The sequence below is a fragment of the Electrophorus electricus genome, chromosome 4 (genome assembly GCF_041902795.1).
Source record: "Electrophorus electricus isolate QZ-2024a chromosome 4, ASM4190279v1, whole genome shotgun sequence".
Classification (NCBI taxonomy): Eukaryota; Metazoa; Chordata; class Actinopteri; order Gymnotiformes; family Gymnotidae; genus Electrophorus; species Electrophorus electricus.
Genome location: NC_137500.1, coordinates 15,688,762 through 15,755,000, shown reverse-complemented (window position 1 = coordinate 15,755,000; position 66,239 = coordinate 15,688,762). Strand labels below are relative to the sequence as shown.

Here is a 66,239-nt window from a genome sequence, read left to right as displayed (position 1 = left end):
CGACTTCGGACGACCTGGAGCAGTTCGCCAAGCAGTTCAAGCAGCGTCGGATCAAGCTGGGCTTCACACAAGCGGACGTGGGTTTGGCTTTGGGAACGCTTTACGGCAACGTTTTCTCTCAGACCACAATATGTAGGTTCGAAGCTCTTCAGCTTAGCTTTAAAAACATGTGTAAACTGAAGCCGCTGCTAAACAAGTGGCTGGAGGAGGCAGATTCCACCTCCGGGAGTCCGACGAGCCTGGATAAAATAGCTGCCCAGGGAAGGAAGAGAAAAAAGCGGACGTCTATCGAGGTGGGTGTCAAAGGGGCTTTGGAGAGCCATTTTCTAAAGTGCCCGAAACCCGGAGCGTCGGAGATTAACTCCCTGGCGGACAGCCTGCAGCTGGACAAGGAGGTAGTTCGAGTTTGGTTTTGTAATAGACGGCAAAAAGAGAAAAGGATGACGCCTCAATGCGGACCGCTCCCAGATAGCAAGGATGTATACGGTGACACCCAACCACACCGCGGAGATCGGACACCGGTTCCGTGATTTGGAGTTAACGCAGGCAGCAACCTGAACGGCTATCTCTTTGTCCCCGCCAAAGGCCCGGTAAAGGCGGACCAACTGCTCAGAGAGCCTACATGACACCTCAGTGGGACGCGAAACGTATTGTTACCCAAACAATACAGACAAGGCAGCGACAAGATGCGCTTATGTGAAGCAAAGATGCTCGCGCTCCAAGGAAACCTAACAGGTGCAAGGCGATAATGTCATTTATAAAACACCTGATTAAAGTTTAAGTCCGAGGATCTGTGAAAAGTGCATCGTATCAGTTGGAACCGTAAGCTGTGAAAAGGCGTTAGGGACATCGTGTTCAATACGCCATCTTCCCGTCATGTCCACTAAACATGTCAACACTGTTATCACACTGGTGCAGTGTCTGCCATTCAAAATTTCCCAGGTTCTATGGGAGAAAATTATTATTATTATTATTATTATTATTATTATTATTATTATTATTATTATTATTATTATTTTATCAAAAATTCCGGCTACGTATTTAAGTCTAGACAATTTAAAACAGCACTGTATGTTTTCAACCTACCTCTTCTGCATATAATGCCGGGGTCAGATTTGACAACAAAGGCTGCCAAGTGCTGTTGTCACGTCCTGTACAGGCAAAGGAGTTCAGTTTCCTGCAGAGCACGGATTGGCACCACTAGTGTACAAAACAGAAACCCTTTTTAAGATGAGGTATAATTTTCAGCAAGATTAGAGTTTTTGGTCGGTCTTTCTCACAAGTGACGGCTGTCTAATCACCTACAAAACTTGGGTCTACAGAGAATGAAATGTAGATTTTAATTCTGTAATACTGAATATTCTATCATTCCGCAATATTAAATGGTATTTAAACTGCAGGCTGAAGATCTACAGGCCTTCACCTTATCTAGGGGATCTGAGACCACGATTAGAAAATTAAATATGGTTACAAAGTGGTTATTATTTCCGTGCATAGATGATTAGTGCTGTTTTGCCAATACGTTTTTTTATCTTATCATTGATAAGAAGACATATATGCTGTCTTTTAGGATTCAATTATAATTTTAAATTTTGTAAACAAACGTATTTGGAAAATTAATAATAATAATAATAATAACAATGAATAATTGGTCAGTTTTTACTGCCTACAGCAATAGATTTAAATAGTCTCTAAGCATTATGTAGGCAGCTTCACCCTAATGTAAATCTGTACGTACTTGTTTGTATTTTGTAATTATCTCTTGTCGACCAAATTGTCGATTCGACCATATTTGTCAACAAAAGTATCCTGCTTGCCTTTTATTTAAAGAAATATCCGGCACCAGCCCTGTGGTCAGTGGATAGCCTACATTTGATCACCAAAACGATTATTTGATACACTGAGAACAAGGTTCTTATAAGCTACTTGGGATGTATTTTTTGTACGGTTTTGTGGATATTGTTTGTCTTGTCTTCTTATCTTGGCGCCGCCAAAGCACAACTTCGATGTAGCTTAGCCTGTTGAGACGAGAATTGTTTCTGATTTTGAAAATACTTGACGGAAAACTTGCACAATTTTTAATATCTTTTGTCATTAAAGAACCACTTACTTTTACATCATAGGCTGCTGCATCAAATAATGGTAGTATACTTTTGTTTGTTAATCGTTCGTTGTAGCCTGTTCCTTTGTTGAAATACACAGTAAAACCACCAGCGCTGAATTAAATTATTGTTCCCTTTGAATCGTGTAATCTGGACGCGGATAAACACAGTAAAACCTTATTCAGATCTGAGATTTTACTCTGTTAAGAGTAGGGGGTTCGCATGTACAATTATATGCGTTCAAATAGCCTATATGCTAAACGTAATTCAGTCTGTAGTCTACATCATCTGTGACTATCGTTTTCAAACAGCTCGCTCAGTCACGTAAGAGGAGCTGCGTCGCAATTAAAGGGTCAGTTTGACTTTTGCAGCACAAGAGCCTAATGTGTCATTACTAGTTTAAAGTGGGTGCACTTGGTTAGTTTCGCTTGCCTGGCCTCTCTAACCTTAAAACATATATAAACAAAATCCAGCCTACTTTGTTTCCAAAAGCTTGCTGACATTTAATAAATTGAATGAAACTGTAAGATCAATAGCCTTTTAGGCGTGTTCAGGTATACCTGCAAACGGTCATCGCCAAGAAATGATTTTCAAAATTCGAAACAGACTAGCGAGTTCATGCATCTCTGCCTATTCTGAAGGCTGTCCAATGGTGTTGAAGAATTGGCACTTTTTTTTTTCTTGCTTAAATGCAGTTTACAGCAATATTTATTACCATATTCTTAGCATAAAAGTTCGTTTTCAATATTTGTTCCGTAATATATATTCTTTAAAGTTTTCCTGCTTCTAGATTCAGAAATAATTTCAGACCAAGCTGATAATTTTAACTGAAATACTAAGTAAATACACATAGCTTTTGTTCCTGCACATAATGTAGTTTCAGTTAAATTAGCTGGCACTAACTGGCCAGAATTTTAATACATGACAACGTGTACTGGAACACTGGAAGAATGCTTGTAATATGGCAGCCATTAATAAAAAGAATATTGAAACAAACAAACAAATATATCAGACTTTTCAAACAAAAGAACAATGACAATAACCTGTATAAGCCAATAATCACCTTGGTTATAATGGGAGTATGCCGTTATTGAAGGGGTTAGTGCTTCATTTTATAGACTGGCACACCTCCATATATTTAATCGGTTTTTTAGTATGACTGAGCACTTCTTGTGCTTACACTGCAAAAATTACATACATGTATATCTAGTATGCTTAAAACAACTCGAATGCTGTATTAAAATCGCCAAAACGCTAATGCTCTGTAGAGGACACTTGTCATACTACCTCAAGTTCATCATGCACCATCAAAGGGAAGAGGTGGGGCTATCGGTGATCGAAGAAAATAGCGAATGAACTTACATCTGCTATTGCAACTATAAAAAATATAATCATATTTCCATAATCAGTACGTATGTATCACTTTAATTCAAACAAGTCTGGCTAGTTGAAATTTCAAATTTGGTCACCCCAAAAGATGAGCGTTCATATGAATGTCATACCTTTTAACTGTGTGTCGGTAGTATGGAACGTATGGATCATACTTCGTAGTGCCTTTTCTAGCACCTACTTCACAGATTACTGACGAGTATATACTTTGATAAACAGAGCAAAGCCCGCAATTTCAGACACAGGGCTTCGTCGCCGTCTTCTTCTTCTTTTTCTTCTTCCTCATAAAATCTTCAGTCTGTACCAGAGAATGCCAAACATACCATAGTGTGGCTTGGATTAATAAATTAATATAACAAACAAACAAACAATATTGTAAAAATGGTGCAATGACCTAAACACAAAGCATTAGGCTATTTGTGCGAGTATTTGCTGTTATTCGGTCTTTTGTTCGTTCGTTTAACGTTTAGATTTTAAATTATACACAACAAATCAAACTGTCAGTAGGGCTACAGTGACACATTGATTCTTCCTTAACAGCAATCATGCGCACAGCCTACGAACTAGGAAAGTCGAAAGCGCAGGACATAGGCGACACCTAGTGGTTTTAATGCGTGTCTTGCCTTTGAAGTCTGGACTCAGTAACGGCGTTACAAGTTCTGGTGTCAAAATGCTGAATTTAAATAGTAACAAATTTAGGCATTTCTAGAATGTGACCTAAAGGAAAAAACATCAAGGTTAATACAATTAATCAAATTAAAATATGCTCTTTGTCGGTGGAAGTCTTATGAGATGTCTTAAGGACGCACTTTTTGATCTTCTGAAGTCTAACACTGCGTCTATTATACAACACAGTCACTGGACCACAGCCTGTCTGTACTTCTTGACTGTGAAATGATCTGATTTTAATCTCAAATTCCATTTAGCATTCATCCACAACGTGTTCCATGGAACAGTGAATGACTGACACTGACATTGAGACGTGGGCACCATGCTTCAACAGTAAAATCAATCACTACCTCAGCCTAGTCAAGTGAAATTAGAACTATTGTTTTTATTTAAATATTTTTGAGCACTTTTTTTTTCCATACAACCTTTCTAGTTACTATACATTCAAAGGAAAAACTTCATAGTATTTTACACTGGTTAACATAGTGTACATGATCCTCTTCACAAAAGTGTACATTATATCCTGGAAATCCACACAAAAGCCATCAAACACACAACACTGAATCTGCAAACTGTAGAATCCGCTACATCCCATACATACACCATACACAGCTGTGAGGCTGAAGTTGATTTTGACCTTTAAACTCTTTGAGCTTTCTGTTTAACTGTTTCTCCTGCTGCCACATCAGTTTATATGGTGCAGTGGAAGCTTTCTTCGCATTATAAAGCTTTTGTTTAGTTCAGTGTTCCATGCCACTTTAAAAAAAAAAAAAAAAAAAAACGTTTTTCCTTATGGAGAGCAATTCAGTATGCTATGCACATCTTTTAGGTTGGACTCAAGAATGTTTGATGGAGGTTGGTTGCAATTCTGGAATATGAATGGTAAGAAGGGGTGTGAATGGTAAGAAAAACCTCTCCACTACAAAAACAGCTGCCGCAGCTATAAGATTTTGGTATTAATTAATTAATCTGTTGCACATCACATTTGACTTTTTTCTATTTCTTGATAAATTCAAATAAGCCTACATGTTTTGGGGCATTTATTTTTTAAAACATACCTTTTACACATATAAATTAAAAACGAAGACTGCCAACCCAGTATACTCTAATTCTACAACGAATTGTCTGATTCATTTGATTTTTTTTCTGCAATGCTTGAAGTCTTTGTTTTTAGACATTGCTCAAAGTACTTTGAACTGTACAACCGCATTCTTCTCACCAGCTCATTGTAATTTGTCATCCACTTTGTGCAAAAATACATATTAAATAAATAATATAAATAATATTTAAAAATAAATAATACATGGCTTGAATAAACTACCACAACATTCAAAGTTCACATTTATACAGAATTATTATTTTTTTGGATGCATCATCACAGGCCTAATCATTGTTAAGACAAAACTCAAACAATGTCTCCCAATGAAGACCTCTACTGAAGTATCCCGAATGCTGTGGAGAGAGAGAGAGAGAGAGAGAGAGAGAGAGAGAGAGAGAGAGAGAGAGAGAGAGAGAGAGAGAGAGAGAGAGAGAGAGAGAGAGAGAGAGAGAGAGAGAGAGAGAGAGAGAGAGAGAGAGAGAGAGAGAGAAACCAGGGGGAAATATGTGAGGGATAACTATATGAGTGGGAGGGAAATACTGTTGACTGTCAGTTGTTGGACAGAGTAAACCTTTAATGCCTTACGTAAAATGTCAATTTAATCATTAGCATCTCAATCGTACAGATCTACTATACATGAATGTTGTTAATGAAGTGCCATATCAGACATTAAGCTGTCTAAGTCTCTGTTTGCATAACTGTAGCACATAGAGACTAGGGTCTGTGTGCATGGCCCTGTGTGTAGGCCACCCATAAGACAAATGCCTCAGAAATCGTTCCACTAAGTGTATTTGTGCACAACTATGACTCATTAATGCACCAGATGGACACACATAGACGCACTTTCTGTGAATTTTCAGGACCTGGCTTTACACATGTTATTTGGGTATATTTTATTATATCTATATCTATATATATATATATATATATATATATATATATATATATATATATATCTATATCTATCTATATCTATCTATATATATATATATATATATATATATATATATATATATATATATATATATATGTATGTAAATACATATATGCAATAAAATGTATGTCTAGTCCTAAACCTAGTCCTAACACTAACCTTAACTTAGGTTAACCTTAAAAGTTAAGGTTAACTTTTAATAACTTTAAAAGAAAATTATCTGTCCTGAAAATTCACATAAACAAGTATACACACACACGCGCGCACGCACACACCATCCTTTGCATTTGCGTATGCAATTCCTTATTTTCCTGGAGCAGTTCCTGGCACAAATTCCTGGACAGCCAGTGGATTATATGACAAGGCCAATGTACAGCAGTACAAAGAGATTCTGTTGGTCCAAATGTGATCTGTATTTCATGTAGATATTGACATTCCCGTAAATAAATCAAACATGTATATATGAAAGAAAAACAGTTATACACCACACAGCAGATCACTAGTAGGTCAGATCATCAAGCAAACTCACTACAGCAGCATATAGCCACATCCTCACTGAACCCATGCTCACGCCAACTTCATATAATTCATGGGGAAAACACATCTCCCACAGTCCCCAAGCTTTAGATTTGAGTGCCTGTATACAGCCCACACATGCAGTGACAACAACATACAAAGTAGAAGGATCAACACAGACGAACACATCAAAGAAAGGCACTGCACTATTCGATTAGGTCTTCGTGCAGTGGCTCAAATGCTGAGGGCCGTCTCAAGGGGTCAAGCACGCAGGGTCACTGAAGACTTAAGAGAAGCCAGTGCAAGTTCCAGAATGGCAACATGTGTGTTAGGTGGGGGAAAAGCAACCATGGTCTAAAGACGCCATTATGTTATAATGCAAGACACTTCTGTTCTTTTGTCATCATATAACCATTGGAATGTTCTGTCATGTAAGAATGAAACTGGGCTCAGTTTGTGCATGAATGCTGAGGAAAAGCTCCAGTTGTTGAGGGATTGACAAGAGAACCGGGTTTGTTTTTTTTAATCAGGTTGTGGGCTGTTTCAGCATCACACTGTTCAGTTAATAAAGTTAAAATCTGATCTAAGGCAGAAAGACAGTTGCCCAACCTTAAAGAGGAAGCAGGCAGAGTCTTTGGAGAACAGCCGGTCGACTACACCGACCGACCAGCTCAAGGCTAGGCAACTGCAGGGGTTAAATTCATCAGGAAATGTACCAACAGCTCTCCATACAGCTCCTAAAATATTCATATTCATACTGACATCCATGCAGGGAATGAATCTCGGGACAGGTGTGAAGAATGCGGTAGTTGGTGGGTGGATGAGGCTAGCATACAGAGCGACAGCAAATCCACACTGAAGCACGGACGGGGGAAATGGTTCAGCTGGGGCGTCATTCCCTCCCCTCTCCTGTCACTCTCCGCTTTTGTGATCTTACCATTCGGGTTTTCTCCTTTACCTTCATGTCTGTCACAAGAGCAGCTCTGATATTTATTACATCTCGCTCAAGCTGCCCTGTGCTGTTACAATTCTGCTATCCTGTCTGGTTCAAAATGTACTTGAATTTTAAGGAGACTTATTTTTCCTTCTTTCCCTTCCCCCATTTATTTTCTATTCTCTTGCATGTACTTGATAATAAAAGATTCTCTAGTTTTCCCATAGTCACTGTTCCGTCTTTTTCGCCCTTTCTTTCTTGTGCACCCGGCATCTTGGAGAAGCCCTGCCTTCCTCACAAAGGTATATTCCTGCTAAACACCTCCCCTTCTGACTGGTGGGAGAACTTGGCAGGGCACCATTTAGGGGGGCAGGGAGTGTAATCAACACTTGAGCTCTGCCTCTGAGTGCTCTGCATCCATGTCTGAGTCGAAGAGGGAGTGTCCGGTGCGGTCGCTGTCCAGAGAATGTGAGGTGGCCGAGCGCGAGAGTGAGTTGGCCTCATCATGGAAACTGTCACTGTGCGTGTAAAGGCCCAGGTCAGGCAACTGTGACGGAGAGTCTGCCTCCTCACTGGAGCCATCGTAGTAGAAGTCATCAACATCCACAAACCACTCAGGCCAAAATTTCCTCCGGATACGCTCACAGTACATGGCTAGGTTGATGAACTCACCTGCGTAAATTGTCAAATTAACCAATTGTAGATAACCACAAGAAATATAGAACATTTAAGTTCAAATTGGTCAGTTTTGGTCATTTTCACCTTATATTGCTCATCTGGTATTTACAGGTTATATTTCAAAGTACAATGTACAAAACTATTCTGGAGTAGCACACAGAAAAGTGTTATACTGTATCAGTAAAGTAGCCTACTCCTATATACTGCCATTTGGTCATTTGTACAAAGTATTGTATGGCAAGTGGAGGAAGACTGGGAGGTCAACAGCCTCACCTTTGATGAGCTGCTCCGGTCGGGTGCCAGGTAACGTCCACATGGCCTGGGCAAGATGGCCAAACACTGCAGCATCTACCGTGGACACCGTAGGGCCCATGATGTATTTTTTATCTCCTATAAGAATGTAACGTAACAATGACATTTTCAAAAAGATGCATGGGCATCTTGCTTTTCTTTTTTTTTTTTTTTTTCTTTTTTTTACACACATGATGCTCATAGGGAATTTCTTTTACCTACACTGTTACAGAATAACAAGAGTAGTACCTTGTTTTCACCAAAAGGTGTCGGCACTGATTTACTGCAGTATTAGCACTGTGGTATTACTTTTTTTTTGGGGGGGGGGTTTGTTTGTTTTGAAAGACCAGATCAGGTTATGTGAATTACACTGAATAATGGAAATATATCTTTATAAATTAATTATTTAATTAATTGTTTCTCGTTGCCACTGGTCAATTAAGTAAATACAATTCCAAAATGATTTTAGATATTCCTAGATTCAATGTTTTTAGTTGTCATCAACACTTTATTAACCTCTCATATACACTCATATGTCACACAACACACACACACACACACACACACACACACAAATATTAACCACACGTGTGCACTACACTCCCTCCTCCACGATCATGCACGCTCACCGAGCAAAGTGGCGAGGGTGCGCATATCCTTCTCCATAAGCATGTAGACCTGGTCTCTGGAGAAGCGTCCGATGCCATGGCCATACATCTCCCTCTTCACGATTCCTCTGGTCATGTGACTCAGGATCCACCTGAGCAGCTCACTCAGTGGTCCGCTCACAGCCAGCATCCTCTTGGTCTCTTCCAGGTTATCCACCCACTGGCAATAGGCTATCGTCCTACACACACACACACACACACACACACACACACACACACACACACACACACACACACACACACACACAGAGTGCACTCACTTGTAAAATCTGGGTATCCGACAGACGAAGCAAACATATAGCACACAGTGTAACATAATACACACAAAATGGGTACCTTTTATCCAGAATGTACACACACACACTCACTATACAACATACTATATTCCCTTGGTCATTTTCAGCCTTCACTAGTAATATACTGAAAATATTCACTGTCTGTAAGACTCAACTTTAGAGTAAGGTCACGACAATGTAACTGTATCGCCTACGTTAACATTTACAGCATTTAGTAGCCACTCTTGTCCACAGAGACTTGCAATAGGGCTTAGCTATCTCCATTGACAATCCTTATGTCAGTGTGCTAGGCCTGTGTCTAAGGATACCATTAAGTTAGAACCCTATCAGAGGGGAACACACACAAAGGAAGTCATTTTTAGGTAGAGAAGTAAGTGAAGAACAGTGATTATTCTACTGCATTGAAGTGACTAAGAAATGACTCATTCAAATCGGTGGGCGTTTAGTTTATGTTCGAAGACAGCACAAGTCTCTGATGTGTAAACAGGTAGTGGGGGTTCATTCCACTATCTGAGTGTCAGTGCAGTAAAGAGTCTTGAGGCATGTCTTTCCTCTCTTAACGGGCAGTGGTTGAGTCCCGCTGAAGTACTAGAAGAAAGGAGGGTGTGAGATATGGTACGGGGGGAGACAAGCGCTTGAATGCAGGAAGGAGTAGGACCAGTTTTGGCTTTGTAGGAAACTGTGAGGCTTTTAAAGGAGGAGGCAATGCAGCAATGGTGTGATGTGTGTGAACTTGGAAAGGTTGAATAAGAGAAGTGTATCCCACTTTCTGGATCAGCTGTAATGGTAACGCCTAAAACCCAAAGCGCAGTAAACATCAGGAAAAAATGCAGAGCAGGCAGGAGATACAAACATCTACCAGTCCTTCAGGACTTCTATTGGTCCTTCAGAAAAACTGGATATCAGCTACACAGGCCCCAGCACTGGAGTCCCTTATTCATTTACAGACCTGCTATACTGCCCCTCTACTGTAGTCTAGTGTTGACCAGGCATGAGGAAGAAAACGAATAAGCAAGATTGAACAAATTTGAAGAATTAACAACATGCAATCCAGAAGACCTGGGGTTAGTTTGCCAAATCAAATGAAATTAGCTCTAGAAGACAGAGCTGAAGTAAATCATTATTAAAGTAGGAGTCTGCCTACCATCCTGTGTCCTTGAAAACTGCAGGCTTTGTGGAAGCTTTACAAACACACACACACCCACACAAAAATGTGTGTGCCCAAACACGCACGCATGTCTGATTCAGCTAATCCATGTAAAGTCTCCGGTGGAGTTTTATTAATGAAAAAAGCCTGACATAATATCCAGCAGCATGGCAAGTGGTCAGCTACTGCTGTGGTCTCTTCCATGGACACATCTGTTCTCCACGGAAACGGACCAAATGACCCCTTCATCCTACCTCTCGTGCAGTCCTAGGGTGACTGCGCATGTACACCTCATTACTTCATGTTTTGGGTTTTTCAGCTTAGTTTTTTTAGATGTATCAGAATTATTGCAATTATGTAATTATTATTATGTAATTATTTTATAATGTATCATAATTGCTGTAAACATTTGTAAAGATTCACTGTAACTGTAAAATTAACTCAACTTTCTTTCTTCAACAGTATAACAAACTCAGCATAGGGGGTTCTAAACGTGTACATGAAGATCTGATTGATCTAGCTACATAAGCCTGTCATACTTCATATTATATCTGCTCTGTGTACTCTTTAGGACATGTCATCAAGTGGAACCGATCATCATAACATGAGGCCTCACCAGTAAAAATGCTCCTCCACCATTTTGGTGATGGCCCGAGACACAGCCCTCTCCTGGGCGGTCAGGCCACTATTCAGGTTCACACCCAACCTCTCCTCCAAGAAGTCAATGATGAACTCTGAGCCGTACGCCTGCTCCTGGTTATACTCAATCCATGGCATCTTCCCCTGAGGAGACAGCTTCCCGTCGAAGTAGTTCTGAACGGAGGACGCAATCAGGAGAAGACAGTGAAAAGAGAAAAATGGACAGCTATGTGTGAGATTACAAGCAGATGGCAATGAAGACACTACACCTCATACAGAGGACATTCCATATAAGTGATTTTCCAACTTGCAGAGTCATGTGACCATATTATACCTATGTGTAGATGACTCCACTCTCCCCCATTCAAATGCAGAACTGAATTTAAATTAATTTCACTTGATTACAAAGCTTTAAATGCAAGTAGCCTCAAGTGCATTTCAGAATTCCTCACTGTCTACAAACTGAATGAAGCTCTCAGGTCATCAGCCACTGGTATTTTACTCATTTTCTGATCTAAAACAGGTGAAAGTGGTCATTATGGTGCTGTTTGTGCAACCCAATGCCCGATAACCTAAGCTCTCTCACAGCTGGGTCTTGTTTTGAAAACAAGCTTAAGGCCTCACACCTTTTTACTCACACCTTTGTTTTGCTAATTTCACGGCTGCAACGTGGATTAAACAAAATTCTTTTCTGTTTTTAATTCATTTATTTTTGTTTTAACTGTATTATTACATAATCTGTCACTCTCTGACACATTTTTTACAGTTTCACTTACTGCCCAGCTTTCTCAATTGTAAACACTTTTATGATCACTTCGAGTGTTTGACTTTTTTTCTTTCACTGAACTAACTTATCTATAGCGTTTATTGTGTGATACCTTTTTTAATTTGTTGCTTTATGTCTGAATACTTTGTGCCAAATTATATACATGAAAAAATGCTATATAAATAAAGATTATTATTGTTGTTGTGTCTTGCTCATTTCCTGTCTACACCCCAAATGCCCTCTCTGGCTGAGTGCGTGTCTCCAAAGCGAGCAAGCACCTGGTATGGCAGGTCTGCCATGCGCAGGTAGGTCTCCATCTTCAAGCAAAAGGGGGACAGGCTGGGAACTCCATTCTTGGGCCGGGAGAACTGGTGGAGGATGATGGCATCTTTAGAATCCATTTCTTGTTCTTTTCTGCAAACACGATGGACACGACAGTAAGAACAGGTGCAGTCCAAACATGAGGGGTCAAAGGTGAGCGGCACAAACAAGAGCAACACTTCTGAAAACCCCTTACACCAAATGAATATGGCCAGCAGCAACAACGACACATAAGATGAAAAAGCAATAACAATACATGCTCGCTGCCCATTGGATGTTATTTGGATGGCAGCCCAATATCAACACAACATTATGGTAACGGCACTGCAGTAGTGTTGTGATGGCGCGAGATTGTCAGGCACAGCAGTGTTGAAGAAGAATTCTATGTGTCACTGCTACTGCTGGGATGAGACTGGTCTGCCAACCAGTGATAAGGAGTGATTAAGACTGATGGGTTGAAAATTAAATTGTGCCTGGCAAAAGATTCAAAAGCTGTTTTTAATAAAGTGGATGGGCAATGCCCAGTGGCTGGTAGTTACTGCCTTATTGCTGATCAAGAAGCAGCACCCTGCATCTATAGTATCATGCTTGAAAAGGAAAAACTGGTCTTAGTTCAGTACTTCCACTAAAATAAGTTTTATGCCATATGAAACTCCCACACAATCCATCCTATTTAACACAAAATGGCAATAGATCTATTGCATCTAAGTGTAAATCATATGGCTACAAGTTACAAAACAGAATCTCCCTCTTTAATTTGCCAAACAGCTAAACACGTTATGTTGTGATTTAAAACAGCCCCCAAAATGGGGGTCTCTGTGGATATCTTGCGCTGTCCAGTTTTAAGAGGTGCTGAAACATGCCCTTGAAATATTGCCCACTAAGGTTACAAAAGCAGTACCCTTTGTCACCACAGTACTATGAATGTCTAATATTCTGAATCAAAAGGAACTGTTCACTGTGCAATCGTCAACAAATTGGCGCATGGCAGCACCGTCTTCTACTGTTTTCATGTAAGCGGGATGTTCTCTTTTATGGCAAAAGGGCCGAGGTACTCTAAAGCTGTCTAACCCAAGATGTTTTTGAGAGGAGTAGGAAATCTTGAATGGTTTAGATCGACTAGGACTCTGTGCGACTCTATTATTACTCCGCATTTTAAAAACATCATCAAAAAGGTCAGGAAAGGTCATTCTAACACAACAACAGCAATTTCCATGTGCAATCACAGGAGACAGCTTCCTCTGGGACAAAACACGGCAATGCCACTGGAACTGTTGTCCTTGAGAGAACATGGAGTAGGCTATGCTGTTTTGCAGGGCGCAACTCTGTGTTGCCTATTTCAGCTCTGCGCATTTTTCGCCCTGTATCCTCACGAATCTCTATGAGCACGGTCAGTCGCTTTTACCATCCCTTTACGCTATCGTGAGTCATTATTTCAGCACACAGCATCTTGTGTTATCTCATGTTTCTCTTACTAACGAGATCTTGAGATCTCTGTAAGCGTCTCTGCTCGTGTCTCTCACACAGCCCATCCCTGTCCCTTGTCCTATGATAGGCCTACATATAGCCTACGTAGAGAAATGCAACATAAACAGCCCTCTGGGAACAACAGGGACCGCCCACGCAGACTGCCAACAAATCCAAACATATACAAAGCGCTATTTTAGTACACCCACGGTAAAGCTAAATTTCCAACTACGGCCATGCATCAACAACATCTATAAAACAAAGAGTAGCTACCTGATGACGAGCAACTCGTGGAGTAAATAGGCAGCGGCGGCGAGCAGAGCGCCCCCAGTAATGTAGAGCGATTTCCGCCACCATGAGTCCGACCCCAGCGCTGACATGATCCCACCGAAGTCCTGCAGTGGGTAGGCAATGATGTACCCATAAAGCGAGAGCTGCTCATCCGAGCTACACAAGCCGAAGGAGAGGCTCTTGTTGCGGCCAAAATCAACTACACACGATCGGGTCCAAGCGACCCCGATGCGCCAGTACATTCTCTCTCTCTTCTTTCAGCCCTTTGGCCCTGCCTGGTTTCGTCAGTGGGGGCTTCATCAGAGCTGCCCGGCGGTGGTAGTTTGTTTCTTGCGGAATGGAGGTGAAGGGGGCATCTCTCCTGGTGGTCGTCTCCGCGGTGGGGTCGGCACCCGTCCGCAGCCGCCCGCCGCCGCTGTGCACTAGCCTGCTGCAAGTGCAACGAAACTGCGTGACGTCATCAAAAAGCCCGTACTACGCGGTGCTGCGCGTCATATATCAGTGTCAGGCTGAGTTTGCATTTATTAGAAAACACCGATGTGATTAACAAATGATCTTTTCAGGCCTAACATTTAGAAATGCGTCTTTCATTAGGCTACATGAGGTACTTTTTGGAATGCAGCCTTTAGGTCCATACATTTTGTGAACTATGCAAAATAACTTTTAAAAAACGGAGATTGAGAGACTTGTCCTGTTTGTTAGTAACTTGTCATTACTTTGCTTGGATGTTAGTCTAGGTCAAATGTATTTGGTACTCTTGACCACGTGCGACAGAGCTGTGTGTCGCAAGGAACAAAAACTGGCTAATAATCTCCTTCACATGGAGATGATAAAATGATTTACGTTGTGTACTATAAGGGATTTCTGGGTCCTATAAAAAAATTTTAAATTGTACCGAACAACAAAGGTGCTCACGATCCCTCGGATGACGTAACGCGACCGCTCTTTTAAAATGGGTTGAGAGTACTCATTAATAATCCAGCCAGTCATTAACATTTCATGGTAATTTTTCGAGGTAATGTTAACGGAACTCGAGATGACTACTCGAAAGTAAAAGGATTTCCTTCCATCTCCTCCTCGTTTTCAAGACGACATGCTTGTTCAAACCAGCAGCTTTATTGAATAAGGCATTCAATCTGTGACACTCAAAAAAATCAAGACAAAATTCAAATACCTTCTACTCCACTTGGACTCCTTAAAAATATTTACAGGAAAGTATTACACCCAAACAAACAAAACAAAAAGAAAAAGCCATATCACGGGAGAACTATATTGAGCTGGCACACATCCAAAAAGGATACCAAAACAGCACTAATACAAATTAATTTTTGTGCCAAAGAATAGTATTTTGCTGTTGTACAATCAAAGGCCCCTGTGAGAAACGTAATGATCAATCAGAGAAAACATCTCTTGATCCTTTCAACAGAAAAAACAATAATGTTCAAAACCTAATTACACATACTGGCTATGGGAAAAACACAGCCATTAGGCTGCTGGATGTTTGAAATACACAAACATCACATACTACACCTAACAGCAGTAAAATAAATCTACATAATATTTTCAACAAGACATAAAATTAAAATAAGTGTTTGGTTATAGGCAAATACGAAGTAAATTAATCTGAAGATTACTTTTTAAATATACATTATAAAAGCATATTTACAAGTGCAGGTTTTTTTTTTGGGGGGGGGGGACAAGAACTTCTAAAGAAAAAAATATAACCTGTTCTTTCTCATTCACAGTGCCTATGCCAAACTGCAACAAAAGACAGGAAAAATATCCAATCAGGATTAGAGTACACAGTACAAGGGTCCAATGAGATCACTTTCACGTAGCCCTGTGACCAGTTATTTCACAGACAGCCTTCTGTGGAGTAAACTGCTTTTTCCCTGAGGAATACAACCTGTGATATGGTCAACAAGAGGCGCGCAGACAGACACACACACACACACACACACACACACAACCTTGCACATATACACATGCGCGCACACAGAATGCGGAAACAATGGTCAAGTTTTCTTGTTCCCATAGAGCACTTGCTTCATGGGATTCTTCAAGGAAGTCAGGATCAGGATAAAGAACAACATAGCTGAGCACACTTCACAGGCAGGTGTGTGTGTGTGTGTGAGTGCGTGTGTATGTGGCCGTAATGATAAGCCAACAGTATGACACAGTACAGCCATATTGAAGCAACACCTCAGAGTCCTAGCAGTATTCCATCACTGGTTAGCTGAGGCCAACATTGTGGCTCCATTCAGTAAGCAAACATTAGCTTAACACAGACTCTGATTGGTGGAGGAAACAGTGACATCACAACTGCTCTTGCTGCTGGAGATCATAAGGGCAGACCTCGAATGGATGTAGAGACAGCCTACAAATTGAGTTTGCATCATCCTCCATCATCAAAACAAATGGGGTTCTTGACATGAACAGAAGTCAGATGTCCATGGTGCGCTGCTGTGTTTGGTCTGGACTCCCCTTGGCTGCCTCTGCAGAGGTGAGCTTTAAGACTGACTGTATGAGCTGTTCTGATTCCCGTTGGAGCTCTGATCGTTCTCACTGCGAAACAAGAAAATGGGGGAAAGAGGACACAAAATGAAAAAAAAATAAAATAAATTTGCCAATGACACGTCTAAATAAACCAAAGTCTTATTAAGAAGGAGGTAGCTCTAGTTTTATCTTCATCTCCATCATTTCCTGACATTGAGGCAATCCATCAATGTCTGCATCTATTGTAATATTAACCCAGTGCAGCCGCGATTATCTATTGGTCAGGTCTGGTCCGTCATACCTGTTGGGTGGTGGCTTGGGTTTGGGAACTTTGTTTAATATGGCAGGCATTTCCTTCCTGTCATCAAAGTTTTTCCACTGATCATAAAGCTTCAGGATTACTCTGATAATCTCCAAGATCTAACCAAAGGACAGCACAAGAAGGAAACAAAATAAGAGATAATTACTCAAACATTACTTGCTAAAATGGTTAAGGGGAACAATATAGTTATTTCCAATGCAGTCCTCAGAGACAACAGTTTGGTTTTGAAAACTACAACTTGGTCAATGCAACTTGGCATCTTAATTTTATAAACCCAGGAAATGAAGGGAACATTTCCTACAGAGCACCATTTAAGGGCAATAACAGTTAGCAACACCAGAAAAAAAGTTCTACAAGCTTAGCAACATAAGCACTCAGGCTACAGGATGTGAGAAACTGCCATGCAAGCCTTCCACTGGGAGAACTGCACTAATACACCGTAAGTATCAGATTCTACCTTATCCATGTCCACAGAGAGCTCAGCGAACCACTGCCGGGCGTCCTTCTGCTGCACCACACACGCTACATGCAAACATGCTAGCAACGGAAGAGGGGCAGGGACACAGAGGTTAGAATCACCGGCACTACAAGACCAAACCAGTAACACGCATAACTAACAAGTTTAAAAAGACAGCATGGTGTCACAGCTTGGCATTTATCAAAGGAACAACGTCACACTTGCTGTTTATTTCAAAAGTACAACACTTTCTGTTAATTGTCTCGATGCAAGCTATTAAGGCAAGGAGATAAAAAGGAAGAGTGATCATATGGTAGCTGTATATGATAATACCCAAGATAAGATTAAGATAATCTAAATGTTAAATAATTAGAAATGATCATGTGACCTAAGACATTGGCTTTTCCTCACAATGCGATTAGATGTCACATAGTCATTATCAAATGATGCGAGTAAAAGTATGAAGCCACAGCAGTAATCCCTGTTGTTTTGAATACTTGTAGAAAATGGAGTTGTTCAGGTTCAATACGATTTTCAATAATGAGACTCAATTTTTAATATGTTTGTTAACCCAGTCCCAGCAAAGGGTCAACATTTTGCTCTCATTCAGCTTTCAGTACTCCTGTATCAGGCCATTAAGAACACTAAATACATAATATAAGTGTATTAGAAACCAGTGTATAAGTGCATTAGAAATCAGAAATGTGGACTGTGTGGTCGGCCCCAAGGACGGCTGAGAAACATCGATATATTGCATGGAATATTTTAGCTAAAAATTCTAATTTTATTTTAAAGCACAACTTTGTGAAGTAGCATGTCATTGTCTAAAACATCTAAAGTTTAACTGCATAACATACAAACACGTGCACACATCACTCACTACAGAGTTCTAAACTGCCTCTTGAAGCAATATCAGCACAAGAACTATGGGTTCAGAGCTTCATAAAAAAATAAAAATTAAAAAAAACTCTGGAAGATACCCTGGACCAGAAAGTATATCTGAAAGATATACTTTTTTGTTTGTTGTGGTGAAATTCTATCAATGGTATCAACATTGTCAATCTATTTTAATAAGACTGAAATGCATACAGCAAGTCATAATTGTTGTGGTCACCAATATCATGACAGAACATATTAAATCTATGCCATCCCTGACGATTTTATAACTAAAACCCAACACAGAACTTACCAAGAGCTATCATGAAGGGAGGATAGAGCAGACATAGGTCTGTCCTGTACGTATCATTCACTATTCTCCTGTACAGGCAGAGAGGAATGTTACCGCAGACATCAACAGACTGCTGCAACCAACAAAGCATACATTGTTTCATGGACACAAAAGGTCTATGGCCCAGGGCATGCATCGCTACTACTTTCAAACAAATACTCGATGAGCAATAGACAGCATACATTCAGGTGCCCATGCAAATACACTAGGGCGACATTATACAGACAGAACATTATTCTTTGATTACATTGCTAGATATTGCAGACATTCGTTACAGTTTCTGAAAACATATTTGGGAAAACAGGACGTTTTTGGTTAAAAATTGCCTGTGTTAGTTTGCACAATGTACAACATGCCAAAAGTCATTGAACACTCATCAGGAACATAAGATATTGTTCAAGAACTAGCTACCAGTAGTCATTAAAATCCATAGGATTTGAAGTGCCCCAGTCCTGCCATCATGCTAATGATTAATAAATGATGCATCTTACAACCCTTACACAGCCTGAAACATGCACGCACACACACAAATGTCTTACCATGCTAGGGGGAGGAGCATGTCCTCCTGACCCATATCCTGAACATACTGCAATAAAGGTCTGTAGGGGTGGTACACAATCAGACAGCAGTCCTGAAACAGCCACAGACCTCAGATCAGTGACATTAACAGCAGTTTCTGTGCATTTGAGGGGTGGGATGGGACGGGACACACTAACCATAAGCTCCAGTAGGTAGAACTCACACTCCAAGATCTGCAAAGGCAGAGAGAGACGGAAAGAAAACCCACTGAGTCAGCCCTGACATGACAATGAAAAACAGCCACAAACATCTCAATAACCCACTAACTAATGTGGTATGTGCGCCAACAACTGCCACTCGCCTCTACCGAGGCCCACGGGTAAAGCAGTGAGCACCCCGGCGGCCTGGGTGACACCTGTGTGAACGTGGAGCAGTGGATGTGCGACTACCCACAAATAACCCTGCTGACCATCAGAAAGCACTTAGAGCCATTGTGTGATATGAGAAGTGTCATAGCGCCTCAATGTCCCAAGGCAGCGAGACTTCTCCATGGCAACACAAGTTTTACGCAGGGGTGTCAGGAGCGCGTGCATAATTCCTTCACAAATGTCAGAAGAGTGACATATGGTACAAAACTAAAGAATGCTAGATCCTCCACACACACACACACACACACACACACACACACACACACACACACACACACACACACACACACACACACACAAACACAAACCCAACCCTTGAGTGCACACACCCATGCAAACACACAGGTGCAAGCTTGGCATTCCCTTCACACAAGCTAATCAGCAAGTCATTGTCAGAAGGGTGGCTGTCAATTTTGCATAATTTAACCAATACAGTACTTGTCAATGCTTTTAGGAAGGGTTGAATACATCTTGTGTCTATCATTAAAATCCCTATTACATGTATACATGTAGAAACAAAAAAAGTGTATATACAAGACTAATGTTACTTACATGATTCATTCTATATGGGAACTCCTTAGGAAAGGCATAGGAGAATCGTGTTTTCACTGTTGAGATAAACAGAAACTTGTCTCTGGTTTTTAAATAGAGTACACTTAAAATCTATTTTTAAAATGTACCATAATTTGCTGACAGTCTGTATAATAAACCAGTAGTCATGGTTCCATCAAAATTCCAGCTTTTGCTTAACAAAACCAAAACATCAAAAAAAAAAAGTTAAACAGAAGTTAACATCAAGGATCATTTGGCTCTGCCAGGCAGAGAGAGCATATTTCCAAAACTTGTTAAATTGTTATTTAAATCTTCAAGTTCGGAACATCATGTAGTTGTCCATTTTTGGAAAACAGAGGCTGACTAGCAACTGTTTGAGGGGCTTTTGGATGTTATGCCACAGTGTTCGTATTCCTTCACTTACACACAGAGGTTGCTGCAGAAATAAGGCGAGTGTTTGAAACAACTCCAAATTCCTGTCATAAAAAAAAGATTACAAGGGATTACATGTTGCACTAAATGTGTAATTAAATACCAAAAAAGTAAAGGAATGGAATCTGGGAATGATTTGCTTTTTACCTCCACTTTAGAAGCTAGAAACACACAAGTAGGAGCCATCAACACTGGGTCTATGCTCTTTAAAGAGTATCTGCAAACATAAGGGCAAACTGGTGACAAAAAAAACTTTCAACCTAAATTTAACGTAAAACAATGCATTTTGGAACTTTCCATAGTAACACCGGTAAGTGAGGATAAAGTTTTGGTTTCCCATGATTTTAAACTACGTAGCCACACTCACAGCTTTCCGATCTGCACAGACTGAGAAGTAAACTACAGGGCTTGTCCACCTGGACAAGGTTTGGCATGGAGTACGAATGGCTCTCTGAGCACTGAGCTTAGGGAAGCAGAACCGTTCAGGAATATGCCTTAATGATATTTTCACTAACTGGTTTTAGTTTCGTTTCAGGACACAGCATTAGTACAAGCAAAGATGGTTGTTAACAATCTTGGCTAAAAAATGGTTAGAACAGTAAAAGAGTGAGATAAAAATAATAGAGATGGAATTGTGGTCTGAAAGCTTCAGCACAGGAGGGTCTTGAAGCACAATTTGGAACCACCCGTTGTTCAGCCATTTTTAAATGATCTAATTAGCCTACTCACCTAGCATAAAACCTCTTGAAGTAGACAGTTGCCGTGGCAATGACCTGCTGTCTCAGTTTCAAGTGTTCCCCCAAGGCCTGGATTACTAAAACACAGCAGAAATTACTCTCTGACCTTATCTGTTTTTCCTGAGTTTCATTAAATTCTGGCAGGGGTACAACAGTATTCCTCAGAAAACATGAGATTTTAAGACAGTATAGTAGGATTATGGATGTCTTCTTTAGGCGCTTAATGCCAAACTATTCCCCATTTTATTTCCCTCTCTTATATTCACCCTCATAAATAAATGTTTCTTCTTACTATTCCACTGTCACAAACTGATTCAGATCACATCTTAAATAACACAAAAAATACATTAGACATTAATCTACATTCCTAATCACTGCTAAAAGATTTAGAACTAGCTAAATACATACATGTGCATACATGTATATACAGGGGAAATCTTAATACACAAAATGTAAAATGATCACATTGTCCTATACCATTCGCAAAAAATATCTGCAGTTTCCAGTACTCCTCCTCTGTGAGGAACTTCAGATCTTTCTGACGCTCTTTCAGCAGATCCTGCTTATCCAGGACCCACTGTAGGCTAATAACACAAAGACAAACAAAGTAATCAAACTGGGAATTTAAATCAGATAAGAGAGATTTACAGACTCCTGTTTACTCATTAAACTTGTCATAACTAATATAATTTAGGAGATTATGCAGTCTCACATTACAATATATTTGGAGTACTTGTAAGGCTAGGTGCTGGCTTCCAATCTACCCAAAATCCCAAACCAGTCAACTTCCTACTAAATTGTGGATTCATATCAGGAAAAGAAGGAAGGAAGTCAAGGCATTTACCTTATTTTTACTAACTAAATACTGCTATTCAAGGTGACAAGGCTTTCATATATGGCAAAGTGTATGGCAAAATATGGCTGGCCTAGAAGTCCACATATGAACATACTAAATTTGTGAGCATGACATGAAGACAAACTATATGTTGGCAACCTCAATGATTCTATATATCTTAATCAGTTAAGAACTGCGGACTAGGTGCAAGTACAAGAATTAAAATGACAAAGCAAATGTTTTATTAATCAGTTAACTGAGTGAGAAAGCAATGGGCTATTTACATTTATAATTCAAATAAATCAACAAGCGATACATGTTTAGTCCAAATGACGTTTGCTAGCTAATTTAGATAGCCACTGCTACATGTATTATATCCTCACAATAAGGATCTTTCTTTTTTATTGGTCACTACTGAAGACATTAACTTAAGGTCTGAATTATTCAAACTAGTAAACTTTAATGATGTGTTACTAAAGGTATTAGTATTTATCTTAATGTAGGTAGGTTAACTAGCTAGCTAGCTAACATCAGACACCTATAGACAGCTAGCTAGTTAACTGGCTGTCTACAAATTTTAACGGATATAAAGCTAGCGTTAGCCATCTAGCTAGCGGATTCTGCCAGTCTAGACGGATTCCTTAAAATTTAGTTAGATCGGATGCTTCTCAAATTATCCCCGATTATATTTATTTACGACTTCTTATTCAACAACATTACAGTGTCTGGCTAGATATCTAGAAATCAGATAATGAACTAACGTTAACATTAGCTAGGCTAGCTAGCTAGCTAGCTATGAAGCGCTCACAAATGTGAGCCAAATTCGCAATACAGCAGGTCCTGAAACAAAGAAATTGTTCATAACGAATGGAAGAACTTACTAATGTGAACTCTGCCAAAAGTTCCCTGCCATTGTGGCCAAGTTGAGGTAGAAAATATGATCTTGAATGGTTTTAAATTTCTAGAAAGTAATGGACGCTTGAGTTAAATGGTCACTTCAACTAGAGGGGCACCTAAAAAAACACTCCGATGATTCTTTGTCCGACCGAGAATTATGTCCGATGGAGCACAACAGAACTCCTGAAAGTGGTTCTGAAGGACTAATGAGACGTGTGTCTAAGAAAACGACATACTATGATAAATAAAGGCATATAACACAATTACAACACAGTTTTGCTACTGCTTTACCAGAAACAAATATGTAAGTACACTATAATAATAGGTTTTGCTCTATTAATATTAACAACGATTTTCGTTTTGTGTGATTAAATATTATGTTTAAAACATAAATCAATAAACTGTTTAAATCAATAAACTGATTTAAGATTATTCTTTCCTTCTGACAACCAGAATTTGAAAGGATAATAGGGAAAATTGAGTTCGATTAGTCTTTAACCTATTCCAGTTTTTACATAAATGTATGTTAACCATGAACCGATACTTACTTGATAGATCACTGCAAATCAGCGGTCTAAGCGAATGATCAGAAGTGTTACAAATGTAGGAATTTAGAAGTGTTACAAAGTTATATATTTAGGTTCCGCTGAATTTGCCACTCATTTCTGACAGTAACATGGGAGTGTCATAATCACCTACACCGTGACAGCAGATCTGGAATTTGCCAACGTTTCACGGACTAATTAAATTTAAGATTCCATATGTCCCTCTGCAGCTCTGTAGTAAAGACAACAGAGTTTCTCCATCCTGCGCTCCTAGACGCTATCCCAATAAGTCTTTGTTTTAAAAAATGCGTTGCATTTGCTAGGTTTCATGCCACTGTGAATCATTTAAATGTAGCATGATTGCTACAATACAGTAAGCGCTCTTCCTTTAATTAAGTTAGTGCACGCTTCTATTTTTACCGCGTAGGCCTAAAGGTTCTTCATGATGGTGCGTGAGATATTTTAAGAGGTTCAACTAAGTGTTAAAATGGTTCGAGATTCCTCGACGGGTGGGTAGGTCCAAGCAGCGGCTATAAAACACTTGAATGAGTGAGTATAAGACATTCTGTCCGTCTTGTCAAAGCAGGAGAGTTGAAAAATCCACCGGCCTCAGAATGAGTGCAAGCCCAGAACGAATGTCTTCTTACCGCCGTCACTTTGAGGACGCCCTGGCCTCCTCTTCCTCGTACCATATCAGGGTGTCCAGCCCCTCTCCAAGTCGTCGGGAGACTCGCCACCGCTCCGCAAGCTACTCCCGCATCGGGACAACGGGACGCAGGGCACTTTCGGGCACGCGCAGGTCATGCATGACTAGGTACCTATTAATTATTATTATTATTACATTTTCTCTTTCATGTAAAGGTTTACGTTTGTAGTATCACCGCTCAGACTTGATTCTGTGCTCTTGCAGCAGCGTGAGTATGGGCGCGCTCTGTGTCGGTATCGGACCGCTGGACCTGGAAGCTGCCGCCGCTGATAACCAGGCCTTCCTCAGCACGCGCACGAGTGAGAGGCAGGAGATGGTCACCCTCAACGACCGTCTGGCCATCTACATTGAGAAAGTAAGACGCATCTGTCTTTGCTCTCTTCCCTTGTCATTGGCTGTTGGGAAGCATGCAACTGTTCTCTCTGGATACGCAACATTAAACTGGCTTGGTTGTCTTGAAGGTGCGCTCTCTGGAGCAGCAGAATAAAATGCTCGAGACTGAGATCGATGCCCTGAAAGGCCGCTTTGTGAAGCCATCCGGTCTGCGCAGCATGTATGAAGAGCAGCTTCGAGAGCTCAGGAGGATTGCTGACCAGATGAAGGTCCAGAGGGTGAGGCAGCTACAGGGACGGCACACAACATTTATCTACCTTTACATAATAACACACTCGATAAGTGCTCATGCAAATACAGCAAAGTGTTCACGCTAATGCCCTAATATCTCGTCCTGAAGGATCTTGCTACTGCTGCTAAGGAGGCTATGGCAGGACAATTAGAGTTGGTGAAGGTTAAGTACGAGGAAGCCCTGGAAGCCAGAAAGAAAGCTGAGCGGGAGATCGAAGTTTTCAAGCCAGTGAGTGGTTATGTCAGATTCCAATGACACATTTTAACAACCTCATGGCTGGCCTAGAATTCTAATAGCATAAAGTGAGGCGAGGCATCCAACTGTGATTGAACATTTTATAAGCCTTCAGGTTTTGTGTGCACATAGGAAGATGAACTTATTTATGATTACCCAGAGATAAAATAAACAAAGGTGCCATTTATCGGTTAATATTTCCCTTTCCCAGGATGTTGATGCAGCCACGGCCGCACGAATTGCTCTAGAGAAGCAGCTGGAAAACCTGGAGGTGGAGATGGAATTCCTTCAGCGGATTCACAAACAGGTGGAGTCGTTCCCAGTACTACAGTAAACTACTCAAAATGAGTCTAATTTCAGCACTTCTGTTAATACTACTTCAGTGACTTACCCATATTAAAAAAAAAAAAAAACTTTTATTTGCACTTTGAAAATGAAACTGAGGATAATGTACAAGTTTAACACGGAAAATTTCAAGTTTGGTACTCTGTTCGGAGCTGCTTTTCTACTATATTGTTGCACTTTGTTTATATGTTATTCATTTATTCATTCATTCATTCATTCACTGACTCCAAATAATTAAAAGCTTGGTTACTTGGAAAAAAATGTTTTTTTTAAACAAGTTTGGTTCAAAATGTTGTTTGTGTTTGTGTGCATGTGCTATTTTTGTTTTTTCCTGATCAGGAAATTGAAGAGCTAATGGCCCAGATTTACGGAACCGTGGCTAAGGTGGATGTGTCATTCTCGCTGCCAGACCTGGCATCCGCCCTCAAACAGATCCAGTCCCAGTATGATAGCATCGCGGCACGTAACCTGCAGGTAGCCCTCACTGAAGCTCCAGCTCTAATGTTCCTCATGAGCCAGTGCTCTCACTGAAACAATTTTGTATCTCATCATTCTCAGTTCTGGACATAGGCAGATAAAAAAAAACAATTCTTGTGTGGCTTTGGTACCAAATTATCTATGGCTATGTTGCTGTCTGATTTTGCAATCACCAGGAAATGGATGCGTGGTATAAGACAAAATTCCAGGACCTGAACGTGGCATCGTCACGGCACGTGGAATCCCTCCGGGGTATCAGGGAGGAAATCACTGCCCTGAAGAAGGATGTGAGTGCACTTCCTTTACAGCTCTTCCTCTAGTCATTACCATTAACTGTGCAGGTCCATTCCCAATGTATGCACGTGTGCTCACAGATCCAGAATAAGCAGCGGGAGCTGGACGCTCTCAGAACCAGGAATGAAGCTCTGCAGGCTCAGATCCGTGATGCACAGGAAAAATACATGAAAGAGGAGGAGGAATTGCAGGTAAGTGTGCAGTAGATTTACTGAGAATCCACTATTGATGCCTACATTGCATTTTTACTAAAGCTGAAGGCTCATCTTGTATATACCTGTGGCAAGTATTTCTGAGCAGGCTCATAAGAGTAATAAGCTCATACCTGCTTCACACCTTCAACTGAACTTGTCAAAATGGATTAAGCTTCATAAGTGTTTATAAAGTTTCAGCTCAGTGCATGATTGTAGGCTCGCATTGAGGCACTGAAGGTGGAGATGAAGATGGTGAAAGAGAAGATAACTCTGCTGCTGAAAGAGTACCAGGACCTACTGAATGTGAAAATGGCTCTCGAGATTGAGATCACCACATATAGGTAGTATAACTGAACCTGAAAAGCATAGCTGAACTGCATCTTCATTTTAAAAGGCATGACCAGATTCTGTGAAGGATCTAATCCTTTACATAAATGTTTCCATGCAATTTCTCGTTCATAAAAAAAATAAACTAATAATTTATATATATATATATATATATATATATATATATAAAAAAAAAATCACTGTAATTTCCAAAGAAACATCCATGTGACCTAAGTAGTGACAGCTGACATCACCCATGACTTTAGTGTTGCTAGCACATAACTTTGCCTACTCTGCCAAGTGAACTAAAGTATGTAGGCTCCATTTTTGTCCTTTAGGAAGCTGATTGAAGGCGAGGATAACCGGCTTACAGCCATGGTGGGTAGCCTGTCTCTGATGAATGTCGGCGCAGGGCTGGTCAGCGCCTCGGGGCTGGGCCTCAGTCAGGGAGCCGGTGGAACAGCTACGGCCTTGCTAAAAGCAGCAGCCTCTTCCTCCTCTGTCAAATCCCAGGGGACGCTGGGAGAGGTCACCCAGGAGCAGGCCGTGGAGGTAACGGAGAGGAAGACCATGCTCATCAGGTAAAAGTAGGCACTTCTGCCCAAGTATGTCAAATACTGTACTGTGGTATATATGTGTGTGTGTTGTAGCCTTTCTAATGCCATCTGTCTTTGGCTTTAGAACAGTTAGGGCAGATGAGGACATCATTCACAGAGACTCACAAGAACGCACCATCACCATCTCTGGAGCGGTCAGCGAGATGGACGAGTAAAGCGCTCTGAAACTGCCTGATCTCGAACACCTCCTTTCATCCCCCCCCTTTTCACTAGCCAACGTGAAACTGAAGCATGAAACTACAATATGATGGCTTGGTTCACACTGCTTATGACCATCTACTCTTATACGTCAAAGAATATTACCAAACAATGAGTCTCAAGGCTTTACATTTTAATCGCTACTAGAAACTATAACAGAGATCAAAAGCAGGAACGTTACTCCTCACCATCTACCTCGTCTCTTGTGGATGCTGTGCTAAAACTAAATTGCTAATAGACTGTGTTGAAGCCTTTAACCTCCCGTATGTCCCTTGGTTCTATTCAAATGTGGACAAAATAAACTACTTCAAAGCAGCATCACTGGTTGAGCTGACTATCAGAAACACCAAATTTATTGACTTTTTGCTGTGATCATCAAGACAGAGTTTGAATAGAAAGAAATGCTTAAGGCAAGTATATTTAAACCACTTGGCAATAGCCTTGGTCCCAGCTGTCTGACAAGCAACAAATGGGCTACAAACAAAATTAGGATAGCATCAGTTTTTATTCCTATTTTTATCGTTACAAAAACAAACTGTTTCACATAAAAGTATGCAGTTTAGGAATGCTCAAAATACAATTACAAATAATTACTGAGCAATGTTTACTGTTAGAATCAATCTACATTAGTTTAGTGCATCATGAGAAGCCCAAGAGAAGGGCAACCAAATATATAATATCTATTTATTAAGGCTCATGATTATGAACATAGCTCATACTACTCATGGTATAAAAACTGAAATATGTGGTATTGTTTTACCATAGTTGTGCCATTGATATGAAATCTACATTGATGTTCACAGGACAGTATCCAAAACAATAAAACAACCCGCCCTTCCCCCCCAGCCAAAAAACAACCCAAAACCAAATGTTGGCCTCTTGAGGGCAGATGTGTGTAGTCTGAATGTGTGGTCACTTTAAAGGCTTCGGCTCCTCCCCAGTTCCCCCAGCCAGGTGGTACACAGCCAGACTTACTTCATATGCCAAACCATCTGCACCCTCCTACATACCCAAACATTTCACATATTACCAAAAGCCACACATTTCGTATATGACCTGAAGCAATGAATAAACTCTGAATCATCCCTACAGAGAGTGGGGAGGCCCTTCTGTGCATGTAAATGTGAATGAGAGAGAGTGTGTGAATGTATTTACCTGTGTGTCAGCCTCGGCATATACTCTGACTATGTCCTCAGTACCTGAGGGTCTGACAAAGGCACGTGCTTGTTTGTACTTCTTGACAAGGGTGTCTATAGCATCCTGGAGACCTGCTGGCATCACCACATGACGCTCCGCATCTGTTGTGTCTATCACTTGCCTGTCTGCTACCTATCAGTGAAAAAGGGCTGTAATTTTAATTTATAACTACTTGTGCAAAGTCAACGTAAATGTATCTTTAAACCACTTGCTGCATTCGCACATGCATACATACAACCAGACATTGTATAGTGCAAATTACAGTGGTGAGAGAGGAAGCCGTGTGACTGCCCGATAAGGCACCCCACAGTAGGAACATATTGAGAGCTGGTGTGCTGAAAGGCCAACCCACCTTGACTCGGAGCTGTCTGTTGGGCAGGTCTGTGTAAAGGGTGTCCCATCCCTGTATGCTCATTCCTCTGATAGCCAACAGGGCTTCAATCACCAACATATCTGAAATAGCATCACCTGTAGCCTATGGAAGCAATATATATATATATATATATATATGACAGAGAGAGAGAGAGAGAGAGAGAGAGATGCAGTGAAGTTAATGAGTTTACATAGAGACATTTACGAGATGGAGATTGATATAATCTTCATAATGATTAGGCTCATTGGAGGCTCAGGGAGCAGAACAGTGCTGGTGGTTTTACCTGGTTGATGAGATCGATGGTACTGGCCAGAAGCTTGGCGGCACGTTTCTTCTCGTCGTTGGCGTTGCTGTGTTTAACCAGCTGTCGGATCTGCTTTTCTGCTTCTTTGCTGAACAGAACCTTAAAAACAGTTTGAAGCTGAGCTGTTTCTGTTCAGAAGACTTAAAACAGTTCAGTGAGTATTCCGATGCTTCAGAAAGAGCCGGTTACAACTTTAGTCATCATTAAACTGTCATCAAGAAAAGTCACATAGAGCTAATGCCCATATGGACAATGAACCCATAGAGATGAAGGACCATGTTAGCTTGGTAGGTTTTAATAAAAACAATTTAAAGTTGAAGTTTGTGACTGTAAATAATTGAGTAAAAAAGGTGTTTTTAGTGCACTGCAGGAGTTCTTTTAAAAACTGTGGGAAAGAAGCACATTAAGACCTAATAGCTATAAAAAGGTGATTTAAAAAACAGGTAGGTTCTAAAGGTATTACAGTAAGCTCACCGTTCCATGGCCGTTGGCTTCAAAGTAAACTCCGATGTCAAAATCCTGAGCAGCATGGTGGAGATGCTTCACACCTGTCTTCGTACAGCACACTGTGACCTAAGAGTAGAGACAAAAGTTTGGAAAACTATGGAGAAATATGGATTATTACTCACTGATATTAAACAAAAATGCAAAGCTAATTACATATTATAGAACATTAAAGAATACTGGAAAACCAAGTCTCACATCACAAACATAAGGAATTATCCTGATCCTTATGAACAACCATCCAGTCAATACCATCATCCTTATGATTTATAGGAGAATATCGTGGCACACTTGGAAACATTTACCTTCATGACATCTTTCAGGTATCTTGTGGCACTCCCATTAGCATATGCTGTTTGTACAACAGCGACCTGAATGTTCAACCCTGCCTGTACAAAAACATACATGCATTCAAAAAATTAAAGCAAATTTAGTGTGTGTTAATGGCGCTTTGGTTCCATTTAGCTCTTCATAATTTAAAAAAACTATACTCTTACTATAAGAATTTAGTGACAAGTACAGCATTATCATGCATCACATGTATGTACAGAAAGACCCCACCATGTGACCAATATGTACCAAGATCCAGTGCTAAAAATAATGAACCCCATATATACCTAAATATTTCATATTTTCACATTTTTCTTATAGATAATGCAAAAAGACTCTAGTAACTTAAAAAAAAACAAAGTTGGATAGTCATATAAATCAATGTAGCCAATTATAACAATACTACATGTACTACTCTACCACTCTACCACTCTCTCTTTGGACTTTTGCTAATTTTGAGGGCAGTGGTAGCTCAGTGGTTAAAAGTACTTTACTTGAAATTGGAAGGTCGCCAGTTCAAGCCCCATCATCACCAAGTTGCCACTGTTGGGCCCCTGAGCAAGGCTCTTAACCCTCAATTGCCCAAGCTGTATTAAATCATAATTGTAAATTGCTTTGGATAAAAGCGTCAGCTAAATACCATAAATGTAATGCATATGTGTGAATGTATGTATTGCGAGTTTGCATATGGCAGGGTCTACTATATATTAAGCATACCTATTATAAAATTGGAAAATTTGAACAAAATGTCAGGTTTGCATTTAGGAGATAAACTGAACCTTCAAATGTGTTTTTTTGTTGTTGTTGTTGTTTTTTGTACCTGTGTCAAAAGCTCTTTGAGGGACATGCTAATGAGGGTAGCGATCTTATCCCCATCCAGCAGACGGAAGCGGCCAGCGGTGTCGTTGTAATAATAAATGATACGATCGGCATCACCGTCAAATGAGCAGCAACGCTCACCTGGACCCATATGCATACCTGCGTATGGGAGGGGGTGGGGGCGAGAGAGGGAGAGGGAGAGAGATATTTTACTGCATCAAAACCAGAGGCATGTATATGGGACTTACAATGGCTTAAATAAAAACTGCACAACTCCTGCAAGATTTTTCTAACACATTCCAATGCTTATGTGAAGGAGCTTAAAGATTTCACAACGGAACAAACATCTAAATCACTAAAGCCCTGTTTAGACTTTTAAAAAAATCAGCTGTGAAGCAATTTGTCCAATAGGTTTTTATTGTTCTTGGTGTCAGAAAGCCCACGTTTGAGAAGGATGCATAATGAGTTAAGGTTAAAGTTCAGTCTGATACGGCACGAGCTGTTCCGAAGCTACCAATGCCACTGAATTCCGGCTTGGCACACTTTAATGTGTGTGTCTTCATGAAACTGCATAAGTATGTCTGGCAATATCCTATAGGCCAGTATGATAACACTGCAGAACATTCCACACACCTTCAGGAGCTCTCTGGTGTACTTTCACATAGTCAGCTCCACACAGGTGGTTGAGTTTGCCACTGCTGCCATCATTGAAGAGTGCCACCTGCAGTTCATACTTGAGAAATGCCTCCATTTCTCTCAGTTTGAGTGCTCCGATCCCATTGGCACCATCTACTAACAGCCTCTTCTGGTCATCGGTGCGATTAAGAGCCTGGGAGATGGGTGCAGGAAACTAAACTTTTAATGTGCAAACTATGTTGCATAACCCATGGGCGTTGTTAGGCCCATTTTAGGGGGGCTATATCTGCCCTAAAATTTTCTTTAGTCCCCAAAATAAGCATGCATTATTAGTTTAAAATCAAGTTCTCCTTCATTCTCTCTTATTCAACCACACAACTGTGTTTCCAAAGTCACATTATACTGGGAAAGAGGGCACTAGGACCTGGAAGAGGTACTGCTACATACAGCAGCCCTGAAACCTGTACAAAAATTTGAAAGTCTGAAAGATGTAATTTGATAAAATCTTAATCAGTCTGTCGCACTGTGTGTGTCTCTGTGTCAGGGAATATTCCTGAAGACTGTGCAACCTCAACAAAAAAGTAAAGAAAATACATAATCTGTATGTCTCTGTATCTGAATGTCATTTGTCTGAAATGAAACTGACAGAGGAACCCTGATTGTTGAACAAATGCTAATTTAACGTTACTTAATAAGCAAACTAAAAATGACTTTTGCATTAAACAATGCATTATTTAAGACAGGTTTCAATGCATAGTTCTTTTTATTTTTGCAGTTCTCCTGGGGGGCTTAGCCACCCTAATCATATATTTCTAGTGACACCTCTGACATAACCTATTTGCCATGTAACTGTGTGGAGACAGGTGCTCATGTGTTTTATTTTTATCATAGTCTTGCTTTCCCAGAGTCTTACATTCTTGGTGAGTTCAATGAAAGCCTTGGAGAGTTTCTCATAGTAGCCCTGTAATGTGGCGGTGCCATAGCAATCATGGGTGTTGCGACAACGGACCATATAATGCAGCTGAGGTGTGGTCACCAGGCCATAGTCTGAAACCAACATGCACGCACAAATGCACACACATGCACACACACGCACACAAACTAATTAAATCAAAAACATTTTCATCAAGTAAAAGAGGTTATTAAAATGTAATTTGTTGTAGCAGAAAACTTGAATACATGAATCAGTTTAATTACTATTATAATACATGACTGGGGAAAAAACAGCCTAAGCCTTCAATCAAAAATGTAAAATTTACTTAGCCATAAGCACACCTTGACTGTGCCCTCCCAAACAGGAAACGCCATCAATCACAGCCTTTGTTAGGCTCTCACTACTTGGCCTGAGTGACAGCAACCACAGCCAATCAGCTAGTACATTACACTAATTACTACATTAACTATTTTAGCTTTCATTATTCTGTTAAGGAAAAAAAGCAATTGCACAACAGGCTACCTGGTATCTCTGCCGACAAAGACGTTAGCTGTCTCACTCATGCTGATGGCGTCTGTCTCCATGATGTTTTTCAGTACAGTACACAGAGCTTCTTGCTCTGCATTGGCTAGCTGTGTGGCATAACCTTCCCAGGCTGGGGTCACCATTTCTCCCATTGGGTCAATCAGCTTCACTCCATTATCCTCCTGTGAAAAAGAGATGGGTAAAGTGAGAGAAAGGCGTGTGTATACAGTCAGCAATGAGAAAGGACAATGCAGATGTCCTGTGCTGTGTGAGTGTGTACTCTCATAGCACTACACTGACCACAGGATTGTGTGAGGCGGTGACCATGACTCCGATAGTGGACTTGGTCTTTTTGGACCTCAGAGCTGCCAGCAAGCCCATACGGAACATGACGTGGTCCAGATGCTTTGCGGTGGTTCGGAACCCTGCTGTACCATACTGTAGCGTCAGGCCCTTTGGCTTTGGATGTTGCGTGGATTTCTGGGACACCTCGCCAAACTCGGCCATCTTTACAGAAATCAGAAAGGGAAAGAATGCTTGAAGCTATTTTCTGTAGTTGCGTTTTGCCCCAGAGACCATTAACGCTACAGGTTGTATTGGTCTTCAAACTAATATAAAACGATGAGCCATAATCTGCCTCACACATTGTTCTGTAAAACCAGTAGTGTAGGTTTACTAACTAGCGTTAGTTCCTGTGTATTTTGTGCACGAATCAATGCAGTACGTCAATGACACAAGGAAGTTAACTCGTTAACTTTGCTACTTAGCTATGATATAATCTGCGAAATAAGTAGATAAATGTCTAACACAACACGAAACTGGCAGCTAACCTAGATGTCTAACTTACAGTTGACATTCAAAGACGACAGAATAAATGACGCGTTAGCTGATAAAATAGATAAACCTTCACTACTGCTAGCTAGATAGCTAGGTCAGCTACCGCTAGCTAACTTAACTGCAATCTGGTCACAGGTTAAGACAGAATGAATCACTAGCTAAAGCTGAAAGTGCTGGTTGCATTATGAACATATGTGGCTAGCTATCTAGACTACAACAACAAAAAAGAATAAACACGCAATTTCTCCTTGCCTTCTTCTCAACAAGTTAGAGGAAAACGACTATTGTGTTTTCATACTTACTTGTTCAGTTGTCAAACTACTACCCACTGATGTCAATTCAACAGTGAATGGCTTTTACTTCCTATTGGTGATGTGGCCGTCTGACGTAATCCCGTTTTGTCGGGAGCGTTCAGGGGAATCAGAGCCGGTAAGACGCAGCGCAAGACACATTCTTCGCGCTTCAGTAATTTCGCCCCCTGCTGAAAGCCGTAAACGGATTCAAGAGCCCCTTCTGACGAATTCATTTCTCCATAATTTTCCAAAGTGCACCTCTGTCAAGTAAAAGCAAATCTTTGCTCATAATGAAACGTTGCCTTCAAAACACAAATCAAATTTGCAGTCAGTGCTGACCATTAAATAGACACTAGTGCAATCAGTTGAAAACATTTTACCAAAAATTCTGATAACAGAATTGGGAAAAAAAACTGATAACAATTGAGCAACGGAAAAATTATTTATTTTCACATGGTGAATAAAAATATATGTATAAAAAGAGAGTGCATGAGGATTAATGCAGTACAAAATATCCAAACTGTAAACTTATTTGTGGAAATTCAAATGAGCTTCTGACAGAAAAGTACACATGAAACATAAAAGTTTCTTTGACTAAGAAGAATCTCTTAGAAAAGGAAAAATGTACATTTGTTCTCACATCTCTGGGCTTGGGGACGCCAAAGGACTTCAAATACCTCACATGAATGGGATGGGGAGAAGGTGGAAGGAAATATTTGAGAACTGTGGGTTGTTGTTGAAGTATTCATGGACCTGAATAACAGTGAAACTGATGTTGTCCCAAACGAGAATATAAGTGTATTTCAGGCTGTTCTCTTTGCTCTTGATCTATTGGAGCATTCCAAAGACCACTGTAAAATACTATAAACAGGTTGTTTATTTACTTAGATGCTGTTGGCTTCAATTTCCCCAGACAAAAAGAGCTCACCTGAGGCATTGCTGACAAAGAAAAAAGCAACATAAAGTGTCCAAGCCAGCAGAAAGAGCTTCTTTGTGACTGCATTTAGATTTCATGAGTCTCTGGAACTATACTGAAGGGATATTTCCAAAAGATATTCCCTTAATCGACGTTTTGATGATGGTGTCAGAGAGTATATGTAATTCCAAAATCTCTGTTGATATCTGTTTAATGTGATAAGACCATAGCATATAAATTACATTGGTAGTTCAGTAATTAAAGTATTTCACTAGTAACTCGAAGGTTGGGGATTCAAGCTCTACCATCACCAAGTTGTCACCGTTGGGCTCCTGAGCAGAAATGTAATTTTCATGTTTATCAAACCATTTAGTTATCATTTGTGCCTTGTGAACTGGGGCATTGTCAGCCTGGAGAACACCATATCATAATATTAACATCATCACAGGATAAAGTTGATCAGTCCAAATAACTTTTACAGGGAATTTTCCCTCAAGTGAACCCAAAATATACCATACTCTTAAAGGTATAAGCATTCTGGCTATTTTCATTTGCTTCTCCTTTAATATTATACTAGTGCAAATCACGGCAATTGAAACTTTTGACCACAATTGACCATAATTTCCAACATTTTACACTTCTTTCTAATATATCTAAATGCAGTTGTCATTTTAGTCACTGTTTGTGACTTAAGATCCTAATCCAATAATTAATCCTCTTCCAAAATCACTTGGAAAAGTGATCTGTTCCTTTTGCTATCACTGTTTCCAGGTTCACTCTGGACTTGCATAGTACATATAACTGAAAAATTAATTAAAGAAGGAGACGAGTGGAATATGGCCTTCTCCACCACCACCAAACATAATACCTGATTATGCCTTATGGCCCAGCCTGCTCATCATCAGTGTTTCAGGCCTTCGTCAACAATGTCATGTGTGACATTCTCCATGAATTCATAGACGTGTACATAGAGGACATGATCTATTTGATGAAAATGGAGGGTGTCAGGACAGTGGCTTCAAAGCTATTTGAACAGTGATTGTTTGTTAAAGAAGAGTAGTGCTGTTTCTATCCACAATTTACTTTCTAGGCTATATATGCATGCATATATAATATGCATGAAGGTGTGAGAGGTCCAGGTTGTGTGAGACTGACCACAACCCCAGACTGTCAGCTACAATGATTCCTGAGGTTCACTTCATCCATGACTTCAGCACCATCACTGCCCCCTAACCTCACTCCTCAAAGGCGCTCCATACAGCCTGTCTTGGTCACCGGTGGCAGAGAGTGTGCTCACCACCCTCAAAAACATTTTTACGAAGGCTCTAATGCTAGATCAGCCCAACCTGAGAAGTCATTTGTGGGAGAAGTGGACATGTCTGATGTAAGAGAAGGGGCTATTCTCTTACAGTGGCAGGCAGAACCCACAAAATTATGTCCAGTTGCAGTCTTTACGAGGAAGCTTTCTTTGGTGAAGCATAACTATGACATGGGGAATCAGGAACTCCTGGCCATAAAACTAAAACAGTGTGAGTCTGACATCCAGTTATTATCCTAAGTCTAACCATGGAGCAGCTCAACCAGGAACTAGGCTAGTACCTCTGCAGCTATTGTAGTGACCAACTACAATAGGACCAAGGACCAAGGTTCAAGAAGGAATCCATCTTCAATTGAGTGGTCCAGCTAGTAACCAGTCCATGGTTTAGGAGGTGTGGGAGTCTGCTCACACACACCTGGAGAGGGCAGTTCATCTTCACAAGGCAGACCAAGGGTTCACCGTAGGGAGGTTCCTGCATACCAGCCTGGGGTGAAGATCTGGTTATCCACCTGCTGCTGAGAAATCGGAACAAAAATTTGAGCCTGTGCTACATGGATCATTCAAGATTATCAATCAGGACAACCAGGTAACCTATCATCTACAGCTTCCTCCACATCTATACCTGTCCCCTTCTTTAAATGTTTCTTTCCTAAGGCCTGTGGTACCAGGTACCCTACAGCAGACTGAACTTCTGGATACTAGTGCACAGTGAATAAGCTTTAAAAATAGCTGTAAACATACAACACAATAATTGGGAAACAAGGATCATTATATAATTATTTTATAATTTGATGACAAGGTGTAAGTAGCTGCATAGTTTATAGGGGAAACAAGCACCATGTGATTAGAATTCAGTAATGTGTAGCTGGAACTCAGCAACTTTAGAGTGTGCTGTTGATTTCAGTAGGTTGAGTGTTCTATAGTATTGAAACTTAAGAACATATTTTAAAATATGAAATATTAACATTTCTTCAAATGTTTCTCAACATTCTATGCCTATAAATAATTCCTCTTACTAAGAATTATAAATCAGATGAAAAAAAAAATTGAATACATTCTCTTACTTTGGCACTTATTTGAAGCTGTTCAAGCATAGAAGGAATTCTACCTGCCAACAATCCACTGCTTCAGCTTTATAAATGTTTTAATTCATTAAGTCGTAGTGATAACTGACAAAACAATGCCTTCTCCTTTCTTTCTCTCTGCACACTGTTTACTAAAGTACTATAAAATAATGCATGTAGGTCATTTGTGTGTGCATGTCTGAGCATTTGTGTATTTGGGATTCACTTCCCACATCCTCTTTATAATGCTTATATATGCTTAAATACAATAATGGCGGTGGGTGTGTGGCCAAGCATTGTCTATGGGGAGAACCTATGGGGAGAAAGTGGTCTAACCTGTGTGGTTAATGGCAGCCTAGTTCTATGCTGATTTTTCTGTCAGTAGGGTGCTGGAGCCCAAGAGAAACAGTTCCCCTGACACAGATCAAGACACGGTGCTGAAAAGCAAAAAGAGAAAGAAAAACCACTTGAAGAAGCAGAATGGAGCAGACAACCACAGACAATGAGTCAGGGAATAGGAGCAGACCAGTGTCCTCTAGCTGTACTGTTACTGACCTACTTTGCCATAATTCTTCAGTCATTTATCACTGGTGAATACATTCAGAACATGTAGCAGAGGTTCACGTTGCTTATGCGCTCTGTTCCTTTGGATAAATTGCACTTTGAACAATATTTGCTCCCTTTGATCCAAAGTTTTTTTTTTGCAAATACATTTTCTGTACTTTTACAGTTTCCTGTTTATACATTCAGTGGGTGTGTGTGTTTTCAATTAAATGTATATTTATATTTATTTGAATAGCATTTTCACAAGCGGTATTTTACAGCTAATAATATGCAAGCCAAAGGTCTAAATTCATGAATCCAGAGATATGTACCATTTATCTAACAGGAAATTTAATATCCAAAAATATATTTTCAACCTAGGCTTCATAACTGAGGATATGTATGAGTATTGAACACTGAATGGAAGGTTAGCGCAAAGCTGGATGGATTTGTGTGAAAATAAAGCTGGATTTAGCAATTTTGGGGCCCTAGGTGACAGTGGCCAGTGTGGGGTAGTCATCATATTGTTGTTTGACCTTTTTGTGTGAAGCTCACTGTTCTTATTCAAATCCTGCAGTACTCAAACTTTTTTTAAACTCACATTTACTTTAACTGTTCTGTAAAATTATATTAACAGGTTTGTGGGGAAAAAAACTCACTACAAGTAAATAAACTAAGTAAATAAAAAGGCATTTGAAAGCCAAAAAAAACATCTCTTAATGGTGAGCTGAGCTGATTGAAATGGCACACCCATCACTAATCCATACAAGCATGAGTCGTAGCATTACGTGTAGTCTGTGGAGCCTGTGTCGCAATGCTCTGTTCTAAATAAAAAATAGTTCATTTCAGTTCAGTGGCAAAGCCTTTTTGCTTTCCTCCTTCTTTTTGCATTTCTCTATATACAGAAAACATTTTTTTTTCTCACTTAAGCACATTATCCACATTGCAGCTATCATTTGCTTGTCTGCTTGCACCTGTATGCATTCACACACAAAAATATGGCAAAAAACACAGGGACTAGACCATTACAGCCATGTTCAGGGGTAGTGCTATGATAAGGTTACTAACATAATTGGCTCCTGGTTTATAGCTAAGACTGATAATGCACCTTACTATTGTAAAAATGTTTTAGTATTACAGGTATCATTTATTTAAGTGATCTTGTAGGAATAGGATGAAGAAGACAATTAGAAGATTTAGAGGAGGAAATAATTTTAACTACCTCCATTTACTAAAGTGGAGTGAAAATTCCAACCTCTCTGCTATAGCTACACTGGGCTCATCATTCACATCAATTGTGTAAGGTAGCAGATTGTCAGGGTTAAATGGACCATATAAATTTTATGTCTAATCATCATACCGTAATGATAGCAATAATTGTATTGTTTAAAAAGTCCATGATAGCTTTCATTACTGTTGCAAGCTGCTAGTATTTGAGATTCAGAAGCTGACTTGTTTGTTGTTTAGATATTGTGAAGAATATTAAATTGGGATTATTATTGCTGTGTTCAACCAAAAATGAGAGATATGGAGCATACGTCATATTAAGTGCCCTTCTGTATTCTAAAAGGCTATCCTTCCAAGGCAGATAAATAATTCTAGCTTAGTCAGCAGTCACGTTCCTGCACTTGGACTGTTTGTTTTAGTGTGAGTGTGTAGGCCCCCCTCTCTGCTATGGCTCCTCCGACCTCCACAGCCTCCCAACCATTCACCACTGTCCTGGTTCCCTATCTTTCCGGAACATCAAGAAGGCTCTAGGCTGACCGGCCAGCTGTTTATGGTTTCTTTGCCACACTGACACTCATCAAGCCCATACTAGGATTTTTAGGACCCTGTATTTTTATTGTTTATTTTCTTTTTACTGCTTATTTTGCTCCTGTTCTGGTGTGCAGTGTCAACCAAAGGAGGAGCTCAGCTTTTGTGTCTTGGTTCCTCTCAAAGTTCCTTTTTCATGCTCATAGGGATTTTTTTTTTTTTTTTTTTTTTGCCACTGTCAGCTTTGACTTGCTCACTAGGGGCTTATATAATGCTACATATATAAATTTGACTTTGGTTTTCCTGTTGCTGAGAAAGAACAATAGCTTGCAGCTATTCTAGTAAGGTGAAGGGAACAATTTTGGGGGAGAGGGCCTCAACTCATGCTGAATTCCTGCAGCCTGCTGTCAACACACTTAAACAGGGTCCACACACACACACACACACACACACACACACACACACACACAAACAACACAGCATGGCGTGGTCTTCACCCCTTTAAACTGATTTAATTGCTGTTGGTGAAGCTGGGGAAGACTGCTGGCTTTGTTCAATGCCTGAACTCTGAGTTGCATATTCTAGTTACCACGGTTACTGTGCTCAGAAAACAGAGACAGCTCTAGGGGAAAAACACCCAGTATTCGGAACATAGGTCTCAGGAACACATAAAAGACTACACGGCCTCCAGTACTAATGGAATGGTGAGTACTCATATTATGAAACTGCTGGTTCTTTCAAGATTGGAAATATGTAGGACAGAATTCCCACTGGCTATGAGCAAAGAGTCAAAAGACACAGAAGAGCTGTTAAAACATTTATTTAGAACAAAATATGTTTACATTTCTTTAAATCTTTGAAGTTTTACAAGCAGAGCAGGAGACGGGAAGAGAAGGATCAATTGTGCAAGTTTCCCAACTAAACATATAAAAACTAGAATAAAATCATTCTACACTGGAGCAAATATTCAAACATTGAAAGCAAAATAATTCCATAAACGATATTGAGGACTTTTCTTTGTTTCTCTTTCCTTTATAGATTATAGATTGTTATAGATTATAGACTGTTCCATAGATTCCTACAGTTATTATTTTTGTGCCAAGTCTAGGCAGAATCCTGGTGTTATTCACAAATTTTAGTGTATTGCAAGCAACCAGCCCTGCTTCAGGGAGGGCTTATGAGTGTGTGTGTATGTGCATGTCTTGCAGCTGTGAAATTGTTATTGTTTTATACAAGATGAGTCTCATAGTCAAAGATACATGTAAGTCAAATCAAGGGGTGAAGAAATTTTGGTTACAGTGGATAAAATCAGATCATATTGATTTCCTGCATGATTTATGTGGGTGATATATATGTGTCAAAGTGGCCACATCAGTAAACATGAGATGTTGGTAAATCCTCAATAAAGCTGTCTCAATTTTGCATGAACTTTTGCACCAACACTACTTTGGTTGCAGCCTTGACTTAGAGAAATGACAAGAGGTGAACCCATAACTCTCCTATAGATTTTACTTGGCAAATAACGAGTGTTGCTGTACCTAAGCTAAGTGACTAATTGATAGCATCAGTGCAGCTTTCAGAGTATTCCCCACTGACAACTACCCAACTGAACAAACACGAAAATTCAGCTTGTAGGCACACAAAAGTAGAGCAAATCCCTTTCGACACATCTCAAGCTGCTATGTTTATCTGCCCTACACTGCTTAAAGTAAACCAATGAATACATGTGTATAGTAGAGCACTAAATGAAAACATCCAGTGTAATTACTCTGTTGAATTGTGAACAATGGTTCTACATGAATTATTTGATTTAATAGTTCCTACTACATAGATTAAACTAGCCTACTTGGTGCAATATAATTACATTGTAAGATTGTATTAAGTTAATCTGTTCAATTTAACAATTGATCAAATATTTGATTTGAATAAATTAATTAGTTTATTAAATTCAGTACATGTGATCTGCAGACAAGTATGCTGTAGTATGTTAAATAAGTTTCCTTTTAATCAGTGTAGGGCGTGTGGCCAGTACTCATTTTTTTCAACCACACATTACCAAGTGTCCAGATGGCTAAGGTCATTCTTAGCACACACTTGGAAACCCTCTGGAGAAGATTTTGAACTTAGTGGCTTCAGTTAGTTGATGTTTCCAGGGCTGTTTGCTTAAAGATGAGCAGCACAGAGATTTAGAAAAGGCATCTTCCAGCATCTTAGAATGCTGTGGAAATATGGTTATGAACATCAACATAAGCATATGTGGAACTATTGCAATCATCGCATAGACATTTACAGCATTTAGCTGACACTTTTATCCAAGTGTTAAGGGCCTTGCTCAGGGGCAACCTTCTGATTACTAGTCAAGTACCTTAACCGCTGAGACAGCAATATTAACATTAACATTTTGTAAGAAAGATTATGTGAATTTATAGACTCCTAAAATTAGCTGTGAAAGTAGCTGATGTGAACAGACCATTAGTTGGTAAAGTGGTTCACAATTGGTTTCTGAAACCAACCACTATTTTACTGTTTACTTTGTGAAAGAATTTATTCCTTAGTTAGATGTGCGTGCTGGGTTTCTGTGGGTTTTCACAGCAGAAACAGAGCAACTGCGAAATCATATTGCCGGCTTGTAGATAGAGTTGAGCCCAAGTAAATCTAAAAATAAGAACAAAGAAACAAAAACAAAAAAACACATTCAATCATAAACAGTAAAAAGTCAGTGTACAATATTATTTTACTTCCCAATATTCAGAGCAGTTTTTAAACACAAGAGCACAGCTCATGAAGCTCTCATGAATTCCCTTTGTCTCATGCAAAACACATACGGGCTAAATAAAATCCTGTTGTTCGAATCTGGCCTCCTCTTCAACGAAACTACATGCATACTCTCAGATACATCCTGCTGTTGCGGAAACTTGATGTTTTCTTTGGATGTGCCTTCGGTCACACTCAGATTTATCCTGTGTGCTGGCAAAACATTTTGTACTCCTGCTCTTCTAAATTCTCATTTTCTTCGTTGTAAAATTTTCCTTTTGTTCGTTGTATTTAGGTGACCCCTCCAATTCGCGAAATCAAGTCCTTGGGAACGCGCGTTCACCGAAAAGAAATAAGCGCGGACACTGAAAGGGTCCATGAAAGATTTTATGCCCACGTTTGTCAAACAATACAAGTACCATCATTGAATGTATTTGTACTTTAAATCGGCATCGTGTAACAACATATAAAACGAACGTTTTCTGATTCTGTCGTTAGGATCATTCGTTTCGATTTATTAACTAAAACAAACATATTACTCAAATAAATGAAGCAAACAATAGCTTGTAGATGAAACACTACTATTTACTGACTACACTTTTAAAAGGTGGTAGGAACAGAACCGGCCATGTGGTTTTTGCTTGTTTTCCTTTCTGTCCGTTCTATGTGCTTTGTTTCATTGTAATTTCCCTCCGTATAAATTCCGCTGTTCCAACCTCTCGTGTCAGTTATTAGTCCTTGCTATTGCCCTTGTGTCGTTTAATGAGAGACTATAATAGTTTACTCTACGGTTTACTTCCATTTTGGTCGTTTGTTCGTTTCACGGAATAAATAATTTCACCTGTATCTTGCCTCGACGTCTCACCTTCATTGTACGTCACACTGGTGTTGGGCCTTGTTATGCGATTCGTTTTGCTTCATGGAAAACACCCGTTTATGATGTATTTTGAATCCAAATATGTGCACCCATACTAGGCAGGGCTCTATGTGAAGCTCTAATGGCATAGGATCTTAGCACTGGTAGAACTGGAGCTGACGGATTTAACTGATATTCTAGTGGCTCAAAATGTTTGCACACGTGAAGGCAAAGTATTGAAAGCTGTAACGCAAGACTTCAGCTTGTTTGTTATGTTACCTTATCATTAAAGAACTGCATTAAATCTTAGTATGAAGGAAACGTGACACTATATGGAAATTCTGGCTTATGTTCAGCATTGAGCTTGCTTATGTAACATCTGTTATGCAATACCCTCACTTGGCTTAACGCTAAATGTGTGCAGTCGTAAGGGAAATCCAGCAATGTCTCGAACACGAGCAATTGTAGATCTGCGGTTAGCTAGAAACAGTCCCTTGCATCGCTACAGCTAGCACCAGGATTGCACACTGAGAGAAATGTATAGCAATACAATTGCCATGTTAGGGCCACTGTTACAAAAGCTACTTCACTGAACAATGAGTGTTTCACTCCTCTTTAAAGATCTGGCTGCAACACTTGAAGCATGTGGGATTCTAAAGGAGAGATGGTGACTGAGCAAGTGAAAGGCAAGAAGGATAAGGTCGTCCACCTGAAGCAGAAGATCAGTCTGCTGCGCGCTGTCTCTTTCATCATTGGCACAGTGATAGGCAGTGGCATCTTCATCGCTCCTAAAGGCGTGCTCATGAATTCTGGCAGCGTGGGGCTGTCCCTACTGGTGTGGGCACTCTGTGGAGTCCTCTCCACCTCTGGTAAGTAAGCTTTTTAAAGCTGTTTTTCAGTAGCTGGCTCATTTCTACAGAGTCTTACTGACATACAGGGAAATATTTTTCCGAAGCAGTTTTTGCATGTAACGGCCCGAGTGCCGTAGGGCGAGGGGCTGGACGCACAGACTCCTTTGATGTAGACAGACATTTATTAACACAGAACGAAAACAACGATGGCACCCACATGACATAAACGGTGAACCATCCATCCAGTGTAAACAAAGGCAAACATATCAAAGACCAACACGGGTTTATATACACTCAGACGAAACACTAACCCATTGCAGGTGTGCAAGCGTGGTCCCAAATAAACAGAGATCCTCCCACTGCACGTGGCTGGCCAAAGCACGTGACTCGCCAGCGTTTCGTGGCACCTCCCAATACTTTTTGTGTTCTCTAATTATTGCAAAAGTAAACAAATGTAACAGCCTTGCCACAGGATGAGGACTCCATTTCCCATAGCACTACTGTGACAGCCGCACTCTCAACCACTTTCCCATGCTCCAGCTCACTTGTTTACTAATCTCTCACACCTCTTTGCAAAGTCTCATAAGTGTTCCCATTTTGTTACCAAGCTTTTCTACTTTTGCTATGATCCTGTTTGTTACTGTTGTGTATTACTTTTGCCTATTTACCTGTTTTTCCATTTGTTAGAGGTGTCTTCTGGATACTTTTGTTGGTTGGACTATGTGTATGGTGTTTGAACCCCTATCTCTTTTGTTGTTGTTGTTTAGTTGCTTGATTGGTTGGTTTGTTTGGGTTTTTGTTGTTGTTGTTGTTGTTGTTGCTTCCTTGCGTTCAATTCTGTTTTGATCGCCTGCATAAAAAAAGCCCTTTGATTATTTTAATTTTGCCTGTGACTGTCACTTCTTGTGCCAGTCTCTCAGCAAAAAACATTCTACAGAAACACAAATGTTTTTAAAAATAATAATTTCCCACTTTGTTATTTCAGTCTCTGCTAATCAAATTACTCAATTAACAATGCAAGAGTGTTAAAGACTGGTTGAATCAGTTTTCCATGTAAATTTTCACAGTTTAGGAAAAATATATCGATCTATATATTTATAATTGGCAAGGCAAACATAAAGGAAGCAAACCTTTCAATATCTAGGAGAAATGCAAATGTACTTTAATGAAACTGGTTAAAGGACACAGAAAATGATGAGGAATTATTAAGAATCAGAGGTGTTCAGCTCTTGTCTTTAAGGTTCAGAGTTCAGCACAGTTTGGTCATTTTCCTGGTCTGCTACACATGGTGTAACTCATTGATTAATTACCAAACTTAGTAGGTGTGTTCCAGCAAGAAAACCATCAACACTGTGCTGTACTGCTACCCTCCAGGAATGGAGAGGACACCCCTGTGTTACCCCTGTGTTATCTGTATGTGCTGTGTGTCTGTTGCTCCACTCAGGTGCCCTGTGCTATGCTGAGTTGGGTACTAGTTTTAAAAAGTCTGGTGCCCATTACACATATTTGCTTGAGACCCTCGGGCCACTTCCAGCCTTCCTGAGGCTCTGGGCTGAGATCATTTTTATCAGGTCAGATGGTGTCTTTCTGTGTGTCTAAATCATTGTTTCTCAATGCAGTGCTCAGGACTTATTAGACAGTCTATATGCTTGCTTTAATCTACTTCCAGTATTTCTATACTGTGTTCAGTGCTATTAATGGCTTGGTTCAGTTATCTGTCCTACCAGGGAGGTGGAATAAAGCAAAAAGGAGACCACTTGGTGGGTAGTGTGTTAAGAAAAACACATTTATTTCCAACGTGGCTACTGATTACAGTATAGCAGATTTAGTAAATCTATGTATATGTATCTTTAATGATAACTCTCTACTAGAAACCTTTGTGTGACAGCATGTGGAAAAGTCACAGCTGAGGGTAATTCTGTTATTTTTATGTGTTCTAGAGCTGCAGTGGCCTCTTATGTGTCACTGGCCTTTGGACGCTATGTAGTAGAGCCCTTTTTCATGCCATGCTTGGCTCCTCCTGCACTGGTCAAACTGGTCAGCATCCTGGGAGTATGTGAGTGTCATCCATTTACAAATGTATTTTTTAACACCATGCTTTGTGTTATGGTGAAGCATGAAACATAACCATACTATAGTATGCATACTGTTCAGGCCTTAATCCCCTTTTATAGAAATTTCTGCTATTTTTGTTTCAGCATTTGTTGTGCTGATGAACTGCTGGAACGTGTCGTTGGCCTCCCGTACCCAGGTCACGCTCACTTTCATCAAGCTCTTTGCTCTGATTCTTATCATCGTCCCAGGCATCGTGGCCTTGATCAAGGGTAGGAAATGTGAAATACTGTACTGCATAACAATGTGGAGACAATGGCTTCCCAGAGCTCTCTAGACGTGCTGTTATAGAATGCTTCAGAAAGGAAAGGTTTGTTGAGTGGAAGGAGCTCTTTAAATCATCACGAACATATATTTTATATTGCTAGATAAAAGGTGTGTAGTTGTGCTCAATCCAAGAACACAAACAGAAAAACATTTGCTGTAGCTGTATGAAGCAAATACTAGAATGTCTACAAAAATGTAAAAATGTACACTACCAAAAAAGATCCAGAAAATCCAACAGACATTTTGATCAATTTATTAGTTTGATCAATTTATCAATTCATTAGTATGATCCAAATACTACCAGTGAAATAAGAGCACGGATGACAGCATGTAACATTTGCTCCCTGTATAACCTCCCTGAAACACATTAACATGCGGATAAAATTACATGCGGATAAAATATGCTTCAGCGCCCCAACTCCCCACACATGATTTACAACTAGGACCTTCACCCACTGTTTTTTTTTTGTTTGTTTTTTTGTCGCTCCAAGGAAAAATTAGTCTATAACATCATTGTACAGCTTTCTGAACTACTGAGAGGAATCTTGGTCTCTATAAGCATAATTTACTTTAAGAACCATAAATAGATGATTATAAATAATGAATTTTTGGTTGCATTTTTATCTCTCATGTCAGGACAAACTGAAAACTTTCAGAATGCTTTTCACTCCGAGTCTCTCACCCTGACAAAGCTTCCTCTGGCCTTCTACTCTGGGCTCTATGCCTATGGTGGATGGTGAGTTATTAAACTTTGTCTTTTTTTCCAGGAAGTAAAGGAAAATAGTATAACTTGAGAGACTCTGTGGTGTTTTAGGATCCATTTGTGGATCCATTTGTACAAAGCCTGCAGAAACCTGAACACACTCCAAAACACCGCTCCAAAAGTGTGACTCAGGAGCATGCTGATGCTGGGGTCAACCTCTAGAGGGGGCATTGCAGGAAACCATTGCGACCCAAAGCTGTATATAGTACAGTAACTGGACAGTGACATAATTTTTGCCTTCTTTGCTGTAGACATTATATTCAAAGTGATACAATGTTTATGACCTTAAAGCAGCTGGATGCCCCATTATGTATGGTCCCTTTTAAATGAGGGGCCTGCATGTAAAAAAGTGTTAAAACACCCAGTATATATGTAAATATCCTCAAATTAAATTATACTTTAACTTCATAGTCACTGTTTAATTTCAAATCCACTGTACAGAGCATAGAGTCAAAACAGCTAAAATGGAATCACTATTCAGTAACGTATGACCTGCACTGTACCATCTCCACTTTGCTTTTAGGTTCTACTTAAATTTTGTGACAGAGGAGGTTATCAATCCAAACAGGTATGTACAACTGGATAGGAAATCTAATCACTGTCACAATAATCTCTTATAGTATAACTAAAGGTATATTTAATCATAATACTCTGTATTGTTGTAAAAGTCTAAGCTTAGATTCTTCTGCCCGGCAGAAACATTCCACTGGCCATCATGTTGTCGATGGTCACAGTTACCATATGTTACGTGCTGGTTAATGTGGCATACTACACTATAATGACTGGTGATGAGCTGCTGATATCTGATGCTGTGGCTGTGGTCAGTAATTAATTAACTGATTTTAAATGTTAAAAATCTCACTTGGTTCTATGCTTTCTTTAAACACACAAAGGCCCATTCTCTGACATTTCTCTCAGACCTTTGCCAGCCGAACTCTGCAGGGTGTGGCGTCTGTTGTGCCCATTCTAGTTGCCATGTCCTGCCTTGGGGCTCTCAATGGAGGGTTCTTTGCCGCACCTAGGTATGGAAATATATTCATACCAATGGTAAACACTAAACACGACATCTACGGCTTTTAGAATGGGATGTCCTGTTGTTTTACTGTGAAGTCAAAAATCAGCAATGTTTGCACGCGCGTGTGTGTGTCTGTGTGTGTCTGTGTGTGAGCATAGAATGATATTTGTGGGAGCCAGAGAGGGACACTTGCCAGCTCTCTTTTCCATGATCCACATACGAAGAAAGACACCTGTACCTGCTGTACTGTTGCTGGTAATGTACATCCCGAGTATTGTGCATATACAAACTGCAAGACAAATGTATAAAGTGACCAGTAAGTGAAGGAGTCTTTTTCTAAAGAAGTGGATGTGGAATGGATTTTTACAGCTGGGAGATAATTTGCATCTAACACCTGGTGGATAGGTTTATTTTGCTATTGTTTTACATTTTGTTTGATCTGTTTTCTTCTTTTTTTACAGTACCCTCTGGTCGTCATCATGGTAGCAAAAGGAGAGATCTTTCAACTAATCAACTTCGCCTCTTTTTCTCGCTGGTTCTTCATTGCGTTGGTGACACTGGGGCTACTTGTCCATCGCTATCGATTTCCAGACCATCCAAGACCATTTAAGGTCTTTATTTTTTATCCTCAATCTATTTTTAATAGCTTGTTTAAAATATAAATTATAACTAGACTGACCGGTTTCTAACCATTTCTTTCTTTTCATTTCTTTTAACATCTGAGAGCAGGTACCTCTGGCTATAGCCGTGATCTTCACTGTGGTGTCTTTCTTCATTGTGGGTCTGTCTTTGTATTCGGACCCTTGGACCACAGGTTGTAGCTGTGGTCTCACCATCTCTGGAGTACCAGTGTACTACATGGTGATAAAACACCAATATATACCAGCTCGCTGGAAAAAAGCCTTCGGTAAGTTAAACCTTTACCTTTTTTAAAAAACTAAATCTAAACATCCCTGCTGAATATAAATTTCATCCAAGTAACTTTCTTATGCTGCTCCAATCTTAACTCCAAACAGCAATGCGCTCCCTAGTATTTAAACCATAGGTCTGTTTATTCTGGCGGTTGAGCACAATTATAGCATCAGACGTTACTATGGTTATTGGTGATACCAATATAATGTTAAGCATCCAAGTACACCACTTGAGTGTGTGAACCTGCAAGCCACATCTAGTCTCATTTCCTTCTCATCACATCACATCAGCAGTTTTACTGACCATGGCCAAAGCTTGAGTTGAGTCAAACCATAACACTTTCACATACAGTGTTCTCCCGATTAGAACAGGAGTTAGCTGGAATTCAAGGTTGCTATGGGCTGTGAAAAACCAATACCGATGAATGCCTAGCTGTAAGGATACTGCTGTTCGCATTGCTTACATGAACTGGTTGACAGGCTTGCCATGTTACTAGGTCAGAAGCAAAACATACATCCGTTTCTTTTCTTCTTTAGATCACTGCAGCAGACAACTTCAGATCCTGTTGGAGGTGGCCCAACAGGAGGTTCAGACCTACTGATCTTAAAGATTCTGTCCATCACACCTGAAATATTGACTTGTTATATACAAGTAACACACTATTCAATGCTGATTACAAGATCAGCATACTCACATACTCAAATACAACAAACTGAAATACTGAAAAAGTGGAAAGGTTGCTGGCCCTCGATACATTGACTAAAGTTCAGCAGGAATAATGTAGAAAGTAACGATTTCATGTACCACTGATCTTTATCCAAAGTAAAAAATTTATTTTTTTAATCTGTTGAAAAAAAGAACAAAGATAAACATCCTGAGGAAGAATTTATTCAATATGCAATATACAGTAGTTATCTTTATAAAGGACAATAGATGAATGGCATTTTAAAATCTTTAATGGAAACTTAAATAAAACAATATGCAAATGTTATTCACAGAATACTCTTTATTCAGATCTCAAAATACCCCTTTTCAGAGGTAAAAAGAGTGTGTGTGTGTGTGTGTGTGTAGGCAGGGGAGGACGCGCAAGCTTTGACAGAAAAGCATCAAAAACAAACCAAAAAACTTGCACCCTAAGTAATCAAACTATTAAACATTGTACATATAGGGCCAGGTTACTCAAGCTGGTAGTTATTACCTCATTGTGTTTGGTATTGAAAGGCAATGTTGGCTAGCTACACAAATCAATTAACTGTCTGATGTTAAGATTAGTACCTCAGAATATCATGATTCCTTCTAAACTCCCAAGGAACGTTACTTAAGATACTCAAGAACAACTAGGACATGTTTTTGCATTTCAGAATCCTCTTAAAACCTAAAAAAAAAAAAAAAGAGCAGATGTCTCGTTTTCCTCTTAAATGTCCCTCAGTGAAATATACAAACACTATGATGCAGGTGACATGAAATGTTCTTGTCTGAATGTAAATAAAAATACACTGAATGGATGGGCAACAAACTCTGAACATATAAAAACCAAAATGTCAGAGGATCCTGCATACTGTATAACCACTCATTTTAGATTTCTAACAGGGACAATTTAAAAAAAGTATGGTCAAGAGGGGGGAAAAAGTGTGTATAATTTAATATACAAAAAAGCCTGTAAATCACAATTCTACTTAGTAATGCAGTGTAAATTAGTGTAGATTTTAAGCCATCACTGTGTGCATAGACAAAACAGTCATTTAAAATGTTTTTCCCCCTCAAATACCAGTGCAGGCTTACTTCCTACTATATACTTTTTCATTTTACTGATTTGTCTCGATAGAACCATCATTAAACAGATTTTAGTCTGACCCTTAGGGATGTATACATTTATGCACCATTAAAAATCCTTATCAGCATGTTTCACTAAAGGGCAAGATAATACTCTTAAGCCAAGTATCCCAATAAGAGAAAGAACGCTAAATTCTGAGCTAAAGATTTGTTTACAGATGACTTAATTTTGCTGCACTTTCACCAGAGATATGCTTGAAGTCAGCTTGAATTATAGGTCCACTCCTACTGATGCATCATATTGTAAAATCTTTGTTTAGTAGTGTCAGACCAGGGGTTCTGGTAAATCCATGTGTCCATGTACAAGTTTTTCTAAAAACTGCTAAACACACACACACACACACACACACACACACACACACTGTGCAAAATAATTCTAAGTACATTCCTTCAACAGTTTTACTCACTGACCACTCCTGTTCCCACTTTGAAATGGAGTGTAATGTGGGATATGAAGCCAGACACAGGAGGACAGACAAGGACTGTGGGTAATCACAAAGCAGAGGGGAAAAATATTCACATTTATAAAACACATAAAAGTAGAAAATAACAAGGCAGTGGAAGACAGAGTGCAGAGCAGCTTAGGTAAAAGATGTGCTGTGGTGGCTATTGCGGGTTTATTTCAGCTCGGGAATGAGCTGAGACCAGCTGATATTGGTCATGCCTAGGTCCTCCTCCTCCAGACAGGAGAAGCTGATGTCCACCAGGATTTTACTGAGACTGTCATTCATGGTGTCCAGCACCAGGCCCTCCGTGAGAGACCTGTTAGCGCCACTGGCAGCGGGGGCCCCCACTTGGAGCTCTCGAGAGCAGGTGGGCGAGGTGTGCAGTGGAGAGGGCCAGCTGGAGGTGAGCAGCTCTCGGGGGGAGCTGAAGAGTGGGAGCTCCTTGAAGGGTGTGCTGCTCAGGCTGAAGGAGGTGTTTTCGGAGCATTGCGGGGTGAGCAGTGGCCCACCGGGTGTATGGATGGGGCTGACGTCCAACACCCTGCGGCTGCCTTTACCCAGTGGGGTGATCTTCCAGGGCTCCAGCGCCACAGGCGGCTTGCTGGGTGTGGAGGAGGCCGGGTGGTTTCTCTTGATGGGAGTTTTGAAGATGTAACCCTGCATGGGGCTGTTGGGCTGCGGTTCAGGGTGGGGCTCCTCCTCCTCCTCCTCCTCCTCCTCCCGCGTGTCGTGGAAAGTGGAGGTCTCAGAGGCCATGCCCGAGTCAATGAAAGTGCTGTGAGAGAAAAGCAGTACGGGCTCTTCCCTGGAGGGCAGGACAAGGCGCTGCTTTCGGCGAGAGCTGCTGGTCTCCCTTTGTCGGACAGCAGGCGGCGGAGCCCTGGAGGCGTCGCTGCTATGGGGAACGCACACGGGCTCCTCTGAGGGCTGTGTGCGCACCGGCGCCAAACTAAAATCCCTCTGGAAAACCTTAAAACAAAACAGTCCACATAGCAAACAGATCCTTTCTGGCTCTTACATACAGTCACCATATGAGAAGCCTTTACCTTGGGCGCTATGCGGACCTGCTTTCCACACCCGCTGTTGGAGGGAATGGAAGAGCTGGAGCTCTGCAGAGGAGTGGAGGAAGGCAAGAAGAGTGAAGGGGCCAGCGGAAGCTGGATGGGCACCAGGTAGGAGTCTGTACGGGGCAGTAGAGGCTTCATCTTTCTCTCTGCAGACCACAGAAGTGTTATCAGAAAAGCCTCGTCTAAAACACAGTGCCCATATTGTATTCTTATGTTTTCACATGCTACTAAGTATATTATTGTGCCATTTAATTACTGTGTACGATGGCCTTTACTGTAAACACAAAGATCATCTTCTACACTTCTTAAGTCACAGAAGACCCCATGGAAGTTTTCTAGCAGACATTAATTTAAAGATCAGTGAATCTCTAAAATGGCTTAAGCTTATCTTAAAAGTCAGGTGTACTTATACTTCAGAATGGAATCTTAAAATCTTAAAAGCATCCAGGTATTCTCCAAAAATGCCATCTATACAGCTACCACCTTAAACAGATGGCACAGGCACAAGCTTGTCATGCATAGAGAATGATAATAGATCTCTGTACCCACCTGAGCTTCCAGCTAGTGCAGGTTTCTTCAGATCGAGTTGACCTCGCTTCTGATGCTGTAGAGACAAAACCTTTTCAGACTCTTTATGCCACACATTTTCCCCCCTTTATAAAACAAGAGCCACAGGCAACCCATTTCTTCCCAGATGATCCGCATCTTTGCTCCAACCCTGCTCCTAGTACACCTGTACTAATCATTCAGCGTACTTAACCATGGCTTAGTTAAAGTGTGTTGGGAGATACGACCAAGCAAAAACGTGGATTATCTTTTGGGTCACAAAGACTGGGTTGCCAAACACTGGTGTAGGGATCAACACACTTCCTGCTCTTAGCCTGAACCTCTTGAGCACTCCTGAAATAAAAACAGTACAATCTCGGAGATGGTGATGGACAGGTGATATGGCCTCCCTGTCTGACTGCAGTGAGACAAAATGTGGACAGACTGATGTTATAAAAAGTTCTTACTTGTTGGTAACAGACCTGCATGGCCTGAGGGTAAGGGAGGGCCCCTGGGTCAACCACAGGCTGTGGGGAAGGGGGAGGGGGGATTAAGGCAAGAAAAGTCAAATTTACAACAATTATAAATGTTTGTGATTGTGTGTAATCTGGGTGTTTAAAAGGACATCTATCTACATGCTTACTTTATAAACTTGCTCTAAAGTAAGACAACGATTTGCCTCTGGTCGAATGGTCCAGTGAGAGATCTTGCCATCTGCTGTCGTCTCCCGGACAAACATATCATGCAGGGAGAGGTTGTGGCGAATGGAATTCTAATGAGATAAAAATGCAGGTAGAGTAAAACTATTTATCTGAATTTAATAATCAATCAAATTGTCAGTCATTGTGATGAATGAACAGTGTTCTGGTTGTTACTGAGTCTGTATTACCTTCCAACCTGGTTTGGCCACATTTCGAAAGTAGGGGAAATGGTCCTCTATCCAGTTATAGATCTCCTTCAGAGTCATCCTCCTATTTTTCTTGCTGTTGATCGCAAACTGGATCATGGCCATGTAGGAATAAGGTGGTCTTTCCGATAGTGGACCTTTTGTTGCACCCTCATTTTCTGCATGTGTCAGCTAAAAGAGAAGGCAATGGGCATATTCAAGATAATGAACAGAAAACAAATTTGCGTTGATCTAGTCAATCTACACCATAAAATGATACATACATCCTGAAGCTGTGCAGAGCCACCCTGATTTTCCTTATTGGACTTTCCTGTTGCTGGCTCAGGGCCAAAGACATCTGTGCTCATTTTCCCCAACCACTGCATGTTTGTCAGGCTGTCATTTAATGGACTGCAATCTGCTTCTTTTTTCACTGACAAAATGAGACAACTGTTTTTACATGTGTGACAATGGTAATATTTATAAAGTCAATGCATTTATTCAAATAATGCATGATCAGTCAGTGCAAACCTCAGAATGGAAGCAAGAGAAATTAGCAAATCTAAATGTATAAATCAAAAATGTAATGCATAGCTGAGCATTTAAACAGTTATCAATACATGCCTGATTTTGTTGGTGTCAATTGCGTGGAATCCATCATACTGTCCATAGTTACATATCTCTCAGGTTCAGCCTCCAAGGAGGCACTGCAGAGAGTATCAACTCCATCCTCCAGACTATTGCTGCCACTCAGCAAGATGAACTTGTTTGGCCCCTGTAGGCCACATTCTTTCCCTTTGGCAGTCAATGCAGAAATTACACTCTGAAGATCTGCAGTCTTTGGTATGACCACCACTTGTGTATCAGGCATAGTGGGATGGTCCATGATACGAATGCCATCCGGAAAGGCCTGGCCTGTCTGTGCCGGGGCGGCTTTGGTCCGTGTTCCATCACCCTCATTACTCTGAAATGGCAATTTCCTCCTCTTGAGGATTATAGGTCTCCTTGGACTCTCCCTCATTCTGTATCAAGGTGTTCACGTTGTTGTGGCTGACTGTGTGAATAAAAGAAAAACACATTTAATATCCATCTTTGAAAAAGAAATATGTATAACAAATATGTAACGAGCTAGAATAAATGCCAACACAGCTATCCAGTCTAGAGATGGGTATAAATCCAGCTAGCTAACCAGGGCGTCTGAATCTTTTAATCGATTTTCGCTTGGTAGCTAGCTGGGCTGATATGAAACCCAAATGCATGGTACCAGTTTACCCCTTAGGGTAAAATAACTAGCTAGCTAGGTAAATACCTTAGGTTATTTAGCATACGTTGCTGACCGATTCAGGTACCCAAGTTCCCCGTCGATGAAAAGATAACCTAGATATGTTAAGAAAATTTCAAACTATTTTTTGAATATCATCTACTCGTGTGACGTACTTTCTTCTAGAATATAATACCGTTAAAACCGACCTCCTTGATCCGATTACAGTGCAATGCCATTAGCTAGTTAGCTGATTTGCACGCATACTAGCTCGTTATGAATGTTTTGGGTTAACTATCAAACTGCTAGCTAAGCAACCTCTAGCTTGCTCAGTAAAAATTCACCAGCAAACATTTATTCATCCAATACACTATCTGCTATCGTTAGCTTATTAAAAGTATACACCTATTGATCCAGTTTATGTAAAATGAAAACAGACGTTTAAGTAAACAGAGTGGAAGACATTTCCTTGTAACTCCACTTATATAAATTTGTCACTCTTGCTGCCTCGCTAGCTATGTGGTTGTAGCTGAAACACAAAGGGCGCTAGCTAGTAACCAGTATTCAGGACAAACGATTAGCTAACTAGCTATCTAGGTTAACACTAGCAACACGTTTGCAATGACAACCAGACCACTTATTAATAATTCCAAACAATGTCAAAACACGCAAACCTTCATATTATTTCAGTTCTCGGTTTATCATATATCCTTATCTTGCCGTTCTAAAATTTGGATTAGAGCGATGGCTAAAAGACAGCTTCGTTTCTTAAGTAAGGCAGGCAGACAAATTTGAATTTTGGCGCAGTCCTACCGATTTCAGTCACGTGATCATTGTCTCACCAATAGATTTCACACGACGGCGGTCAAGGCCATGTGAGAAACCAATGAGAGTACATGCGGAAGTACATCTCGGGAAGTGAAGTAAATTACCTTGCTTTGCGCAAAGAAATACAAATAGGAACTAGATCTACACGCTTTAGAAGATCGTCTTTTGGGTCTAAGGAACATAATGGGTAAGAAACGAGCTCATATTTAATGTGTGACAGTCACACATGCTTGCACTAAAATAAAAGCCAATAGTTTAAATATTATGCTAGCTATAACTGTGTATCTTTTATTGTGTGCTTTGACTAAGTAACTTTTAAAACTCGCCTAGATTTTTTTTCACCCTTCTGGAAACAGGGTTATGACATTTGATGCCTCGCAGTTCCCGTAAAAGGAGTTTGCTAAATCCGCAAAAATCTCAGCTGCTTTTTGTGGAGCAACCCAGAAATGGACCAAGACACGACTATGGACCACAGTTACGAAGTGCGATTAATCCGAGGTCTTTTGTATCAGAACAACCACGGCCAGCCATCGCGGTTTCTTCCTGGGTAATTATATAGTTGAATGATAACATTTTATAAAGGGGCCTGGGTTTATTTGAGTCAAGCTTAAAGTCTGCTTTATACTTTATATTAAGAACAACAGTGACAGTTTTGCAAAGCACCAAAACAATGGTTAGAATGTATGTTTGTCTCCTAAAATTCATAGGGCCCTATATGTATAAACTAATAATCAGTAACATGATGTCTGTAGTTGAATTGTTCTCTGCATATTTAAATACCTAGGTGGCACATTAATAAAAATATAAGAGAATTATTATGTAAACAAAAATGCTTTTATAAAAGACAAATTTGTAAAGAAAATGTGCTTTTGTCCACTGCAGGTGTCTCCCCAGTTTGAAGTGCTTGATGCCACAGCCGTCATAAAAGGTGGAAAAGGGAGGAAGAAGAATCTGCTGTCCACAAACACAGCTTCGCTTATGACTTTGCCAGCAATTAAAAAAGCAACATTCTGCAAATACCCTGCTTTGTCATTTGAAGCAAGTGTTTCAGTTCCACAGAGATGTCACAAGACCCTACCCAAACAAAGGACTGCCTCATGTAGTCCAGAAATAAGACCTACTCAAGGCGACCATGCCAAAACATTTTTTTCAGACCGGCAGGTAAAGGTGCCCGTGAAGACTTCAGTACGGACACCTTCCTTTAGCAGATGGGGAGAGAACCTTGGAGCATCAGGAGCTACAGTAACCCCCTTTGGGTCCTCAGAAGTTTTGAAAACCCCAGTTAGTTTCACAGTTGGGAAACCGAGGACTTCAGGGATTGTTCACACCCCTGCATCAAAAGAGAGCTACACATCTTTAAATCCTCATCAAGTAGAGACTCCAGAAATGCCACATGGTGAATGCTCTCCTTCATCACCCATTGTCCACCTGCTTTTTTCCATAAATCCACCAGAAACTCCTCCAAGAAGTCAAGACTTGGGCATATTAGTGAAAGACACACCGGAGAGAGACTATGGGATAAAGGTGACATGGAGACGGAGGAAAACCCTGATGAAATTACTCAGAGATCGAGGTCAACTCCTTGTCAGTGAGGCAGTTATCAGCAATCAGTGGTCATTGATTGAAAAAAAATGAAAACTGGGTTTTAATGTTTCTGTATATAATGGGCCATGTAGGTACATTTGTTTTTTGAAACAAAGAGTTGATTTGTGCAAAATATAAAAAATCATTTGAATGTTTTTCATGGCTGTTGAACTATGAAAGTAACAGAAATAACCTGATGGAAAGAAAATGTTGTGATCCTACAAAGCAAAAGACTTTTCTCTTCACTGTGCCCTCTGTTGCCAATGTAGAATACAAGCCTCAAGTAATACCCACTGTAAATTTTACTGGTAATTTTAGAACAGAGGCATTATAGAAATAATCCTACAAAACTCTCAAATACCACAGTGTACACTCTCTCTCTCGCTCTAATATATATAGAGTGTGTTTGTGTTTACCATCGTTTTCTATCTGCAAACTTGTGGCCATTTAGCAATTCTTGATAGGCTATTATTAATAGCTTCAATAATTGGACTTAAACTTGCTAAAATTAGGAAGATCAATGTTTGGGTGAAACTTTTTTTTTTTTTTTTAGATTTACATGGTTACAGAATCGTATAACGTACTTAAGACACCGACCCTCTAATATCTACGTGTCTTATAAATCAATCTGTGACTTAATCACGTCGTGATTAAGGTGTTTTAACTTGTTGGGCGTTTTCCCACAATTCTTTGTACCGGAAGTGTTGGGGAGCGAGTAGGGCTATATATAAACAAGTACCTGGTGGGTTTGCTTGAAACTAGAAAAGCTTTATTATTACAGCCTTTATTTTGTAAAATGGTCTTTTGTGTCTTTTCTGGTTATTCCTTCGCCTGCTGCACTTACAAAGTAACGGCGAAGTCTATATAAAGCGTTTGGTACTAGTTACATAAACCAACAAAACAACTGAAAAAAAAAAAAAAAAAAAAAACCTCAAAGTGCTATGCGGAGCGGCTCCTTGGCTTCCGTTCGTCTCTGCAGTCCTCCAACATGTTCTGTTATGCATCGTCAAGGGCTGGTGGACACTGCCATCGAGCATTTAATGATCAGAAAAGATTTCCACTCCGCGTTTGACACGTGTGAGAAGGGATTGGACAGTTTAGCTGCTTCTGACGCGCAAGACGAAACATGGTGGGTAAACTGAGTGAGTATACCCCACATTGGTCAGGATTTAGCAAGGGGTTTGTAGGTAGTACATGCTGTAAATATGGTCAAAGCCTCCCACAACTATATGTTAATTAGTTATTATATTCTTAATTTCCTACAGAATATGCTTATAACTTAGAGTTAAGATAGAATTCAAACTTGTATAACGTTAGCTACATTGCTGGTATTCTGGGTAGTCCTTCATGGTCACCATCAAGACTGAAACACCATCTAAGTCCGTAACTTGCTATAACTTAACTAATGTTCCCAAGACCGTGCTCAAGTTCAGACAGCATTGATCAATAGAAGCTTAGCCCTGTCATTGAAAGTAGTCTGCAGATTACAAAATAATACAATTGAAGAGATGATCTACAGATTGTATCATTTAAGATCATATTTTAAAAAATACAAACAAATTTCTAAGTAGTAATAGTAATGTAACTTCACCTAAATCTATTTATTATCATAGTTCCAGATATGGAGATTTGAAAGAAGCGCTTTGTATAGTTGGAATTCAAGCTTTGGCTGAACTGAACCAGTGGCAGGATGTCTTCCCTTGGGTCTTGCAACACTATGGTGAAACTGAGAAAATTCCTGCCAAGATTATGCAGCTGTGGTAAATTGTGTACCTGACACATTGTGACTTTTATTTGTTTGCGTTGTTGTCTACTCAGTAATGTTTGAGCAACTTGGGTAATCACAATCTCATTAAGTAAAACTTCCATCACAGGCTGCAGTAGCACTGTGTTGTGAAATCACCACAGTAGAGTGCAATAAAGGCTGTAACCCTGTCTCCAAATATGAGTAACCTGTGGACCTGTTTGTTGTCAGTCATTAGTTAATATGATCATGAGCAGTAAAAGGCTCATTAGTCATCATAGCTTTTGGCTAAAGCACCTACAAATTCTGGTCTAATTTGGTCAACTGAATTTCACTAACAAATAAGTAAATCACATTGATCAGATGTTTTTGGATTATAGGTAAGAAGGAGGGGGTAAAAAAGTAAGCATTTTGCTGTATGGGATGGATCATCTTCATTATATTTTGTCTAGTTGTCTTAACTAACATCAAAATGCAAACACCTGTAATTATTTACCATCTACCATCACAGCATTCTCCTTTACACCAAAGTTGCGGAGCAGTCAGCCATGCAGGAGTCAGTCCGCTCGTGGCTCCGCTGTTTTAGTAACATGAGCCAGTCAGGGTTCAGCAGTGTGGCAGAGCTCTACATCCTGCATGTTCTGCTGCCACTGGACCAAACTGCTGAGGCTGAGGAGCTGCTGGAGGATGAGGTAGGACAGGTTGCTTTTACCGAAGACCAGAGACAAACCGCGTTGACCATAATGAAGAGTCATGGTGCCAAAGCGGAACCTCTTTCACATCCTAACACTCAACCTGACCCTGTGGAGGCAGAGATGGTTTTTAAGCCTCAAGGTATGTTCTGGTGATTGATGTACATGTCATTTTCTGTCATTTGGAGTAAAATAAAGATTTACGCATGAAGCTCTTTACATTGCAGTATATTGTATTGTATCTTCTGCTAATTTACTCACTCTGCAACTCAATAGATTAATACACTGTTAGTGCTCTTTTAGGATGCCTATAAAGTTGGTGTCTATTTACTGTTGTAACCTTCAGGTTCATTGGCGCGGCGGTTGAATGCTATTATGAAGTTGTTGTACAGGGGCCTGTCCATGGCCAGCATCATTGTCAGCTCCCATTCTCTGCGCAGAGTTGTTATGCTCCTGTTCCTGCTGTACCTGATACTCGTACGCATGGACCCAGGTATGGAGACTTCATAATTCCTTAATTGGGCTCATAGGTTCTATGACAGATACGTAGACAGACAGAGTGGATAAGTGTGTAATGTTGTTATGAACATTATGCCAAAAGTCCTACTACCTTCATAATTTAGCTATTCTTCTGTAGATTTTGAGACTTAAGACTTTGACTGTCTTAAATTGTGCTGTGATGACGGAGATGAGGACAAGCAGCAGACTTCACTTTGTCTTGGGTCTATAAATGTATTTTCTAAAACAAGTCCTTAATCCACAGCTTTGCCCTTTGCTTACCCCTGGATCCTCCGGCTGTATGGACTCTTCCAACAGATGCGGAATGCCATGTTTGGACCATACTACAGGGTGTTTTCCTAGGGGTTTTGCACACAAGCACTTAAAGAAACAGAATGATGCAATGCAGACTAAACACTGTATGTGAGTGTTGTCAACACAGCTATGTGTTTGCTTTAGAGTGCTTACATATAAAAACTGCTGATAAGTTGTCAGATTGCATGTTGTTAATGACTTTTCATGTCAGAAGTGTCTGCTTATGTTTGCTGCAGGAGAAAAATGTAACTATCATGTTGTTCTTAATATTCTCTGGAGTCAGTGGAAATCTGTTCCTGGGAGATTAAATGTTTAAACATTTTGATTTTTTTCTCTGTATAACATCTCTTGTAACTAAATTAAATCGAAGCACATCATTAAAATGCATGGGCTATTATTAATAATTTATGTAATATATGTGTATGTATGTTTCTTTTTTTGGTAGTGCAATAAAGTAATCATAAACTGTTAAAGGCTTTTATTCTGAAATCGACCAAAAACCGGAGCTGTGCCACGTGAAAAGCACTTTCGTAGTTTGGTTAAAAGCCACTTGAACGCGATAGGACTCGCCGTGTGAATGAATTCTAGTGTTGCGTCACTCGAAGAGAAACCAAAGAATGAAATGAAAGTGAAAGTTAAATGTTTTCGTCACCATACAAACGATAAGATTTGTTTCATTAGATGTGTTTATTTGCCGACAGGTGGAACATCTACACAGGTCAGATTTTAAATTCTCTAATGAAACAGTTTTGTTCGCGGTTACCTGTGTCGCTGTTTTATACTAAAATGCTAAAAATCGGGAATATACAAAATGGCGAAACGGGTATTTGTTTTGTGTAATTTCAGATATGTTAAAGAGATGGGAGAGAGTTTGAATCTTCTTTTGGCTGTAAAATAAATAGTCTTAGTGTCTTTAATTCACAAATAGATTAGTCCTATGGCTTTGCTCAACTAGTTTTTAAAGGTCAGCCTTCTCATAAATGTCAAATCTGTGAATTGTTTTGATGCACATGTTTGGTTGAGACTGGTCAGGTCATTTAAAAGCAGTTTTATTAACATGGATGTTTGCTAAAAATATATCTTATTTTTCCCATCTAGTTTATGAATTATGAGTAACAATGTTCTACTCACTCCGATATTTAGGTGCCATCAAATAATCTTCACCTATACTGGTAACTACTTGTGGGCTGTAATTATTGGATGGGATTGGAAATGTCTAGGTATAGTATGGACAGAAGAGTCTTAGGTAAGTTAACGTGTCCTACGTGTGCTACAAGGATCACAAAGTAATTTGTAGATATAAAATTAGGGGTTGGGGGTGAGTGGAAAGATGCTTAGTGTTTTCAGCAAGATGTATGCTAACCACAGTCATTCATATTAAAAGTAGAAATATAGTTAAGCAATATTTGTTTTAATTTACAGGCATTAGGGGGCTTTTAAACTTTGGACTGTCTTGCTGTGTAAATGCTGTTCTTCAGTCATTCTCAGCCACTACAGAATTGCTTGAGTTGTTGAAGAGGTAAAGAATGTATTCCAGATCCTCCTTCTAAATCTAAATTTGGTCATTATGAGGAACTGTTCTCTTACGACAATACCTGGTTGCTGAATCTTAATATATTTTAATGTTGAATTATAAGATAATACCACCATAAATGTTCTACAGAAGTGGCTGTTCAGAGCATGTCATTATTTGTTTTTAGATGGCAGCCTTCTGGTAGGCTTGAAGAAAAACTCAATGTTCCCCTGCAGCTTAAGAAGGCGCTGTGTGCCATGAGAGAACAGCTAGAGCCTGCTCCTCATCGACGCTTCCTTGATTGCCTTCACCATTACCAAATTTGCTGTATGCACAATATTTGCATATTTTAACAGTTGTAAAACCAATATTATTACCATCGTCAGTTGAATAATGTCCTGAAGATTGAGGATTATACCATAGGTTCCTATGGACAAGTTGCCTTTAGTTAGAAATAACGTAACGGCCCAGATGCCACAGGGCAAGGAGAAGGACGTTTATTGACACAAAGACGAATAACTAACACAGAGGCACTCTCATGAAACAGTCAAAGTGAACACGGGCAATGTAGAACATAGCTCACAAATGTAATGTGCACGGAAACACGCTCAAGAACAAGGACCGATAAAGAGGCACACTCCCACAATGGTTTAAATACAATCATTACGACAATAAACCATGTGCAGGTGTGTGTTAACAAGGAAGGCGTGGTTACAAATAGGACAGTGAACTCCCACTGCACACGGTGGGCCTTACCACGTGAACAGTGGGAAGGGGAGCATTCATGAGTAATTTTGAACTTCAAACTCCCAACAAAGTTTTAAACACTAAGCAACAGCCAGTAACTCACTTTTAAGACTTAAATTGTTGTTGTATATTGCTTAATATTTGCTGGTAAAGAATGTTTTATGGAAATATTTGGGGGAATAGTCTAGTATTACAACTTAGAAAAATGTACTTTATTCAGTATTCACAGTACTTTAATGCTTAATTTTAGAAATCATACAATAAATTATGCCATGTGGAAGTATTAGTCCACAAACAGTGATCTTAAGAAATGATAACAGGGAAGCTACATTGTGGCTTATGGATTTTCAAATAATGACATATTTGTACTGTAGGGTACACTGCGCATGATGCTGACGAAGTGTTCCACTCTATTCTCAACCTCATTGAGAAGCAGATGTCTGACCAAGACCTGGTAGGTTGAGAAAATAATTTTCTGCTTTGTACCCAGTTCTCTGTCCAGTTCTCAGGGGACCCAACCAGTCCAGGTTTTTGTTCTGTTTCAGCTCCTCATACACCTGAACCAGGTAACTGCGGGCAGCAGACCTGGTTAAGTGGCTAATGTATTTGGGGAAAGTAATCAAAATAAAAACCTTGTCTAGCTGCATGTCACTGAAAACTGGATTGACAGCCTCTGGGAGAACCATTTAACCATGTAGAAAGTTAATGGCAATTTCTGATTATGTTAAAACAGTGTAGTCAGTGGTTTGCCATGAAGTGGATTTTTCTTATTTCCAGGCTACAGAGATCAAAAATCTTTTCAAGATCAAAGTGGAGGGTCACATTCTGTGTTCAGAGTGCACATACACACATCATGTCCCCACCTACTTTTTGAGCCTTCCGCTGCATGTCCGTGAGGATACGAACACCTTAGTAAGGAAACTTACGTTGCCTAAGCATGATTTATCAGCATAGACATGAACTACAATACTGATAACTGAGTTCAAAATGGTTATGTTATTGTGGACCCTGGTCACAATAATAATATGACATTAGGACTCCTCAATAATTCAGTGGTATCAATGGAAGAAAAAATGCCTCCTTGCTTTTCATCTAATTTTAATGGAGTACTTTTTTAGTTACACCAACAGCAGAGTTACCAGTAGAGACCTGCTGCCTTTATTTTACTACTCAAGAGTAGGCTACATGAAGATCACAGTTATAAGTATAGTGCTATTTTGTTTCCCAGGAAGACTGCATTCGCTCTTTCTTTGAGTGCCAGAAATTAGAAGACGGTGAATTGTTCTACTGTGAGAGGTGTGGTGAAAAGACACAATCATCTCAGGTGAATAGGTTTCAGATGTCTTAAGGTCACATTTTACATATCAAGTCTAACAGAATTGTTGGAAATAGACAACATTCAGTCTAACTTTATATAATTAGAAGCAAATAAATTCATAACCATTTCTTACACAGATGTTTAAGCTTGTTTCACTGCCATCCATCCTGTGTATACATCTGAAGAGATTCAGAAATTCTGAAGGCTATACCAGAAAGCTTTACTGTGAAGTCAGCTTCCCAAAAATCATCAACATAGCTGAAGTGTTGCATAAAGAACATCCAGAAATGGTATGTTTCGTTAAATTATTTCTGTTTATCTAGTGTCAAGGAGTAAAATTAAGTCAAATAAAATGAAATGGATTTTGTGCTGTGCTCTGTTTTAAATGGTAACTGTGTGTTCTTAGCCTGAGAATAGGTACAGTCTGTATGCAGTCATAGTTCATTCTGGGAAAGCAATGTTCGGGCACTACACAGCATATGTCTGTTCCTTGGACGGGAAATGGTATTACACGAATGACAGCTGCGTGCGTGAAGTGAGTCTTAATCTAATGAACCTGACAGCAATGTATTCATCTATCTGCTAGAGTACTGAAGCTTTATCCTCAGCTCTGAAAGCTAATTGGGACTTTGCACATGAATCCTTGTGTCTGCTTGATTTCAGGCCAGCTGGGAGGAAGTTCAACAAACATACAGAGGCCATTTGGGGTATGTTTGCAAATTTCACTCAAAACTATTGGGGCAATTGTGGTCACTATATTAGTACTTTTCTTGCATTTGACACAGTTATTTTTGTTGAATTTTATGTTTGTTTGATTGCTGTTCATGCTACATTTGTTGGTTTGCTGTGTTTCAGATCTTATACTGCATATATGCTTCTGTACAGGAGAGCCAGTTCAGATATAGTACAGACCTCCTCAGAATGAAGCTCGAGTCCCTGTAAAATCTCCCTTCTTTCGTCAGGCTAAGGAGAAAAAAAAGACTAATTATTGAAACAATTCATTTTATTTGCATATAGTTTCTATGTGATGAAATTTTGTTTCACGCTGGTAATTGTTAACTATTGTTGTCAGAAAAGGCCAAGATGAATCAGACAGTTCAAATATTTATTTTCAAGATCATTTTGTTAATTAATTGTCATTTTTTAATGTTGACTTTTCCACCCACAAGGTGTCACTGGTCATGCAGTGATTGTAAGCCCTGGTTAACAAAAGATTTTGTATATTTTTGCAAACTAAATCCAAAATATTTTTCAGAATTTCTGTAGTTTGTTTGGTCCAGATTACATATTATATATAGTATGGAAAAGTGGTACCATGGAAAGTGGAGACTCTCTATGTAGGCAGACTGCTGGACACTGGTGAGGGATGTTCCTAAGACCAAATATAATTTACAAGTATATTTGTACATAT

At 39.9% G+C, this 66,239-nt stretch overlaps 10 protein-coding genes across 18 annotated transcripts in view; 6 read left to right on the top strand and 4 right to left on the bottom strand.

Annotated features, from left to right (window-relative positions):
- Nucleotides 1-2,115, top strand: part of pou3f2a (POU class 3 homeobox 2a) — a 2,791-nt gene extending 676 nt beyond the window's left edge. Inside the window, exon 1 of the mRNA XM_027011087.3 lies at nucleotides 1-2,115. This exon is cut by the window's left edge and continues 676 nt beyond it. Within this exon, the coding sequence (XP_026866888.1) occupies nucleotides 1-530 (530 nt within the window). The 3' untranslated portion in view covers nucleotides 531-2,115.
- A 5,103-nt stretch (nucleotides 2,116-7,218) lies between these two features.
- On the bottom strand, nucleotides 7,219-14,652 carry faxca (failed axon connections homolog, metaxin like GST domain containing a). The gene is made up of 6 exons (XM_027011126.3): nucleotides 14,190-14,652; nucleotides 12,407-12,542; nucleotides 11,340-11,536; nucleotides 9,242-9,459; nucleotides 8,595-8,711; nucleotides 7,219-8,315 (listed from the first exon to the last, which is right to left on the bottom strand). The coding sequence occupies exons 1-6, from the start codon at nucleotides 14,447-14,449 to the stop codon at nucleotides 8,026-8,028; spliced, it is 1,218 nt and encodes a 405-aa protein (XP_026866927.1). The 5' UTR covers nucleotides 14,450-14,652; the 3' UTR covers nucleotides 7,219-8,025.
- A 652-nt stretch (nucleotides 14,653-15,304) lies between these two features.
- Nucleotides 15,305-23,251, bottom strand: ccnc (cyclin C). 2 transcript variants are annotated; one of them, XM_027011135.3, is made up of 12 exons: nucleotides 23,095-23,251; nucleotides 21,856-21,962; nucleotides 21,371-21,455; nucleotides 20,789-20,858; nucleotides 20,634-20,685; nucleotides 20,210-20,265; nucleotides 19,427-19,462; nucleotides 19,250-19,341; nucleotides 18,672-18,739; nucleotides 17,483-17,562; nucleotides 17,005-17,123; nucleotides 15,305-16,772 (listed from the first exon to the last, which is right to left on the bottom strand). In XM_027011135.3, exons 1-12 carry the CDS (start codon nucleotides 23,124-23,126, stop codon nucleotides 16,718-16,720), a joined length of 852 nt encoding a protein of 283 aa, XP_026866936.1. In that variant the 5' UTR covers nucleotides 23,127-23,251; the 3' UTR covers nucleotides 15,305-16,717. The 2 variants fall into 2 exon arrangements, with proteins under 2 accessions (XP_026866936.1, XP_081568749.1); XM_081712623.1 differs by having other exon boundaries at nucleotides 18,672-18,783; nucleotides 19,250-19,309.
- A 624-nt stretch (nucleotides 23,252-23,875) lies between these two features.
- On the top strand, nucleotides 23,876-27,988 carry ngs (notochord granular surface). Of its 2 annotated transcripts, none has more exons than XM_027011140.3 (11): nucleotides 23,876-24,469; nucleotides 24,566-24,716; nucleotides 24,823-24,972; nucleotides 25,095-25,214; nucleotides 25,432-25,527; nucleotides 25,905-26,039; nucleotides 26,219-26,329; nucleotides 26,417-26,527; nucleotides 26,747-26,871; nucleotides 27,196-27,438; nucleotides 27,539-27,988. In XM_027011140.3, exons 1-11 carry the CDS (start codon nucleotides 24,201-24,203, stop codon nucleotides 27,627-27,629), a joined length of 1,602 nt encoding a protein of 533 aa, XP_026866941.2. In that variant the 5' UTR covers nucleotides 23,876-24,200; the 3' UTR covers nucleotides 27,630-27,988. The 2 variants fall into 2 exon arrangements, with proteins under 2 accessions (XP_026866941.2, XP_026866943.2); XM_027011142.3 differs by having other exon boundaries at nucleotides 23,877-24,469; nucleotides 27,544-27,988.
- A 170-nt stretch (nucleotides 27,989-28,158) lies between these two features.
- On the bottom strand, nucleotides 28,159-34,578 carry pgm3 (phosphoglucomutase 3). The gene is made up of 13 exons (XM_027011138.3): nucleotides 34,434-34,578; nucleotides 33,595-33,801; nucleotides 33,292-33,476; nucleotides 33,111-33,178; nucleotides 32,749-32,882; nucleotides 31,833-32,028; nucleotides 31,201-31,358; nucleotides 30,356-30,439; nucleotides 30,021-30,119; nucleotides 29,526-29,645; nucleotides 29,222-29,344; nucleotides 28,828-29,001; nucleotides 28,159-28,674 (listed from the first exon to the last, which is right to left on the bottom strand). Exons 2-13 carry the CDS (start codon nucleotides 33,799-33,801, stop codon nucleotides 28,585-28,587), a joined length of 1,638 nt encoding a protein of 545 aa, XP_026866939.2. The 5' UTR covers nucleotides 34,434-34,578; the 3' UTR covers nucleotides 28,159-28,584.
- A 5,955-nt stretch (nucleotides 34,579-40,533) lies between these two features.
- si:ch73-352p4.8 (cystine/glutamate transporter) lies at nucleotides 40,534-50,541 on the top strand. Its single transcript, XM_027011137.3, has 13 exons — nucleotides 40,534-40,724; nucleotides 44,252-44,499; nucleotides 45,926-46,052; nucleotides 46,422-46,537; nucleotides 46,680-46,805; nucleotides 47,497-47,596; nucleotides 48,147-48,191; nucleotides 48,320-48,443; nucleotides 48,542-48,645; nucleotides 48,797-48,893; nucleotides 49,100-49,249; nucleotides 49,368-49,545; nucleotides 50,087-50,541. The coding sequence occupies exons 2-13, from the start codon at nucleotides 44,274-44,276 to the stop codon at nucleotides 50,149-50,151; spliced, it is 1,458 nt and encodes a 485-aa protein (XP_026866938.1). The 5' UTR covers nucleotides 40,534-40,724; nucleotides 44,252-44,273; the 3' UTR covers nucleotides 50,152-50,541.
- A 144-nt stretch (nucleotides 50,542-50,685) lies between these two features.
- On the bottom strand, nucleotides 50,686-56,372 carry foxm1 (forkhead box M1). 2 transcript variants are annotated; one of them, XM_081712622.1, is made up of 10 exons: nucleotides 56,264-56,353; nucleotides 55,638-55,705; nucleotides 54,953-55,382; nucleotides 54,613-54,761; nucleotides 54,332-54,520; nucleotides 54,086-54,214; nucleotides 53,910-53,969; nucleotides 53,446-53,500; nucleotides 52,876-53,042; nucleotides 50,686-52,798 (listed from the first exon to the last, which is right to left on the bottom strand). In XM_081712622.1, exons 3-10 carry the CDS (start codon nucleotides 55,347-55,349, stop codon nucleotides 52,001-52,003), a joined length of 1,944 nt encoding a protein of 647 aa, XP_081568748.1. In that variant the 5' UTR covers nucleotides 55,350-55,382; nucleotides 55,638-55,705; nucleotides 56,264-56,353; the 3' UTR covers nucleotides 50,686-52,000. The 2 variants fall into 2 exon arrangements, with proteins under 2 accessions (XP_081568748.1, XP_026866928.3); XM_027011127.3 differs by lacking the exon at nucleotides 55,638-55,705 and having other exon boundaries at nucleotides 56,264-56,372.
- Nucleotides 56,373-56,492: 120 nt separating this feature from the next.
- Nucleotides 56,493-58,550, top strand: rhno1 (RAD9-HUS1-RAD1 interacting nuclear orphan 1). Of its 2 annotated transcripts, none has more exons than XM_027011124.3 (3): nucleotides 56,493-56,604; nucleotides 56,748-56,964; nucleotides 57,300-58,550. In XM_027011124.3, the coding sequence occupies exons 2-3, from the start codon at nucleotides 56,788-56,790 to the stop codon at nucleotides 58,050-58,052; spliced, it is 930 nt and encodes a 309-aa protein (XP_026866925.2). In that variant the 5' UTR covers nucleotides 56,493-56,604; nucleotides 56,748-56,787; the 3' UTR covers nucleotides 58,053-58,550. The 2 variants fall into 2 exon arrangements, with proteins under 2 accessions (XP_026866925.2, XP_026866924.2); XM_027011123.3 differs by having other exon boundaries at nucleotides 56,495-56,604; nucleotides 56,774-56,964.
- A 188-nt stretch (nucleotides 58,551-58,738) lies between these two features.
- On the top strand, nucleotides 58,739-61,723 carry pex26 (peroxisomal biogenesis factor 26). 2 transcript variants are annotated; one of them, XM_027011108.2, is made up of 5 exons: nucleotides 58,743-59,130; nucleotides 59,615-59,761; nucleotides 60,257-60,579; nucleotides 60,784-60,930; nucleotides 61,201-61,723. In XM_027011108.2, the coding sequence occupies exons 1-5, from the start codon at nucleotides 58,943-58,945 to the stop codon at nucleotides 61,296-61,298; spliced, it is 903 nt and encodes a 300-aa protein (XP_026866909.2). In that variant the 5' UTR covers nucleotides 58,743-58,942; the 3' UTR covers nucleotides 61,299-61,723. The 2 variants fall into 2 exon arrangements, with proteins under 2 accessions (XP_081568747.1, XP_026866909.2); XM_081712621.1 differs by lacking the exon at nucleotides 59,615-59,761 and having other exon boundaries at nucleotides 58,739-59,130.
- Nucleotides 61,724-61,803: 80 nt separating this feature from the next.
- Nucleotides 61,804-66,085, top strand: usp18 (ubiquitin specific peptidase 18). Of its 4 annotated transcripts, XM_027011107.3 has the most exons (11): nucleotides 61,804-61,968; nucleotides 62,394-62,496; nucleotides 62,673-62,769; nucleotides 62,951-63,090; nucleotides 63,885-63,964; nucleotides 64,288-64,422; nucleotides 64,739-64,834; nucleotides 64,966-65,118; nucleotides 65,235-65,363; nucleotides 65,492-65,535; nucleotides 65,684-66,085. In XM_027011107.3, the coding sequence occupies exons 2-11, from the start codon at nucleotides 62,451-62,453 to the stop codon at nucleotides 65,751-65,753; spliced, it is 990 nt and encodes a 329-aa protein (XP_026866908.2). In that variant the 5' UTR covers nucleotides 61,804-61,968; nucleotides 62,394-62,450; the 3' UTR covers nucleotides 65,754-66,085. The 4 variants fall into 4 exon arrangements, with proteins under 4 accessions (XP_026866908.2, XP_081568744.1, XP_081568746.1 ...); XM_081712618.1 differs by lacking the exon at nucleotides 62,394-62,496; XM_081712620.1 differs by lacking the exon at nucleotides 64,288-64,422.
- The last annotated feature ends 154 nt before the right edge of the window (nucleotides 66,086-66,239 follow it).

Excerpts from the sequence above, each read along its gene's own strand:
- faxca (XM_027011126.3), bottom strand. The coding sequence starts at position 14,449 with ATGTACTGGCGCATCGGGGTCGCTTGGACCCGATCGTGTGTAGTTGAT. Across the intron at positions 12,543-14,189 it reads CACGAGTTGCTCGTCATCAG|AAAAGAACAAGAAATGGATT; the intron begins GTAGCTACTCTT and ends TCGTGTTTGCAG. Across the intron at positions 8,712-9,241 it reads CACCCTCGCCACTTTGCTCG|GAGATAAAAAATACATCATG; the intron begins GTGAGCGTGCAT and ends ACATTCTTATAG.
- ccnc (XM_081712623.1), bottom strand. The coding sequence starts at position 23,126 with ATGGCAGGGAACTTTTGGCAGAGTTCACATTA. Across the intron at positions 20,686-20,788 it reads TTCTAGCTTCTAAAGTGGAG|GAATTTGGAGTTGTTTCAAA; the intron begins GTAAAAAGCAAA and ends TTTTTATGACAG. Across the intron at positions 17,124-17,482 it reads TCTCTGTGGACATGGATAAG|ATCTTGGAGATTATCAGAGT; the intron begins GTAGAATCTGAT and ends TCCTTTGGTTAG.
- ngs (XM_027011140.3), top strand. The coding sequence starts at position 24,201 with ATGAGTGAGTATAAGACATTCTGTCCGTCTTGTCAAAGCAGGAGAGTT. Across the intron at positions 25,215-25,431 it reads AGATCGAAGTTTTCAAGCCA|GATGTTGATGCAGCCACGGC; the intron begins GTGAGTGGTTAT and ends TCCCTTTCCCAG. Across the intron at positions 26,040-26,218 it reads TCGCGGCACGTAACCTGCAG|GAAATGGATGCGTGGTATAA; the intron begins GTAGCCCTCACT and ends TGCAATCACCAG.
- pgm3 (XM_027011138.3), bottom strand. The coding sequence starts at position 33,801 with ATGGCCGAGTTTGGCGAGGTGTCCCAGAAATCCACGCAACATCCAAAG. Across the intron at positions 30,120-30,355 it reads ACCTGAAAGATGTCATGAAG|GTCACAGTGTGCTGTACGAA; the intron begins GTAAATGTTTCC and ends CTCTACTCTTAG. Across the intron at positions 28,675-28,827 it reads ATGCCGAGGCTGACACACAG|GAGGGTGCAGATGGTTTGGC; the intron begins GTAAATACATTC and ends TTGGGTATGTAG.
- si:ch73-352p4.8 (XM_027011137.3), top strand. The coding sequence starts at position 44,274 with ATGTGGGATTCTAAAGGAGAGATGGTGACTGAGCAAGTGAAAGGCAAG. Across the intron at positions 46,806-47,496 it reads CATCGTGGCCTTGATCAAGG|GACAAACTGAAAACTTTCAG; the intron begins GTAGGAAATGTG and ends CTCTCATGTCAG. Across the intron at positions 48,444-48,541 it reads TATCTGATGCTGTGGCTGTG|ACCTTTGCCAGCCGAACTCT; the intron begins GTCAGTAATTAA and ends CATTTCTCTCAG.
- foxm1 (XM_027011127.3), bottom strand. The coding sequence starts at position 55,349 with ATGAGGGAGAGTCCAAGGAGACCTATAATCCTCAAGAGGAGGAAATTG. Across the intron at positions 54,521-54,612 it reads GCTCTGCACAGCTTCAGGAT|CTGACACATGCAGAAAATGA; the intron begins GTATGTATCATT and ends CTTCTCTTTTAG. Across the intron at positions 53,970-54,085 it reads CTTTAGAGCAAGTTTATAAA|CCTGTGGTTGACCCAGGGGC; the intron begins GTAAGCATGTAG and ends CCTTCCCCACAG.
- rhno1 (XM_027011124.3), top strand. The coding sequence starts at position 56,788 with ATGCCTCGCAGTTCCCGTAAAAGGAGTTTGCTAAATCCGCAAAAATCT. Across the intron at positions 56,965-57,299 it reads CCATCGCGGTTTCTTCCTGG|GTGTCTCCCCAGTTTGAAGT; the intron begins GTAATTATATAG and ends TGTCCACTGCAG.
- pex26 (XM_027011108.2), top strand. The coding sequence starts at position 58,943 with ATGCGGAGCGGCTCCTTGGCTTCCGTTCGTCTCTGCAGTCCTCCAACA. Across the intron at positions 59,762-60,256 it reads GCCAAGATTATGCAGCTGTG|CATTCTCCTTTACACCAAAG; the intron begins GTAAATTGTGTA and ends CTACCATCACAG. Across the intron at positions 60,931-61,200 it reads ACTCGTACGCATGGACCCAG|CTTTGCCCTTTGCTTACCCC; the intron begins GTATGGAGACTT and ends CTTAATCCACAG.
- usp18 (XM_027011107.3), top strand. The coding sequence starts at position 62,451 with ATGGGATTGGAAATGTCTAGGTATAGTATGGACAGAAGAGTCTTAG. Across the intron at positions 62,770-62,950 it reads TTGCTTGAGTTGTTGAAGAG|ATGGCAGCCTTCTGGTAGGC; the intron begins GTAAAGAATGTA and ends ATTTGTTTTTAG. Across the intron at positions 63,091-63,884 it reads TCACCATTACCAAATTTGCT|GGTACACTGCGCATGATGCT; the intron begins GTATGCACAATA and ends TTTGTACTGTAG.